The following is a 70,067-nucleotide window of genomic DNA, read 5'->3' as shown; positions in this document are numbered from 1 at the left end:
CAGTCCATGCATGAATAAAGGTTTCTCCTAATTCTCTGAGGGAATGGCTGACTTCTTGTTCGGTGAAATCGTCCCTTAACAATACTGCAATTGCTTTTTAGTTTTGGAGTATGCTTTTTGTGAAATGATCTCCCCCAAGCAGTAGCATTCAAGCTCCTGGGTATGGTCTCTCTCTTGTGTCTTGTCTTGGAATGTAGTCTCATATAAAGTGGAGGCTTATTTCCACGTTGATCACAAGGCAAAGAGGTGAAGGCGGTAATTGTTGTAGGTTAGGAAAACACGTTGAAGAAGAGTGTCTGATTCCTCTGAAAAATCCTTGTAAACTGTTATAACAGCATACTCTACATGAGCAAAGTTCGGAACCCTTGTAAGTAGCTTGTTTACCGGAAAGATAGCCTTTTGTCCACGGGCCAAATATTTGAAAACACCATGCACTCAATTGGCACACCTCACAAGGGCTGATTTGTGAAACCAGCCACTCCTGGCTTCACTTTGATCTTTCTCAGTATACACCCTTCCTTCAGCTCCTCTGCCACAGACATACAATTACTATTATTATTGCTTGGTAATAACTGTAATTACTACCTAAGATGGAAAAGACGGGAGAAAGTAACAAATATAGAGCTGAAGACAAGCAACAGAAAAACAAAAACAAAACCTGAACAGGTTACTCCATCATCTCCATCTGTCCCCTCCAGAATTGAAGACAATCAGGACCTGGGGGTGAGTGGGGGTGGGGAGGTGGGGGTGGAGAGGTGGGGGTGGGGGGAACCCCAGGGCCAGAGATTCGAAAACCGAGATGCAGAGTCCTCCCGCGTTCCTAGAGAAGACCAGGAAGCGCGATGGGGTCCCGGAAGATGAGGCGCTGACCTACTTCCGGTCTTTGTGACTCATTGTGTCTGTGGCGAGGCGTTGGGAGGGCCTAGGTTGGTGTGCGGTGCCCTTCGACCGGGTTGAGCCCGGGAGTCAGCCGTGCTTGGTTGCTCGGTGTCCCCAGGCCACTCCGGAGACTCACGGTGAGTCTCATGGCGGACTCTCGCGAGGACGGGCGGGCCGCGAGGGTGGGCCGTGTGACCACCCGGGGGGCTTGGAAAGGAGCCCTGCCGGATTCCGGGGTGCTGGAATCCCTGGGGTCAGTGGGGAACCCTTTCGTGTCATCATCTTCGTATGACGTTTCTGAGGACGAGATCACGAGTGGACGTGATCCCTGTGTCTGGATTCTTTTCCCACTCCCTCCGTCGCCATTTGCTGTGATTGCAGGGAAAACGTGTTTGTGTGATTTTCCTTTTATTGCTGTCCTTCACTCCCCGGTCCCGGGCCCCTGAGAGTACTGAGGTAGATGAACGCTGCGGAAGACCTTGAGCTCTGCACACGTTTTGAGGTTCCGCCGATGTTTCCAGATCACCTGCTTTTCTGTCTCTCCACCTCCCAGCACTGAGCGAAAGCGCTAGAAGCTTGACAGTGGTTAAAGACCTAATAGAGATTAACAACCGGCTCCCGACTTTAGGGAATGCTTCAAAAGCCCTTGCTGGTTTAAGCTTTTCAAATGTGCTGTCTAGAAAATAGTTTTTAGTTCACCTTGCCTGATTGGAGTGGGTGAGATGTGAAAGGTATCTGGGAATCACGCTGGGGGAATAGGAGATTGATTAGCTTAATGACCTTGAATGAGACAAGACCTTTGCCAACTGTCAGTTTTATTATCCGTGAAATTAGCTACCTCTACTCTAAAAAGCTCTTCAAAATTTGAAATGAGTGAAGCTGGTCATATGTAACTGAAAAATAAAGATCAAACCGTTTAACCTGACACTCCCCTTCCTTCCCCTCCCTTCCTTACACACACACACACACACACACACACACACACACACACTCTTTGATTAAAGAGAGTGTCTGTCCCATGGCCCGGGACCAAAGAAAGCATTTATTGTACAGGGCAGTGCTAGGCGGATTGGAGGCAGTCAATAAATACTTGTTGAATTGTGAAGAATTCATTGTAACCACAAGTTACCCAAGTGAAGTTACTAGAAAAGCCAGCCCAATGTGGGAAAAGAGCTTTATTACAAGGGACCTATGGTGAAGATTCGTCCAGATGGCTTCTTCAGGTGTGTGTTCTCGGATTACTGCACATTCCTTATTATTCAGTTTCGCCTTCCTTGAATCACAGAGACGTCTACCAGTAAAGATGTTAATCTTTTGTTAATTCTCTACTTAATCTCTTCATTTGAAATTTTTTCAAATGGTTTATGCTGTATTTAAATACAACCAGGCCAGTGTACTAAATCTTAAATCTTAGCTTTTCATTTGGCAGTGGTATCAATATTCTCTAAGTAGCCTTAAAAAAAAAAAAAAAAAAATAGGGTCTCTCTACTCCTGTCTGACCTTGGAATTCCAGGCACTGCCTCCAGCACTTGTCACCACACCAGGCTACCAGCTATCTTTTAAGAACAGCTTTTTCATATTAGAAACTAGAAGATAGTTTATTCAAACTCGCAAGACGGTGCCATAGAAGAAATACTGGGCTTTAAGAACACAACCATTGAAATAAACTGAACTTGGAGCCCCTAGTTTTTTCTCATTAGAAAGTCATTTGTTTTTGTTTTTGTTTTTCCTTTGGTGACGTCTGGTTGCTGGGCTGTGGTCTTTTCTGAAGGAGTTGGTAATTTCAGAATATGTTTCTCAGAGGAACCCCAATGGTAGTTCTGCTTCTCCCTCTGTCCCTACCCTCATTGCTGATAAGAATACTGGAAACCAGAGAGCTTAGTCACTCACTTAATGGGTGTGTGGCATCTTATTTGCAGGGGATATAATTCATTTGTTCCAGCCCACACTCCCTTCACTCTTAGGGTATTTCTTCCACTGCTAATCTTTTAGGCAGACTGAAAATTACAATGTATGATTAAATCTCTTGTATTTGCTTTTTTAATATTTTTGTTTTCTGACCAGTTCTCAAGTAGCCTTGTCTAGTCTCAGATTCACTCCGTAGGCAAGGCTGGCCCTGCACTCCAGATCGCCCTGCCTCCCCCTCTGAAGTTCTGGGAACACAGACATGCTCCGCTACACCTGCTTGTTGCTCTATTGAGGTTGAACCTAGGGCCTTATGTACACTAGGCAAGCACACTGCCATGGAGCTACATCACCCAGCCCTTAAGTTCACTTTTGAAAAGTAAACCTGCCCCAGTGCCTGCTAAGTGCCGGAAACTTTTCTCAGTTTCATAAGTTAATTTGTTTAATTTGAAGAAACATGGAGTGAAAAGTGAACACAAAAAAAGTAATAACATGGTAAATTCAATCAGGTTTTTTTTTTTAATATTTATTTATTTATTATGTATACAATATTCTGTCTGTGTGTATGTCTGCAGGCCAGAAGAGGGCACCAGACCCCATTTCAGATGGTTGTGAGCCACCATGTGGTTGCTGGGAATTGAACTCAGGACCTTTGGAAGAGTAGGCAATGCTCTTAACCTCTGAGCCATCTCTCCAGCCCCCCAATCAGGTATTTTTTGACTCAGCTCAGGGCCTTAGGCTTCATGTGCTATGCCACTACACCCCCCCTTTTTTTGTGTATTTATTTTGGTGCTGTTTTGTGGTTTGTGTGTGTATATATATACACACACACACACACACACACACACACACACACACACACACACACACATATATATTTTACTTTTAAGATATCTCGTGTAGCCCGGAATGTCATTGAGCTCCTCATCTTCCTGCTTCTGTTTCCCCAAGTTTTGTGGATACACCTGCTCATATCTTCATTTGAGACAGGGGCTCACTAAATCGTCCAGGCTGGCCTCGAACTCACTTTGTAATCCAAGCAGATCTTGACCTTTTGATCCTCCTGTCATGCATGTGTCTTAAAAGAGTGTCTGGGCAGGGGTTTTAGCACTTACTTAGCCTGCACCCGGCCTGTGTTTGATCCTCAGCACTACAACTCTAATAGTGATATTGATACATGGGGCTGGGGAGACGGCTCTGTTGGTGACGTGCTCGCTGCACAAGCATGAGGGTCTGAGCTTGGATCCCCACACCCATGTCAAACGCCAGGGGAAGGGTATGCACCTATAACCCCCACCTTGAGAAAGTGGAGACAGGATCGCCAAAGCAAGCTGGCCAGTTAAGCCTAGCTGAATCAGCCAGCTCTGGTTTCAGGTGAGAGCCCTTGCCTCAGTAAAGTGGACCGAAACTGAGGAAGACATCCACTGTCAACCCTTGGCCTCCACACACAGGAATACCACACTCGTGCTGGAAAAAGAAAAACATAAATTAGAAAAAGAACTTGTCCGGAGATGTGGCAGGTTTAGCTTCAGGTCCTGGTCTAGAATTTACTTGCTCTGAGAGCTTAGGGAAGTAATTTACTGTCAGTAAGCTGCAGTTTTCACACTACAGAGATGATAGTATAGCTACCTCTTAAGACTGTTGGTATGCGGTCCAGCGAAGTGCTCGGTGTATTATTTGGCACCTGACAATGTTGGCTGTTACTCGCACTCCTTTTATAATGTGCTTGAGCATCAATGATGTACAAATGGCACTTTAGCCTAAGTGTGCAAGATAAGTGGGATTCGAAAAGGTAGCGAGCTGGGCAGAGCACGACTGAGGTGCTGAGTGGGGAAGGCTTTGTGGACCGGGAAGATTGATGGGAGGAGAAGCTTGAAGGAGAAGTGGAAACAAAGTGGAGCCCACTGACTGGGACTGTAAAGTTTTAGGAAAAATAAAGTAAAGTAGCAGGTAAATTACTGGGGCGGGACAGAAAATAGAAGTGGAGAACCAAAGAAGCCAACTTGAGCTGGCAAAATAGTAAATATGAACCAGGAGTTACATCACTCAGAGCGTTGTGGATGTAGCGGTATGTAGAGTGCTTGCCTAGCCAGAGTCCTGGGTTCCATCCCCAGCTCTGCATAAAACAGGTATGGTGGCTCATACCTGTAATCCCAGCACTCAGGAAGTAGAGGCAGGAGGATCAGAAGTTAAAGGTCATCCTCAGCTACATAGTGAGTTGGAAACCTGCCAGGACTGCATACTATAATCCTGTCTCTAAAAATAATTCACTCAGCTGGACAGTGTTGGAGCACGCCTTTAATCCCAGCCCTTGGGAGATAGAGGCAGGGTTATCTGTGAGTTTGAGGCCAGCCTGGTTTACAGAGTGAGTTCCAGGACAGACAGACAGAACTGTTACACAGAGAAACCCTGTCTCAAAAAATGAAAATAACAATAACAATTCGTTCTGGTTCTGGAAGAGTCAGTACATTGGAGGAGGGAGGAGTCAAAGAAGGTGTTAGTTTAAGACTCTGCAGGTGAGATACTAATGGAATATCTCCCAGGGCTACTCACTGGGTCAAGAAGAGGGTGGAAGGGGAACTGAAATATCAGGGAGGGTTCTCCCCATGTCTGCAGCTCAAGTTCCCATCTCCTGGTTTAAGGTAGACTAATCAGAAGGCAATGCCATCTTGGGTGACAGAGTTAATAAATGGAGTGGGAGTTGTTCACAGCCAGAGTGAAGATGTTGCTATGGCCCGTGCCTGGATCCATATAGCTAGAAATAAGGGGGCATACAAAGAGTGCAGTAGTGCTGGAATAGAGGGGTGGAGTGTGTTCTCCGGGTGGAGACCCTCGAAAGCTAAATGCTATGTATCAGAGGTTCAGACAGTAACTGGGGGAAGCAGAAGAGTTCTAAACATACTACCTGCTGCTGACCTTTGTGTGTTGTGTGTATTGGGATGAACAGAAATTGTCACTGAACTGAAACACCTGAAAACCCAGCATGCGAAGGAGATTGTCAAAACAGTCACTGAGAGCTGGTGTGACAGCTTAGCGAGTAAAGGTGCTTGCCACCTGGCCTGGTGAACCTGAGTTCAGTCCTCCAGACCCACGTGGTGGAAGGAGGCTTGCAAGTTGCTCTCTGACCTCCTATAGCTCACTGAGGCGTGTGCATATTTGAGTTAAAGTAAGACTCTTTAAGACCAGTTACCTATAAAAAAAATTACATGCCTGGTCTGCTCTTGATGTTTTGTATGTTATATTACTACTGAAAAAAATTTACGTTAGTACATGTACATGATGAAGAAGAGACCTGGTCGGTCGTCCTCATCTACTTAGACTGTGAAACCCAATGAACAAGTCCAACAGAACTGCCGTATATGAGCTGCCCATGCAAGTTTCAGCGTTGCTGGGCATACCTTTCAATAATTCACGTGTGCACAGTCCCATTTTATCAAATCTAATCATAGTATTTTTAAGTGAGGGCCATATAATTATAAATGCTTTCCTAGTTTAAAAGTGCTGACTTGAGCTGGGAACATAATAGAACACTTTCCTAGCATGTATAAGGACCTGACCTTGGTCCCCAGCCTTGCAGAACATGAAAGTTAATTTAACTTTAAAAGCTCTTGATTTTAAACTTGTGAAACGGTTGGGTGGTCTGGTTCTAAAACGTTAATTTGATTGATTGTTTTTGCTTCATTGGGTTTTCTTCTCTCTTTTTTTTTTTTTTTTTTTTTTTGCAAAAGCATGAGGATTTTATTAATTCTGTCATGACTGGGTCCCCCAGCACTCGGGAAGCCGAGAGACCTGCTTCATTGGGTTTTCTTAACACTCCTCCCCAGACAGGGTTTCTCTGTGTATCCCTGGCTGTTCTAGAACTCATTCTGTAGAGCAGGCTGACCTCGAACTCAAGTGATCCATCTGCCTCTGCCTCCTGAGTGCTGGGATTAAAGATGTGTGCCACCACCACCTGCTCTTATTTTTTCGATTACGTTTATCTGTTTGAGTGCAGGCAAGTCAGTCTGGGCAGTAGAGACCATACAACAGCTTTCAGGAATCTGTTCTGTCCACCATGTGAGTCCTGGGGGTCTACTCAGGTCATTAGGAGTAATGGCAGCTGCCTTTACCTACTGGGCCATCTTGCTGGCCCCAAGATGCTCTAGTTTTGATGGGCGTGGAAGTGAAAGCAGTACTTCCAGAGACCAGTGGGTTCAGATGGGAGAATTGCGGGCGGCGTGCTCAGCAAGTCTATTTTCATTTTCCATGATTTTCTTAAATTAATTCAGCTAGTATTTATTGACTATTCCTGATAGTGTTACAACAAATGTGGTAGAGATTGCAACTCACATAATCGTCCCTACTTGCAGTCCTTTTTTATTTATTTATTTTGCATTTATTGTATTGTGGGCGGGTGTTTGTGGTATGTGCTTGTGGGGGTCAGAAAACAGCTCACAGGAATTGTTTTTCTTCTTCCATTGTGTGGCTACCAGGGAAGAAACTTGTGTCCTCAGGCTTGGCATTAGAACTTGAACCATAGATCCGTTTCCCCAGCCCCTCCAGTGGAAGGTTTAAAATGTCATGGAGCACTTGAGGTTTCCAAAAAAAAAAAAAACATTTTTCTAGTGCTGGGATCACAGAGATCCACATTCCTCTGCCTCCCAGTGCTGGGATTAAAGATGAGTGCCTGCCTCGGCTTTTGAAGTTTTTGAGGCAGTGTCTCCCACTAGCCTGGAGCTCACCCAGGAGTGCTAGACTGGTAGGCCTTTGAGCCCAGGGACCCACTTTCCTCGCTTCCAGGTCAGTTTTAAAGGTTACTTTTTTTTTTTTAACTTTAGTACTAGTGCAGAGACCAAGAGAAAACTGCCGCTAGGACAGAAGCACGGCCTGGCCCTGCTGGACCCCAGCAGCTCCCCGAGTCTGAATGATGACTGCTGAGTCAAGGGAAGCCACGGGTCTGTCCCCACAGGCTGCACAGGAGAAGGACGGGATCGTTATTGTGAAGGTGGAAGAAGAAGATGAGGAAGAACACATGTGGGGGCAGGACTCCAGCCTGCAGGAGACGCCCCCACACGACCCAGAGGTATTCCGCCAGCAGTTCAGGCGCTTCTGTTACCAGAACACTTTTGGGCCTCGAGAAGCGCTGAATCGACTGAAGGAACTTTGTCATCAATGGCTTCGACCTGAAGTCAACACCAAGGAGCAGATCCTGGAGCTGTTGGTGCTGGAGCAGTTCCTGTCCATCCTGCCCAAAGAGCTGCAAGTCTGGCTGCAGGAGTACCGGCCCGACAGCGGAGAGGAGGCTGTGACTCTTCTGGAAGATTTGGAGCTTGATATTTCAGGACAGCAGGTGAAAAGAGGGTGCCTGTTGTGTATAAGAAAGGCATAGACTTAGGAGTGGGCTCAGAGGGGAGTGTTGGGGGCAGCTGTCCTTGCTCCCCTGCCCCTGTGCTCTTTGAAAGAGTTAAAGCATGCGCATGGCATCCGTGAAGCTCTGGGTTCCCAGCCTGACCATGGGAGGAAGGAAGGAAATAAGGGACAGTGTTCTGCTTGCCTCCTTCCAGCATCCATTGGCATACTTAGAGCCCTTCCTTTATTGTTCTAATTCCGGTCTTAAAAGCAGTTTACTGGGCCAGGCATGGTGCTTCATGCATGCAATCCTAGCACTTGAGATGCTGAAGCAGGAGGATTATGAGTCACGGCCAACCAGAAGTTTTATCCAGAAACTGTTTTCCTCCCCCCCAGGTCCCGGGTCAAGTTCATGGGCCTGAGATGCTTGCCAGGGGAATGGTGCCTCTGGATCCGGTTCAGGAGTCCTCAAGCTTTGGCCGTCACGAAGCTACCCACCCTCATTTCAAGCATTCATCTCGGAAGCCTCGCCTTCTGCCATCCCGAGGTAGGAAGCTGGGTTCGTGTGTAGAAGAGACAGACGTAAATGTGCAGGTTAGAGGTGCGGCTTAGTTGGTAGAGTGCTTGACTGTCATCCATGCGGCACTGTGTTCCATTCCCCAGCACTGCATGAAATCAGGCATGGTGGCACGCTCCTTTAATCCTAGCCTTCTGGTGGCTCTCTGAGTTTGAGGACAGCCCTGCATACATAGTGAGTTCCAGGTCACCATGGCCACCTAGTGAGACCCTAACTCAAAAGCAAAACAAAAAAGCAGGCATGGTGCACACTGTAATGTCAAACTTCAGAATATCAAGGCCATTCTCAACTACACTGCAAGTTTGAGGTCAGCCCAGGTCAATGAGAGGATGAGACCTTGTCTGCTCCCCCTCTTAAAAAAAGAGATGAGAATGCTGGGTGGTGGTGGCTCACACCTTTAATCCCAGGACTCGGGAGGCAGAGGCAAACAGAGTTCAAGGCCAGTTCCAGGACAGCCAAGACTGTTACTCAGTGAAACCCTATCTTGAAAAACAAACAAATGAAAAAAAAGGTGGGGAGAAGGGGGACAAATAAATGGTCTAAGATGGAAGTACTTCTTTCCGTATTCCCAGGTAACTCCATAAAGAAGCATGCTTGTTTGGTTATTATGCCTATTATTATTACAACATAGCTCACAGGCCGATCTTAGACTGAATGTTGTTTACTGAGGAGGTAAGTGGACTGTCATGTACTCGGTGAGCATTACCTCATGTGTTGAACTGTGTACACTCCAGATGTCCCGCAGGGTTCTGAGTGGAGGGCGTTATGGTTCATTATTTCCAGCCTTAATGGTTTGTTTTGAGACAAGATCTTCTTATGTAGCGCAAGGCTAGCTTCTAACTCCCAGTCCTCCTGCCTCAGTTTTGAAATGCTTTAGTGTAGTGCTGGCTGCTAAACATCTATTTATTTATTTAATGTAAATATATAAGATATTTTACAACATTCTATAAAAAGTTACTTTTAAATTTTACAAAGGGAAGAGGATAGGAACAATTTTTTTTTTTTAATGAGGAAACGAGAACAATGCTAGTTTAGGATTTCTATAAAAATCTATTGCATTTGGATGGTTTCCCAGCCCACTTTACAGAAATAGAGTTGGGTTTTTTGTTTGTTTGTTTGCTTGCTTTTTGGTTTTTCGACACAGGGTTTCTCTATGTGTAGCTCTGGCTGTCCTGGAACTTGCTCTGTAGACCAAACTCGCAGAGATCCACTTGCCTCTGACTCCCAAGTGCTGGGATTAAAGGCGTGCACCACCACCACCCACCTGGCAGATAATATTTTTTATCAGAGTTTAAAATAAAACAGGTGCATAGGCTATCAGAAAGATCTCTCTACCCTTACAGAGGACCAGTGTTCACCTGTCTCAGGCCACTCACAACTGCCTGTAACTCCTGCTTCAGGGAATCGGATACCCTTTTCTGGCCTGCAGGCACAGTGGTGTCGTTAGGTGTCAGCTGGAGAGATCACTCAGGGTCTGAGCATCAGATTGTTGCTGCAGGTAGCTCGGGACATGGTTTTAGAGACTGCAGCTAGAGTTAGCATTTACTAAATTGTTCTTGAATGAATTGAGACAAGGATTTGTTCTCAGTTTCCTCTCTATCTTGTTCATCTTCTACTGTTTCCTGACTCTGCGAAGGCCTAAGTGTTAGTGTCTTGTTCCTGTGTGTCTCTCACCTCACAGGTGGGAACGACTGGGAGTGTAGGGGTGGAGTGCTCTGTTTCTATGGTTCTTTGCAGGTCACCTGGCACCATCCTCTGTCTACCTGCTACGTGTCCAAATGTAACGAGGCTTGACAAAGGAAGGGGAAATAGGAGAAATGAGAAATTTTAATATTACAATTTATTTTTTACTCTTGTTACTCATTGCATACAGTTGATAGTCTATACTATATTACAGTTGCCTTCTATTATGTGTTGACCGTACCTTCCTACATTTGCATGTCTCATTAACATCTGAACAGAGTTTGTGTTCTATCAAACAGCTACCATGGCCAGATAAGGGGTGGGGGACAGGGTCTGAATGGTAGAAATATACTTAGAAGTATGAAGGTCCTTCTTCCCCTGTCGTGCTCAGTGCTCCTGTGGTCTTGAAGTTGCATTGTTCACAAGTGTAGGCAGAAAGGGGGGGAGGGTCTAGTGCCCTGGTGCTGTTCTTGTGCTGGAAGAAAACACAAGCCATACTTGAAGTTACTACTAAAATTGAGGATAGGAGCTGGGTTTTGGACCGGACCTGCCATTCTAAACCGAGCGACGTAACATAGTCGTTACCCTCTTCAGGGCTTCATTGTCTCCTTTGAAAGTTTGGATCTGGTGATTTTAAGGACCCTTGTATGATTTCCATGTGGTTCCGTTTTAAGGGTAGAGGTCTCTGGGAAGCTGAAGTCTTGCTTCCTATCAACAAATCCTGTGGGCTGTCTTTTTCTTGACTAACATCAAACAGTGAATATGCTGGCATAAGAAGGAGAATGTCAGGGCTCTTTGCTGAGGGAGGCTCAAAGAAGAGCTGTTTTACTCACAGCCCCTTTCTCCTCCTCAGCTCTCCCTGCCACCCACGTTGCTGCCCCTCATCATGAGGGGAATCCTAGAGACCAGGCGATGGCATCTGCACTATTGACCGCAGATTCCCAGGTGAGCCATGGGCCCCTCCTCCCTCCTGAGGCCCTGTATCTGCCCCTTCTGGAGCATGTCTCATAAGCCTCCATCAGGTCTTGTGCCAGCCCTCAGAAAAGCCCTACTCCCCTCAATGTTAGTGACCTTCCACCATAACCCCTTCAGTCCACCAGAGTCTGGCCATGCGTTCTCTCCTAGTATCCTCTAGTCCTGACATCAGCTCTGTCCCTGACCTCAGATTTGCTGAGCATGGGGATCTCCTGTTATTTCAGGCAATGGTGAAGATCGAGGACATGGCCGTGTCCCTCATCCTGGAGGAATGGGGATGTCAGAACCTGGCTCGGAGGAATCTCAATAGGGACAGCAGGCAGGAGAATTTGGGGAATGTGTTTTCCCAGGGTAAGAATGATGCAGAATTCCTGTCTGCTAAGATTGTTTTGCTTCTGTGTTGGTTAGTAAGGAATAACGTTTGTGCTCATTAAGTTCCAAAGGTGTGTTACTCCAACTCCCTAGAGCCTTGAGGTTTGTTACCTCTAGGTAATTCAGCTCTTTGAAATCAAAAATAAACTCTGTGCTCTGAGTTTCTCAGTCTCCCCAGCCACTCAGTTCCCTGGGAGGATCCTCTCTGCTCTGGTGCGTCAGCTTGCCCCTGTCCAGTAGAGGGACCTGGCAAGCATTTTTACCATGCTCTTAAATAAACTTTACCAAGACATCCGCCCTGGATAGCTGTCCTTTCCTACCCTGTAGAGATTATTCCACATGCACATTGTGGTTCTCTAGCCTTGCATTTGACCCTCCCTTAGGATCATGTCACCAGCTCCAAACTCAGTGGTCCTCTTCTGTGAAGAACTCCTGGTGCTAGAGATAAGAAGAATGGAGTGATTTAATGGGCATCAGATAGATAAAAGGACCCAAGGACAGCTGTTGCATGGGCCTCTCCTAGACCTTAAGCCCTAGGACACGGTGCTACTGGAAGCCCAAAGGAAATCTCATAGCAAGATCTCCACCACGGGTGGGCAGAAGAAGAAAAGCCAAAGTGGGCATGGAGAAAGGGCTTTTACTGGAGAAGCTCAGGTTTGGTTTGGTGTGAAGAGAAGGATGGTTTTTAGATACTTGTTCTTTATACTGAATAGAAATTAAGAACTGGTCTTTGTTTATAAGCTATCACTACTACAACCTTTGAAGGAAAAACAAAAGGAACACTCTTGGAACTTCCATCTAGTCAAGGGCCTTTGCTTAGAATTCAGAAGAGGTGGACCAGCTTTCTCTTCTCTGCAGTTGCCTCAGTGATTATGGTGATTTCATCAATAAGTCAGAGATCAGATATTACCAGCTCCTCTAGTCATAGCTTTCAGGAGCCTGCTGGGGTGGTGCAGACACTCTTGGAGTCCTCACTTAAAAGCAAAGCGAGGGGTCCATGGGATGGTTCAGTAGGGAAAGAACACTTGCTGCCAAACCTAGCAACCTAAGTTCAGACCCAGGGCCCTGTTGAAAAGGAGGGAACTGAGTCTCGCAGGTTGTATTCTGACCTCAACACATACATCATGGGTCACACACACTAAACACGAAATAGATAGATAGATAGATAGATAGATAGATAGATAGATAGATAGATAGATAGATAGATAGATAGATAGATGTTTTTAAGAATTGTTTAGGGGCATGAGACATGACTCAGCAGTGAAGAGCACTGGCTGCTCTTCCAGAGGACCCATGTTCAGTTCCCAGCACCCACATGGTAGCTCACAACTGTCTGTAACTCCAGATCCAAGAGATCCAAGACCCTCTTGTGACCTCTGCAGGCATCAAGCATGCACTTGGTACATAGACATACACAGCCAGGCAAAACACCACATACACACACACACAATAATTGTTGTTTTTTTAAATAGTGATACATGGGATATAGTAGTGTACAATAAAATTAAACTTCAGTGTTTTAATACGCTGGCTGCTAAAATACAGAGATTAGCTCTACACTCTAAACTTTGTTTTCTGGTTCTTCTGATTACATTCTCGGGAATTGTTTCTTTCCTATAAGTCTCAACTGTCAGTTGGTAAAGATTTAAGCGATAATAAAGTATGACAGAACTGGGATGTCTGCTTTGCCTTCCCTCTGCTAACACCACTAACCAATTCCTTACCTATTCTCTTTTTGGGTTTTTGGGGGGTTTTTTGTTGTTGTTTTGTTTTGCTTTTGTTTTCAAGACGGGATTTCTCTGTGTAACTTTGGAGCCTGTCCTGGAAGTTATCTATAGACCAGGCTGGCCTCAAATTCACAGAGATCCGCCTGTCTCTGCCTCCAGAGTGCTGTGATTACAGGCGTGTGCCACCACAGCCAGCTGTGACTAGCTAAATATTTTCTTTCAAATTGGCTATCAGATGACCATTTAATAGGACAATCTCTGAAGCTTCTCAATTCCTTACCCTTTCCTTCCCTGTCTCTGCTCACTCCCCATGCCATGCTTGCTTATTCACACCCTTCAAAGCTGTTCACTCTTTTTTTTTCCTTTTTCACTTTGAGATAGGTCTTGCTATGTAGCCCAAACTGGTCTGTCACTGGTGATTTTCCTGCCTCAGCCAGTTGAATGCTGGGTGTGCACCACCATGCCTGGCCTTCTTTGTGTACTTTACCAATACTATGATTTTCCACCTCCATCCCAGCTCTACATTCCATTGTTGGTAAATTTTATTTTTAGTGCTATGAAGTCATTTCTCCATGTGTATAGAAGCTTCTTAGAAAATTATGTCATCATGTTAACACCGGTATTCAGAAGAAAGCGGTGCTATTCCTATTTTCTGTTTATCATGTCAGGTTCTGACAACAGGAATGGGAGTGAGTCAACCTCAAAGGCTGAAGTCAAAGAAGATTCCACCTCACATGGGGAGACAGCAGGAAGATTTCAGAAAGAATTTGGAGAGAAACGTGAACAGCAGGGCAGAGTAGTCGAAAGGCAGCAGAGAAACCCTGAAGAAAAAACTGGCAAAGAGAAGAAAGAGCCTGGGCCACCTACAGCCAAGGAAAAGAAGCCCTCTGCAGGAGAGAGGGGCCCAAGGGAGAAGGGCAAAGGTCTGGGAAGAAGCTTCAGTCTGAGTGCAAACTTTAATAATACCCCCGAAGAGCTTCCGTCGGGGGCAAAGACGCATAGGTGTGGTGAGTGTGGGAAATGCTTCACAAGAAGCTCCAGCCTTATCCGCCATAAAATCATCCACACTGGAGAGAAGCCCTATGAATGTAATGAGTGTGGCAAAGCCTTCAGTCTCAATTCAAACCTTGTCCTACATCAGCGAATCCACACAGGAGAGAAACCTCATGAATGTAACGAATGTGGCAAAGCCTTCAGTCATAGCTCAAATCTCATCCTGCACCAGCGCATCCACTCTGGAGAGAAACCCTACGAATGTAACGAATGTGGCAAAGCCTTCAGCCAGAGCTCAGACCTCACGAAGCACCAGAGAATCCACACGGGGGAGAAGCCCTATGAATGTAGTGAATGTGGAAAAGCTTTCAACCGAAACTCATACCTTATTTTGCACCGGAGAATTCACACTCGAGAAAAGCCCTACAAGTGCACTAAGTGCGGCAAGGCCTTCACCCGGAGCTCAACCCTCACACTGCACCACAGGATCCATGCCCGAGAGAGAGCCTCGGAGTACAGCCCGGCCTCCCTGGATGCTTTTGGAGCATTCCTGAAAAGCTGTGTGTAAAGCAATAGTGGATCATCAAACCATTTCCCCCCTTTTGTTTCTAAAATTATGTCAGATATATGTGCCCATCAAGGGAAAAGTAATAACACCATCTAATTGTTTGAGAAGTCACACTTAAGGATCCTTAAGAGTTACATCGACAGTGTTCTGCCTTTAGGTGGTCTGTAGGCATGTAATTCTTACAGTCCTTGCAAGGGAGAGCTAGTCATATGTATATCTTCAGTATATCTCCACGCAAGATAAAAGCACACACAGTAAAATGCCAAGCTTTCCAGTAATGGGTATACGAATCAAGACCGGCTCTGTGTATATTCAACTGAAGTTAAGAAGCCACTTGCTGCCAACAAGCCCTACTTGGACAACCTATATTTCTCAATGAAGAGAGACAGTTAATACAAAAACTGCGTTGGGACATGCTGCTCAAGCAAGTTATATATCCAGAAAGTTGTATATCTGATCACTGGTAGCCTGCCAAAGCTCTAGAAATCTAGGACTGTGCTGATGAGAATCAAACCAAAGATGATTTCTGTCTCTCTGAAAGAGAGGGGATATGCACCACTTTGTAGTTCTAAGGACTGTAAGAGGGTGGCTCTGCCATCATCAGCGTGGTCAGTGCTACTGAAATAGCAACAATTCAAGACTCTTCTCTCCCTCCTCAACATCCCTGAAGCACTCTAGCACTCCTCAGTGCACTCTCCATGCGTTGACACTTGATTACATGCCATCTTTTATCCTTCATTCAGTGTATGGAAGCTTTTATCACCAACCCCCCACCCCCCAAAAGATGCTTCAGTTGTCAAGAAATACAGTTATATTCCTGACAGCACAACACTGGATGTAGTACTAACACACCCAAGGTACTCCCTATGACAGACTTGCAACAGGACTGTCATGTTGTGGGAGAGCCTGTGAACTGTGAGTACCTGAAATATGGTACCTTCAGAGCTATAGTTATTCTAGGGTCAATGTAATTTTTGTCCTAAATATAAGCAAAAGCTTGCTTAGCTGTCTGCAGAGACTCTGTAAACATGGATCAGTAAGTAAATACCACAGAATGTCAAAAAAAAATGACTTTTGTTGTCCACTTACAGAAGAAAAATATAAACACTATAAAGTTTTTGTTTGTGTGACATATTTCACACAAAGCTCTTATTCTTGGCCAGAAATATTTTTGGTCAGCTGCTGAATGGTTTGTCTTTTAAGCACTTGCTGAGTTATTCAAAACTTAACTAACATTCTTCAAAATATGTGATGGGCTTTTGTTTTTGTTGTTCCTTTATTTGTTTTGTTTTTAATTCTCAGAAAAAGGGAAAGTTAAAGGGAGCATCTTTTCCACATTTGACCAGAAGCTTGCAGAAGCATTTGCCGTTCCTTGCTGGCAGTGGCTGAAGATATCCTCTTGCTCTGAGAAGTTCACCACCACATAGTGGTGTGGTTGGTTGTGTCATTGTGTTTAATAACACACAGCATCGTTTTGATCTCTCATGCAAAGAATGAAGTGAGGTTAGGGGACGTTAGCCTTTCCTGAGATCTCTGCAGGTGGCTTCCCAGAAGCTCTTGATCAAGACTTAACACATACAGGAGATTCAAGTCTGGACTACATAGGTGTCAGGCACTTGAACAAACTGCTCTTTTCATGAAAGTGTGGAGATCCCTGCAGAACCCTAGAAACATAAGCTAAAGACAAACTTGAAGACTGTTGGCGTGAACACCCCGCATACGGTTTAAGATTTCCCCTCAAGAAACAACTAAAACCATCTTGTACCAGTTGTTTGCTGACGAGCAGCGAAAGTCCATGAGACACAATAGTGGGTCTCATCAGGTTGATGCCTGTGTGACCTCAGCTCCAGGTCAAACTAGAATCCTACAAGCAATCATTATCTGGTCCCTCTTTGACTTTATTTCTTAGACCAATCACACTTCAGTGATGGTGTCTAAACTGTTTCCACAGTGCTGCCTGTGAGTGTGTCTGTCCACCCAACAGAAAAGCAGCAGACATGCTGGTTCACTGGTTCACTCTGGAGTGAGGCAGAGATGGAATGCTTTAAGGTTCTTCCTAAGGAATGAGTCATGGTGATGGTGGGCCTTTTTGAGAACTCTGGCTTGCTAAAACAACTGAAAAAAGAGGTTAAGTACTCCGGGAGCCCATCCGGACACTGGTTTTGAGCCCAAGAAAGGACTTTGGTCATTTCCCTGTTGGCTACTTATACACAGACATACACAACTACATGCTGATGTACTTCGACCATCAACCTAGGGTCTTGTTTTTAAGTTAAATTAAGACAGACCTGTGCCCCTCCCCCACCCCTCATTTCATTCCCATTTTATTGGGACATCTTACTATTCCATAGTTACTGGAGTGGCTTCAGAGCTAGCTACCACAGATGCACTCCTGGAGGCAGCCAATTGAAGATGTATTTTATTTAGAAAGCAGGCTATAGATGGTTATCAGAACATCTTAGATGCTCCACACAGTATTTCTGTGTCACGATTCAGGAGGCTGACACCTGAGTGTTCAGGATGGATGTTCCGGCTTAAGTGCTTACTAGTTAACCATTAGGATGCTAGTTGGCCTGATGGAACTTTTTTGAAGACTTTTTAAGTGAAATTTAACCTTATGACAAAAGTCAAAGTTGCAGACTTTCTACTTCAGCCTGGTAGGCAAGGCTAAGCATAGATGTGTGAGACAACTTGATATGCAAAGCACTTGATATTAAAGGCATAAACATGAGACTGCTAAATGTGTGTAGAGAGACTGTTGAACATGTGGGGCAGTCCACACCTTAACATACATCAGAAATAGATTCCAGAATGGGACCTAGTCTGAGTGTGGTGTTTGGCAAAGCTTACACTGTAAATAAACTCTTAATGTCTGTGAGGCCAACTTCATAGTACTGCTGTGGACATGAAATTCCCTTCATCTGTTCCAGTCATGCAGTAAGTTCCAGAAACTGCCAAGAGAGTTCAGTCTTAACTCCAGAGGATCCACAGGAGGAGACAAATGTGGGGAAAGGCTAAAGAAGTAGTCAACATGTACAGCCTCCTATGGAAATGGTTTGCTGGGCACCTCGATGTGTTCCTTACCTCAGCCCTCCTGTCACTCTGTATATTCCTTGTAAACGTGGTCCAGTCTCTTGAACAGAATGCATCACAGGAAAAAAAGTGAAGTTTTGGAATAATTAAGAAACTGATGGGATTATAAACAAGAGTTCACAGAATTGGGGTGGGGAGAAAACTCGGGCTGCTACTTGTGGGGAGGGAGATCTGTGAGAAGAGGGCGGTCAACGCGAAGTGCCCTTCTGAGCTGCAGTGGGAACCGGTGGGTTGTGGCTGCTCCAGTGTTAATATGCTTGAGGAGAACATACACTCAGCAGAGGATAGGAAGTATACAGAACAGCTAGGCTGCCCACAGTAACCACAGTCCTGTTTTCCCTCGTAAACCCTCTGCGTAGAAGAGTGGGGACTCGGTCCACAGGAAGGGCTACTTTTCAGGAAATGCCGTTCTGTCTTGGAGAGGTGGAGGGCTATCTCAGAGTTTGAGGAGCATTGCAAGATTTACTTTGACTCTGCTGCAAGGTTCTTTCCTTGCTCCCATTCTCTGGCACATTGATGCTTAGGAGACAGTGTTTGAAGATTCATAGCTGTGAATATTTATTGATTTCAGTTTTCATCCTAGAATTGTCAACTTTATTTCCAATAGGTATACTGATCTGTTTATCAAAAGGGAACTAATCAGGTTCATCTTGCCATCCTCATGGAAGACTAATTTTGTCACTTGGAGTGGCAGAGCTGAAACCCTCAATGCAGCAAGCTTGCCAGAAGAGCCATTTTCTGTGTCCCACTCACTATGAGCGACTCTCAGAAGTGTGTGAGCGAAGCCTGGGGTGTGGATCCATCCCCGGCACTGCATCAAAAGGATGTGGTGGCCATGCCTATAATCCTAGCACTTGGGAGATAGAGGCAGGATCAGGGGTTCGGGATCATCCTCTGTCAGCAAGTTTGAGACCAGTCTGAACCACAGGAGATCCTATCAAAAAAAAAAAAAATTAACTATGTACGTGTATATCCATAAGGGAGGCAGGCATAGTGGTACAGGCCTGTAATCCCAGCACTCAAGAGGCTGAGACAGATCACAGTTCACAGCCAGCCTGTGTCCACAGAAATAGGATTATGTTGGGATTTCCTATTAGGGAAGCAAAGGTCTGTGAATTGAATGAAATATAGAACCAGAGACGCAAACTTAAATGGTCTAAATAGATCACTTATAGAAGTTAGGGTAGATTTTTATTTCAGCTACTATTAGAGACAATGAGCATTGTTGGAAAAGTACCTAACAGATCTAGGCTTTGCTCTTGTATGGAAATACTACTTTACATTTTAAAGCAGTTACTTATTTTGCTATTCAGATTTTTTATTATGTCTGGAAATACCTGTTTTGCTTTTCAAAACTTTGTAAAACAAACTTGAAGTTTTAGGTAAGGTAAGCCATCTCCAATACTGCAGGTCAAGCATAAGTTTGGGAAATCCTTTTGCCATACATAATAACTAATGTCTTACTATGAGAACTTAGTTTCCTGTTGTCTGCTTCTTTCCTAGTTGATACCACCAATCCCATGTTTTTCTCTAATATTCTAAACAGCAGAATGGAGAGAATAAAGGTTAGTCAGCTCTGAGCCATGGTCCCAAATGGGGGGGAAAAAAAAACCCAGTGAATTATGGTCTGCTGTGATTAAAAAAAGAACAGATTTTGAGTTGTTTTTTTTTTTTTTTGGGCAGGGGGGTTGTTTTTAAATCTTGTAGGTTGTGACTCGCCCCCTTCCACAAACCGACTCAACTTCAAATTACACAGTCATTAGCCAAGTTAATTGGTCTTTAAAATGGTCTTGATTCATAAGCACTCATTAAGTAAATTTGGCCCAGTGCTTGAAGATGGAAGAATGAGATTTCTGAAAGATTGGAAGAGGCTGGACCAAAGCTTGTATTTCGTTACAGTTTGAGATTGGGGGTAAGTCGTTTTGGTTCACGAAAGGGTGACCAGTCACACTGAGTCTCACTTATCCTGTAGTCTCCGGACAAGATCAGATGTATTACAAAAGAATGGCCAAGAAAGTTCCCATAGCCTTAAGATCTGCTAAGAAAGTGCTGAGGGCAGAAAGACTTGATCTCTCATGGGGCAGGGGTAGAGGGGGCAGAGCTTTCTCACCTTCCTCTCAATTAAGACTAATTGGTAACAGCTTGAAGTTTCTAGTCTGCCCTAGCTGGACTGGCGTGTAAGACTTGTGTAGACTCCTCTGTGAGGGGTGTAGCTCAATAAAAACCATTTACTTAGAGTGTCCCATGAGTGTGAGTGGCCCCAGGACATGGTTCAGCACTTGCTTAGAATTCCCTAGTTGAGTATTTGGGGGCGTGGCCAAGCTGAGCATTTGCTAGAATACCCAGATAATGGTAGGAGATGTGACTCGGAAGAAGAGCGATTGCCTAGCATATACTAGGCCCTGGATGTGACCTCCAGCATTGCCCGGCCCCAAAAGAAGGCTTATGCTGGTAACGGGGATTACCAGCTCCCTTACTGAAATTCATGGGGTGTGGGTGGGAGAAAATATGAGTGTTAAGGGTTAGAGTTGGTTATGCGAGCAAAAAATTGAGTGTATTTTTAAAACCTTTTTCATTACAGCCAGGTCAACACGATAGTTAACTCAGGCACTGTCTTTTCATTTATAGGCTAGGAAAACTATCCTCTTTTGTCCATTCCCAGCTTATATTAGCATCAATTAGACCCAAAGAAGAAACTTTGTATGTCAGCAGGATTAAATCATTGCTATTAAAAATTGGATCTTTCTTTGATTTGATCAGCCTCTAAAGAGTCCAGACACTTAGTTGGTGTTCAATAAAAATTTTAAATGGAATTTGTTTTAAATCCTCATTCATAATTCTATAGACTCCTTTTGCTAAGTAATGGGAGAAAATGGGTCTTTTGGATTTGTTTCTTTGTTTTTCTTAAAGCTATAGAACTCTTTCAAAATAAGTTGAAGCCCTGGTTGAAAGCTAAAGTTTCAAAAGAGAAATGGAAAGCTGGGCATGTGGTGAGTGCTTGCCCCAACTCCAAGTTCATACCACCTAAACCAGGGAAGGCGGCCCACACCAGTGATCTGAGCCCTGGGGCAATAGTGGCAAAAAGGATTCAGGGTCATCTTTGGTTATGTGGTAAGTCTGAGGCCAGCCTGGGCTGTGTGAGCGCTTAGAAGAAGAGGGGGAAGGAGAGTGCACTTAGGAATAGTCTGTGGTCCACTTCAGGAGAAGTGGGGTCAGATGCTGGAATACATAGCAAGTGTGGTGTCTCCTGGGACTTGGTAAAATAATAAATTGTGTTCCCAGCAGGCAATCCTAGTGATTGTTTTGTCATCTTTTGGTTATGTTAAAGTTGGGTTTTCAGGGCTGGGGAGATAGCTCAGTCCATCAAGACCTAAGTTTGAATACCAGAACTCAAGCAAAGGAAGGCTGGGTTGGGGAGGTATGAACAGGAAGATTCCTACGATTTATTGGTTAGTTCCAGCCAAGACAGAGAGCCATTGTCAAAAAAGGTGGACAGCTTCTGAGGAATGATGCCCATGGTGGCCCCCTGGCATCAGCAAGCACAAATTAGTGTGTACACATATCCAAATGCAGATGTTGGTAGAGGTCCAAAGTTTAGAAAGTAGAACTGCCACCCTTTAGCTTTGCATAGAACTTAATCTTGGTTTTTACTTTGTCGTATTTAAATGGAGAGGTGGCTCATAGGTTAAGAGCATTTGTTCTTTCAGAGAACCTATGCAGGCAGCTCATAAGTCCCCTGGATACCTCTTCTGTATGCATACACAAATATACAAAAATACTTTTAAATTAGAACTGCAGTCCACTAAGTTCTTATACAAAATTGGCATCTTTTTTTACTTTCTCTCAATTAAATAATTGATTTATTCATCGTATTCAGAAACTCTGGAAGAGGTTCAAAGTGCTCTGATTTTCATTTGCTTCAGTTTCAAACTCCTTGAGTCAGTATGCTTGTTCCTGCTTTGCTTGCTCTGCAGAGATGTGATGGAGGAAACAAAAACGTAAGATATAGATACATATTTATATTTAAAAAATAGCATTGGAGGGACTGGAGAGATGGCTCAGAGGTTAAGAGCATTGCCTGCTCTTCCAAAGGTCCTGAGTTCAATTCCCAGCAACCACATGGTGGCTCACAACCATCTGTAATGGGGTCTGGTGCCCTCTTCTGGCCTTCAGGCATACACACAGACAGAATATTGTATACGTAATAAATAAATTTAAAAAATAGCGTTGGAATAGTGGCTCAGAGGTTAAGAACACTTGCTGCTCTTAGGATAATTTCAGTTCCCAGAACCAACATTGACGTTCACAGCACAGTTCTAGGGGATCCAGTACTATCTGTGGCCTCTAAGGGCACTAGGCATGCATATGCACAGGCATACATTTAAGCAAAAGCATACATTTAAGGCCAGGCGGTGGTGGCACATGCCTTTAGTCCCAGCACTTGGGAGGCAGGCAAACTCTGAGTTGAGTTTGAAGCCAGCCCGGTCTACAAGAGCTAGTTTCAGGACAGGCTCCAAAGCTATAGAGAAACTCTGTCTTAAAAGGATAAAAAATAAATAAATAAATAAAAATTAAAAAAAAAAAAAGGAGCTGAGTGGTGGTGGCACGTGCCTTTAATCCCAGCACTCTCTTTTGTGTCCTGCTTCTCCAACTAGGACAGCATACTGTCAGCAATTGAGGCAAGGGCACTTTCTTGCCCAATGGATTCCTTTTGCCACAAAGAAAGTAAACTCCATATTGAGTTTCTTCAATGCCCATCATCATCTCTAAAATAGATTGGTGCTACCAGGAATGTCTCTGTGTCATAAAAAAAAAAAAAAAGAACCTATGTTACTAAAACATCTTAAATACCATATTCTGTAGATCTCTGAAGTGTTTGAAGACAACCTGTCTAAACTATATCTCTTTTGATTTTGAAAACTCACCTAATATGATTACAAGTTTAATTGTAATAGATGACTAATTACTAACCTGCATTCCCTTATTATGCTAAACAGTTGGTAATAATAACTTTCAAGAACTAGAAATTTGCCTTACATTGTTAAATGAGCTCTGTAGGTACAATATCTTGAATAAAATTAGAAATGTATGTACAGTATGTTTTAACAAAACTAATTGCTGCGGACCGACTCTCTTGGAGATCGAAGACCAAGGGAGAACAGGGGTGAAGGCTAAGGAGAACCCAGGATTCGGCAAATGACAGACAGACACAACTCTAATGAGGTTTGAATCTGCTGCAGTTTTACTAAAATTCAAGCATCACTTTTAAGAGATTACAGAAGGAAGTTGACAGACATAAAAGCTTACATAAAGAAAATGATTACAGGCAATTGATTATTCTCAGCATGTCTTCTGGTCAGGGCCAGGTAGGCAGAGCTTTTCTTTGAAATTCGTCTCACACCATTGACCAACTGCGCTTTCTCATGACCCTAAATCATATCTGCCCTCAAGGTAACCAAAGTAACCCAAACACCATTCTTCAGGATTCCACCCCCAGGGTTTGCTCCAATATTGAATGGCTGGCTTCATGTTATCAAGAATAGCCTGCCTTTTTTTTCCTATCTAAAATGCACCAGGGGTTTCTCATTCTGGCTAGCCTCTCCATAAATGGTAACTCATGCCATTCCATACATTTTCCTTCATAATTTACCCATCTTCTACCAACTCTCCTATCATGAGCTTTTTCTGTTCTAGGGTATCTGTAAATTCCCCCAGAGAGCGAGCCACAGTCTTAATCATAACATTAATGGCCTGAATCAAGGGAGGGAACTGACGCATCAGTTCCTCCGTTTTCAAGGAGCCGTTGGGAATGGTTCCTGGTTCCTTGAACAGATTAAGTTTTTATCAAGAGAAAAGTAGAACAGAAAAAAAAGATAGCAGAGCCAACGCAAGAAACCATCGCCAGGAACAAAGTGAACGAAGTCATTGAGGCTGATCAGGCACCACAACTCAAGCAGACTGCCAGGGAGCCGTGGGGGGGAGGGGGCGGGGGGGGGGCAAGTTCCAGGAAGCACGAGCCCCTCATTTTGAGAGGGCTACCACTTGAGAGGCATTTTGTCACACAGGCGAGACAGCCGTGGATGTGGCAATTAATCTTAAATTTATATCAATAAACAAAATTTGTATACAATATACAAAAGTCCAATCCAATGTAAAATATTTAAAACTAGTAGTTGCTTTTTAAAAGTAGATTCAATCTTTTTATATCATCATATCTATTCCTCCCTTTTTCCTTTTCAGAGTAGATTCAATACTCTACCCTTTTATCCTGTCATATCTGTATTTTCCCTTAAAAAAAAAAGGACTCCTGAATCTAATCTCCTTTGTTCAGCTTTTTTTCCTGACCATCACCAATAACAACTTGTAACCAATTCCCCTAAACAATGACAAATACCCATAACCCAATGAAAGACCAAAAACCACCCACCTCATCTCTTTGGAATGTGGGCTTTGTGTTCTTAAATTTACTTCCTGCTGTCTGGGGGTGACAGCATCTTTAGGGGATCTTGAAAAGAAAAATTTGGGTTAATTGTCAAGTCCTGACAGAGGTAGCTTTTTTGTTGTACAGTCTGTAATGGGAAAGTACAGAGCTTGTCTCAAGTCCTGGCTAGAGTAGTCTGTGAGGCTGGATCATCTCAAGTAGCCATCTTGAAATTGTTCTGAGCAGTTTGTATTCCAAAGCCTATCTGTAATGGTGTTTTTCAGCTTAGTGGTGTTATAATCCAGGCGGTATCGTCATTGTGAGATCCCATCACCTTTTTGGAGACTTCAGAGATGACATTAGGCCAGATTATTCCTTTTCTCAGTAATTTTTTCCAGGTAGTTCTCCCTTTTTCTTTGGATGCTTATTTGTCCAAAGATCTTTAAATTCCTCAAGATGTTTGTTTTTATTTTCCTGGGAAAACAAAAGCGAAACCCTGACCCAACCCTAACTTTAGAGAGGTTGCTAACCTAATCTTTATCAATTTTGATTTATGGTTTCTCCTGAAATTTTTGTTTTATCTTCTAAAGCTCTTCAGTCATCCAGAGCAGTATGGTTTCTTAGAACAGGCACTAGGTTCTTTAATTACTCTGGGAAGGAGTTTCCTCCACGATGACATGAAACAAATGAACCAAATTTGACATGGAAGCCTGTAAGCGGCCCCTCAAGGTGTTTCCCAACAGCAGATTATCTTGACGGTCCCTTATTCTACATTCATTAGTCCAGTGCCTGCCTTTGCCACACCTTCTGCATAATCGGGAAGAGAGGGGCATTCTGTTTGGATTATGCATAGAAAAAACATTTTTTCTAGGAGTCCCCCTATTTACATTTACGATCCCTTTTAAGGTGACCTTGTTTGCCACAATTGAAACACTTGGTATTTTGATTTTTCCTCAAACCTCTGGAAATCTCCTCTCCTATCCAGGCATCATCATGGTCATGAGATTCGATATTGATTGTATCTCAGATCCATTCCTCCAAAGGTGCTGACCTTGCCTTTAAAGGCCTACTTATCCTTTTGCATTGAGAATTAGCATTTTCAAAAGCCAGAGATTCAATTATTATTTGTCTAGCTTCTGAATTTGGTATCATCCTCTTTACTGCTGATGTCAAACTTTGTAAGAAATCAGTGAAGGTTTCTTTTGGGTCCTGTATGACCTTAGCAAATGACTCAGTTTTCTTTACTATTTCTCCAATTTTGTTCTAAGCATTCAAAACTGCTGTACAATATAAATTCAGATTGTGGTCATCATATAGGGATTGCCTTTGTACATCAGCATAATCTCCCTCTCCAAGAAGTTGATCTTGGGATATTTTCATACCTCTAGCCCTATTTTGTTGTTCAATAGCCTTAGCCTCATTTTTCCACCAGGTCCTCCATTGTAACTGAGGACCAGACTCCAAGACTGCTGTAACCAAGTCTCTTCAGTCTTGAGGGATAATTCAACTACAAGTTAACCATGAGTTTAACATCTGCTTTACAAAAGGTGAATTGCAGGCCATATGAGACTATTGCTTCCTTTAATCCCTTTAAATCTAATATTTCCACAGGAGTCCATTTAACTCTTGCATGGCCTTGGAGATATCTATCCTTTGGCAGTTGTTCCTATAAGATTGCAGGATATATTAAGGTTGGTTGTTTGAAAACCTTAGGCTGTTCTTCTCTAGCCTTATAGTACAACGCTGGAATTGGTTCTCCTTTAAATTCCTCTGTCTGTATTTGAATATCTCTATGATCTATTTTATTAAGTTTTTCTAAGGCCTGTATCTTGGCACTCAAACCAAACAACTTTTTAAGAGATAAACCAAGAAGTATCAAAACAGTAACAAGGATTACCCAAGTGATAATTAACAGTATGTCAATCCCAATTAAGCTGATTATTCCTTCATTTAATTCTTCCATTTTTAAATCATGCATTACATAATTATACAGAAACCTAGCTCTATCGTGGCATAAACCCTCTTTTAACTAGTTCCTCCCTTTAAGAATGACCAGTTTTCTCACCAGATCTGCTGCCGATGACAATGAAGATGTGAGACTGACTCCTGTTGTGCATGTTTGGCAGCAGCCCAAGAAGGGGTCCAGGGAAAAACCTAGCCCTGGGGTGGTGACTGTGGCCACGTGTAGCTACTGGCAAGTGGCTTTTTCATGAATTCATACCCCAAAAGTTGGGTCCCAGATGTAGCACAAATGCTAATTGGTCATAATAATAAAACCTATCCGGGTGAAAGCTGAAGGATCAGAGAAGCAGAAAGACCAGCCACTAGAGTTCTTACCTCTACCAATACTCAGACCAAATGGGTCATCCTGTTCTCAGATCACCGCCTCAGACTGCACTGAGCTCCTGTCTCCTCCCACCTTATATGCCTCCATCCAGCCATATCACTCCTGTCTGCACCTCACTAGTGCCAGGATTAAAGGTGTGTGATCCCAAGGGCTGGACTCACCTTTTTCTTTCAGACTGGATCATTTCATATAACCCAAGGGTGGCCTTGAACTGACAGATCAGTCTCCCTCTGTCTACTGATTGAAGGACTTGCCATTTGCATTGTGCTCTGATGCTTCCTACTTGAAGTTCAAGACATGAGCTTGGGGCTGGAGAGATGGCTCAGAGGTTAAGAGCATTGCCTGCTCTTCCAAAGGTCCTGAGTTCAATTCCCAGCAACCATATGGTGGCTCACAAACCATTTTTAATGGCATACACACAAACAGAATATTGTATACATAATAAAATATTTTTTTAAAAAAAGACGTGAGCTCTCAGTTTGCCACTTTAACTGTCACGCCTGGCCTGCTGCCTCCAACCATGGTGATCCTTTATGGCTCTGGGACCATAGACCCTTCCTTCTATAAGTTACCTTGATTGTGCTACTTTAGTACAATAGCACTTTACCCATGAGCCATCTACCCAATCCCAAAACAGTGTATTTGTTACTTGTAAACTTGGGTGTCATAATACATACCTGATATAGTGCACATTCTTGAGAAGTGTTTGTTCACTGAACTCATCAGAAATCAAAATATTTCTGAAAAAGGACAACAGCGGTGGTGACGCATGCCTTTAACCCCAGCACTTGGGAAGCAGAGGCTCCAAAACCTACAGAAACCCTGTCTCCAAAAAAAAAAAAAAAAATCTGAAAAAGGAATGGATGTGGTGAAACACAGTAACTAATTTTTCTTGTTATATCATCATGGTTATATTAATAGAAAAAGCATGGATCATCATAAAATTACTTGATTTAACTTGATTAACGACTTATCATCCTATCTCGGATTTTTGTCTGCTAACTTGGTTTTTAGTTTTTTTAAGGCAGAGTCTCATGAAAGCCAAGCTGGCCTAGAATTTATATAGCTGAGAATGACCTTAACCTCCTGATTACCCAGCCTCCAACACCCAAGTGCTGGCATTGCAGGTGTGTGCCACCACTTTCAACTCTAGTGATATAGATATATATCTTTAGAGCCAGGGACTTGCTTGATGACAGAGCACTAGCATGTCTAAGCCACTGGGATACAATTAGAGAATCGAATTCTACTCTCAGCTTTGCTACCAATTAACATTCCAGTATGTACTGGATCTGATCTGTCCAGACACTGGTTTCTTCATGAAAGTTTAGACAGATTGTTCTCTTTGTGCTCACGTGAGCACATGTGTGTGCATACATGTAAAGGCCAGAGGTTGATGTCAAGTATCTTCAGTTGCTTCTCTACCTTGATTTTGAGACGAGGTGTCTTCAGGGATCCTTCCAGTACTGCGATTACAGGCATGTAATGTACCACAGGCTTTTTATGTGGTGCTGGAAATCCAACGTAGGTCCTCATGCTTCTACAGCAAGCTCTTGACTCTTGAGAGAGAACGGGAAGCTCGTTTTGAGTATAAGGCCAGCACGGTATACATAGAGTTCCAAGCCAGCCAGAGTTGCATAATGAGATGTTTGTTTCAAAAGAAAAGGCAAGAAAGAAAGAAAGAGAGAAAGAAAGAAAGACAACGAGGGAAAAGGGAAGGAGAGAGGGAGAAGGAGGGGAAGGAAGAGAGAACAAAAAAGAAATAGAAAAAATAAGTTAAAAAAAAAAAAGTACTGGACAGATGAAGTCCAGCACAGCTCCAGACTTGGCTCAGACAGGAGGATACCGAGAATCCCCGATTCCTAGAGGGGCGGCTGCGCCCCCTCCCGTGGGGCGGGGCTCTGATGCACTTCCGGCTGCGCGGTTGCTCGGCGGCTGTGCAGGTTCCAGGCTCCGAAGCGGTTCTGAGTCACGGTGAGCCTGCGAGTCCCAGGTTAGCCTAGCGGCGGGGAAAAGGAATGTTGGCCGAAAGGTTTAGAGAGGGAGGAACGGGTTTAGCAGGCTGCGGTTCTGGTTCCAGGGATTCGCCCATAGTGGTTCTGGGAGGTTGTCTAGGGAGAAGCGCCGCGCCCAGCCGCTGTAGGCGCCGCTCTATGGTAAGCCTTTTCCACCCCCAAGGGCTTTCTCCAACAAAACCCTTTTTTTTTTTTTTTCCCCCTTCCGGAATCGCTTTCTTTGAGCTCCTTCAACTGAGCTTTATGTTATCCGACGGAAACTGCCTTCTTTCTTCTCTAGCTCTCGCCCGGAGATTTAAGCTCGGGACTAATTGTTAAGAACAAGCCCAAGGTTAGGAACGTCCTGTGAAAACCCGAATCTCATTAATCTTGGGTAATGTCCAACCCAGGCGGGGAAATAGTCCCTTTGGGCTTTGTGTTCACAGTTCAGGGAATCTGCTCAAGTTTGGACAGATTTTTAGAGGATCTTTTGTAAGCAGAGTATAGGAGAGAGAAAGTAAATTTATTTGGTGGGTGACATACTTGGAAATCTGTGTTGAAAGGAGACAATTGAAAGAACTGTGAGCAGAAAATTAACAGGCACGAAAGTTGTTCTTCAAATGCTGGAAGCCTCCTAAGGAGAAACAGAATATATTGGTTCAGGGCTATTGAAATGATGCAGATTTGGCTCAGTCTAAAGGACACTTTCTTAGCAATTAGATCCACTGTGCAGTTATGCTCCTAAAACTTACTGGCTTGCCCAGAAGCTTTTTGAAAATTGGTTTATTCGATTTGAGACCGGGTCTTGCTATATAGTGCAGACTGTCGCATAATTGGTGATCCTCCTGTCTCTGCTCTCCAGTGCTCAGTGCAGTAATTACAGGTGTGTGTCACCATGACTTCAGCTTGGCGTTCCCAAGTACAGACTGTCTTAAAGGCATTATCTGCCACTGGGTAGTAATGGCTGTTCATTTGTTGCAATCTGTGATACTTTGATTTATGGACACCTCATCTTGTGCAGAATGAATTTGAGGTTGATTAAGAGGGGTATATACATTTTGCATGTTTGGCATAAAGGAGGGAAAAATTGGGAAGTGACCAAAAGCCTGCCTTGACTAGACTATTTGCTTCTGCTGATAGACTGCAAGAGTTAAAAAGCTTCTTATTTTTATTGTATTTAGTGTGTGAGTGTGTGTGTGTGAGTGTGTGTGAGTGTGTATGAGTGTGTGTGTGTGTGTGTGAAGGATGATTTGCTTGATTCAGTGCTTCTTTTACATCATGTGGGCACTTATTACTCACCTAGCCATCTTGCCAGCCGAGTTAAACCTTTAAGATAGCTTTGGGTTTTGTTGATGGTGGTGGTGGTGGTTTTTAAAGACAGTTTTGTGTGTGTGTGTGTGTGTAGCTAACACCTAGCTGTCCTGGAACTTGCTCATAGACCAGGTTGGCTGCTAACTCAGTGATCCCCCTGCCTCTGCCTTCTCCCGAACTCTGGGATTAAAGGCTTGCACACCACAACCAGCTTTAGGTAGAGTTTTTAAAGTTTTTTTTTTTTTTTTCTGGGATGGTGTTAAATTAGACGTGTTTTCCACCCACATGCTTTTTGATTTTATGAACATTGAAGAAATTTTCAGAAACCAAGACCTGGAGGGCATCTCCAAATGGTAAGCTCAGCATAACCAAATTACTGGCTGGCTTTGGGGGAAGTGGTGGTATGTCAAGATAGTTTATTATCAGATTTTTAAAAATCTTGCCAAAAAACAAAACACCCCAGAACATGCCAGTCAGGTGGAAACTTTTCTCTCATTCCTATCCCATTCCCACCCTTTTCTTCTCCCCACCTCCCTTTTGTTTTGTTGTTGTTGTTTGTTTTTGAGAGAAGGTTTTGCTGTATATACATTTTTCACAGGCTGGCCTAATGGTTCTGAGTTCCAGGTCAGCCGAGTCTATTCATCGAGACCCTGTGTCAAAAGTACCAACAACACACACATTTGTTGTCTTCCCACCCATTGTTCAAAATCCAACAGCAGTGCCACAAAAGATGGCAAGAGAACTGAGTCTTGCAAGCCACCTTTGTCTGGCCTCAGTACATACTGTGTGTAGTAGCACGCATACACCCCACCCTGACGCGCGCACACACACACAATCGATCAATTAAAAGGGGGAAGGGAGCCAGGCGGCGGCGGCGGCGGCGGCGGTGGTGGTGGTGGTGGTGGTGGTGGTGGTGGTGGTGGTGGTGGTGGTGGCGGTGGCGCACACCTTTAATTCCAGCACTGGGGAGGCAGAGGCAGGCGGATCTCCAAGAGTTTGAGGCCAGCTACGCCTACAAAGCGAGGGCGGGGCTGGGGAAATGGCTGGGTGGCTGAGTCTGCATCTGCACTGCTCTTGCAGAAGACTCTTGGTTGTTTCCCAGCACTCACGTCAGGCAGTTCACACATGTCTGTAGTTCAGGGGCCCCCACTGTTGTCCTCCACAGGCCTGCCCTCATGCGCACACACACGACTTTAAAATAAAATCTTTTTTTTTTTAAGCTAAGGACAGTTAAATAAACACTTAGACATGGGTCTTGGGCAGTGACTTGGTCAGTACAGTGCTTTCTGTGCAAGCATGAGGACCTGAGCACCCGGGTAAAAACCCAGGGCGTCCGCTTGTCCCTAAACTCTGTACTAGAAGGGCAGAGACAGGCGGATCCCTGGGTTCGCTGGCCAGCCAGCGGGCCTTAGTGATCCAAGAGCTCCAGGCTCAGTGAAAGACCCTGTCTCAAAACAAAGAACAAGGGGAACAGTGACAGAGAAAGATGTCCTATGACCTCTAACCTACACACACACATGCACAGGAAAGTTCATCTGTGCAATAGTATGCACACACCCAAAAGAACCAATTGAATATGTTCTTTAAAAAAAAAAAAAAGGTAGGGGGCTGGAGAGATGGCTCAGTGGTTAAGAGTATTGCCTGCTCTTCCAAAGGTCCTGAGTTCAATTCCTGGTGACCACGTGGTGGCTCACAACCATCTGTAATGAGGTCTGGTGCCCTCTTCTGGCCTGCAGACATACACACAGACAGAATATTGTATACATAATAAATAAATAAATATTTTTTAAAAAGTTAGATAAAGTTCATCCTAATTAGATTTTTATTATTTTTGTTTCTTTATTTATTTGGTGCTAGTGGTAGAACCCAAAGGTTTGCTTTCACAAGACAGATACTCTACTCCTGAGCAATCTACCTAGCCCTTATACTCCGTTTTAGTTTCTCTCTTTGTTTGTTTGTTTGTTTGTTTTCGAGACAGGGTTTCTCTGTGTAACAGTCCTGGCTGTCCTGTCTTGGCACTCACTCTGTAGACCAGGCTGGCCTCAAACTCCCAGAGATCCGCCTGCCTCGGCCTACCGAGTGCTGGGATTAAAGGTGAACGCCAGCACTGTCCCCACCCCCAGCGATACTTCATTCTTTTTTAACAAGCCAGCCAATTCCAGTCTGGGACAGACAAGCTCATGCTGACAAGCAGTCATTTGATGGGTCGACTTCTTTATGTTCAGACAATATTAGGTAGTTTGCTGAAATCATAGAAACTATGATATGTATAATTGTAAACTTGTGAAACAACTTTAGGAGCAAAGATCTAATTTTAAAATTATGCCACTCTGGCCTTTGGGGGAAAATGAACATAAGACCATCAAGTGAAAGTACGCCCTGCTTTGCTGACTCCAGAATGATTCTGAACAATATTTTTTTCTAATTTGTACATATTAATTGTACAAAGTGGCAGGCTTCATTGCGATATCTACAAGCACACATTCTTAGTTACTTTTCTGTCGCTGTGAAGAGACACCATGACCAAGCCAACTCTTGTAAGAGTAAGTATTTAACTGGGGCCTGGCTTACAGTTCAGAGGTTAAGTACTTTATCATCGTGGCAGGAAGCCTGGCCACATGCAGGCAGGCACTGGAGCAGTAGCTAAGAGCTACATCCTGATCTGTATGAAACCTCAGAACCCACCCCTGGCGGCACTACTTCTTCCAACAAGGCCACACCTCGTAATCCTAATCTTTTCAGATAGTATAATCGCTGGTGACTAAGCTTTCAAATATATGAGTCTGTAGGGGCTATTCTTCAAACAAACACACTGCATACAATTGTTTTGATCATATTTAGTTCTTAGTTCTCTTTTCTTGTCCCTCTCAGTCTCCCTTTATCTCTTCCATATCCCTTTTACTTTCATGTTTGCTCCCACCCTTCAACTTCTGCATAGGAGAAGAAACAAAACATGCTCAGCTTACTTTGGTGAGTCTGGCTTAACGTGCATAACATGATAATTTCCACTTCCACCCATTTTCCTGTAAACAAAATTTCTAAACAATGCTTTTTAAATATGTGTGTGCGCGTGCGGGGGTCAGAGGACAACTTGCAGAAGTTGGTTCTCGCCTACCACAGTGTGGTTGCCAAAGGTCAAACCTGGGTGGTCAGGCCTAGCAGCAGACACTCTGATCCACAGAACCATCCCACCAGCTCTGAACAATACTTTTTATGTGGTCGTTGACTGATGGCCCCTGTGGGAAAAACCAGAAAAACATATTTTTGTTTTTTGATAACTTTATGGAAACTATGTTTTTTAGGTTTGAATTGTGACCCTTAAGAAACAGAAATTCAAAGGCACCAGGCCTGCCCCCCACGGTCCTGCTGTGTCTGGAATCTGTGATGACCAAGGTGGTGGGCATGGCCACAATTCTGGGCCCTAGGCCACCTCAGGAGCCAATGGGGCCTTCGACCCGTAAAGCAGAAGAGGATGACGAGAAGGACAAGTGCCGCCCTAGCCTAGAGACATCCCGTCAGCGCTTCAGGCAGTTTGGGTACCATGACACTCCTGGGCCCCGAGAGGCACTGAGCCAGCTTCGGGTGCTCTGCTGTGAGTGGCTGCAGCCCGAGATCCACAGCAAGGAGCAGATCCTGGAGCTGCTGGTGCTGGAGCAGTTCCTGACCATCCTGCCCCGAGAGCTCCAGGCCTGGGTGCAGCAGCACTGCCCTGAGAGCGCAGAGGAGGCCGTCACTCTCCTGGAAGACCTGGAGCAAGAGCTGGATGAGCCAGGACTGCAGGTGGGCGGGAGGCCGGCAGTTGCTAGGAGGCAGGAATGGGGCTGTCCATCTGTTGGGAGCAACTTTTCCTGGGGAGGCACCAAACACCCATCCTCTCATCCCAGATAGGGAACCCACAACAGGCCAAAGTCCAGCGTGGTGGAGTTTTATTGGGGTTGCTTACCAAAGTTTGGATGAGGGATTACTTACAGGAGCAGAAATGACTCAGAGAGAGCTGCATCACCAGAGCCCAGCATGCGTGACAGCTCACAAAGCTGGGAACCTGGAGCACCCTGCACAGCCTGCAGGCAGCTCAGCAGGTTGGAGAATGTTCTTTCCAGGCAGCTCAGCTGGTCTGAGAGTCTTCTTTGCAGCTTGGCTTTGCCGGGTCTTCTTTACATGTCTTTTCTGCTAGTCGCAGGGGGACTCTGACAGGGAGGGGCCTCGTGAATCTGGTCAGTTTCAGGGACTTCCTGAAGCTAGTTTGTGTTGTTTACCTTCCTGCAGGATGCAGAAACTGTTAGACAACACCATGCAGTATACTTATTAATCAGCTAGAAGCTTCTGGGGAGCTAGGTCATGTTTGCTCCTGTTGTCTGCTCTTACCCTGAAGTACCTTTGGGAGCTCAGTGGGGTGGCTGTCTTTCCTTTCCTTCTCTTAAAGTCCTGCATAGCTCGCTTGGGATTTTGCTCGTCTTGAGTCGTCTGCGCAGACACCATGTCTTACTGTCTCTAGGTCTCATCTCCTCAGCGGGAACAGAAGCAGGCTTGGGAGAAGATGTCAACGTCAGGAACTGCAGTGGAGTCCTTAAGCAGTACCCAGTCTCAGTCCGGGGATGCCAGCCCCAAATATGAGTTTTGGGGGCCCCTGTACATCCAAGAGACTGGTGAGGAGGAGGTTTTTACTCAGGATCCAAGAAAGCGTCAAGGTAAGGACCCTTCTCAGTGTCCAGAGAAATCTTTAACTCCAGGGGAGGGGTAACCTCTCGATTGACCTGACTAGGCGAGTCCCAAACCCAATTGCCTTGGCCAGGTTCCCGGCACTAAGGTAGGCAGCATCCTTGCAGAGAGTTGGGCAGGGCTGTTTCCAAAGGAGCGAGACTGACTGGGAGATATGGACAGGCTGAGTGAGCCAGTAGAGTGCCAAACTAGACCACAGGGGAAAGGTATTGCTGCCTGTGAGCCTGGAGGGCCAAGAAGGAAGATCTCTTCTTATAGACCCAGACAAGAGCTGAGCCTTGATAGGGAAGGAAGGAGTTAAATGCTGGGAGCCATGACTCCAGGTCCTGCCATTGGGTCAAGAGAAAATGAATAGATACCTCATTTCACACTGGTCCTGCCTTCACATCTTCTGGTGTACCAATAGCAGACTCAATTGCCGCCGACATGAGAAGTCTTTAGGCCTAAGGGTCAGTTTCCTAGGATGCAGATCAGGAAAGACTGGGTCTGGAAAAGGCCGCAGAACCTCCGTTCTGAATCTCTGCAGACTTCACAAGTCAAAGATAATTTAGGGGTTGATAGAGTGTTTACCTAGCATGCAGGAGGCCCTGGGTTCCATCCCTGCACTCAAATTCAAGGTCATCCTTGGCTACATGATGAGTTCAAAACCAATCTGGGTTTTATGAGACCTTGTCTTTTTAAAAAAAATGAATAAATAAAAAATTTAAAAAGGAAATATATTAGGATAACTAACTATTCCCTGGCTCAGATCTCCACAAATCATGGTGTATGTTACAGCTTTATTTTTCTACTGGTGGTTTTCAAAGATTAATCAGATTGATGTTGATGAAAAATATACCACATTGTTTCAAATCTTGTATTTATCATTTTTCATGGCTATGGTATGTTCATAAGCCGAGTCATGGCCCTGAGAAAATGCCTGAATTACTTACCATATCCTAGACACTTGAAATCCCCTCTTGAAAACAAAATCTTGAGCCCTGTTGAAAACTATTCTGTACCAGGTGTAATGGCGCACACTTTTAGTCCCAGTCCGCAGGTGGGATTTCTAAGTTCAAGGCCAGCCTGGTCAACATGAGTTCCAGGACAGCCAGGACTGTGTAGAGAGATCCTATCAAAAAAAAAAAAAAAAAAAAGGGAAGGAAGGAAAGAAAGAAGTATATTCTTAGTGCTGGAGAGGTGGCTCAGCAGTTAAGAGCAGTGGCTGCTCCTGCAGAAGACCTGGCTCACTTCCTGGCACCCACATCAAGTGGCTTCCAATGGCCTATGACTCTAGTTCCTAAAGTTCCAACACCCCTGTCTAGTCTCCAAGGGCACCTGCACGTATGTGATGCACATACAGACGAGCAGACACATAAATAAAAATAAATATACATCACAGAGACTGACAGGATAACTCAGCAGTTAAGATGCTTGCTCATCAAGACATTGACCTGAGTTACAGCCTGGAACCTATGTGATAGGAGAGTTTAACTGCGTAAAGATGTGCTGCATTTGTTTAACAAATACTCAAAACTACGCAAGTGCAACACATCTTTGCATAGTTACACAAATCTTCTGCAACACCTGCGTATTCAGGACAATTACAGCCCCTAGTCTTTCTGTGGGTGTGCTTTTAAGCATAAAAACCACATTCTGGGTTGACACACCTCATTTAGCAAGAATGTTAGCCAGAAGCCAGAAAACAAAGTTAGTATATTTAGGAACTTTCTCAGAACTATGGACTTTAATGGATTAGGTCTTTATTCTTGTTTCTGCAAGTCTTGCTGTCTGTCTGTGTGTTGGGTTCCAAGGCCTGAATGGTACTTTGATCATGGCGTAGGTTGTGCTAAGACCTGGGGACCTGTTGCATACCTAGTATGCTCCAGGAGAGTCTACAGAGTGAGATCCTGTCGTCTCACCAAGAAAGGAAGACCCTCCCTCTTGCAATTTAAAGTATTCCCCCACAATCCCCAGTTTCAGAATACAAGCCTCCTACCTCTGTCTGCTGCTTTCCTTCCCTTTCTGTTGTGTGCCACTCACTCCTGCCCCCTCCTCCTTGCTTTGGATTCTGAGACTCTGGCCCTTTGAAACTTGATTCATCCTGGGATAGCCAACCTCCCAACCCAAACTGCTCTTGGCAGCACCACACAGTTGGGTGCAGATACAGATAGTTGATAGGCATGAGCTCCTGGCTGACCATATCTTGGACCACTGTCAATAGATTTTGTGCCCTGTGTACATTGTCACATTTGTAAATAGAAATTAGGTGCTGGAGAGATGGCTTAGTACAGAACAGCGCTTGCTGCTGGTCCTGGGACAGACGTTAAGTTCAGCACCACATAAGGCTGCTCACAACTGCCTGTATGTAACTCCTACTTCGAGAGACCTAGTGGCCTCTTTTGGCCTCTACAGGCACCTACATACATGTGGCAGACACACAGTTACATACACATAAATAAAAATAAACCTTTTACAGTAGGATAATTGGGAGTGGAGAGATGGTTAGACAGCTAAGAGCACTTGATGCTGTTGCAGAGGACCACCCACATGGAGTTCAGTTCCCAGCACCCACATGGCAGCGTTCTGGGAACCTGGCGCTCTTTTCTGGACTCTGTGAGTACCAGGCATGCGCACAGTATACTTACATGTGTTTAAGCAAAAGGCCCATAGAAACACAATTTTTATTTATTTAGTTTTGGTTAAAAAAGGACACTGCCAGTGACGGCGCACACCTTTCCTCCCAGCACTCAGGAAGCAGAGGCAGGAGGATCTCTGTGAGTTTGAGGCCAGCCTGGTCTACAGAGTGAGTTCTAGGACAGCCAAAAAAACCCTGTCTTAGGAATTGGGGGAATACTATCCTCAAAAGTGGTATATAAATGGAGGGTGACCTTGAACTCTGGTCCTGCTTCTACTTCCTATTTGTGCTAGGATCTGAGATGTGCACCACCACACCCAGCTTCATATCCAGAGGATTCTAATCAGCATATCCTGTGATGTGCTGACTTGGGCTAATTTTTCTGTCGCTCTGTTCATGACACTCAATACAGAACTATCCTCCTGTCACTGATAAAGAAAAGGTCCATGTACACAACAGAATTCTGTTCAACTGTAGAAGCTGAAGAGTAAAATCATATGACAGCCAGAAGAAAACAATTAAAATAGGATAGGTTGAGTCCTACAGACATTCCCCTTTGCGTAGTTGCTGGTCACACAAAGTACGGCAAGAAGTGTTGCCGGAACTGGAGGTGGGCTATTTCTGTTGTTTGTGTTTGTGCGTTATTTCTGTTTGGTTGATGGACTAGTTGTTTGGTTTTGGCTTGATTGTAATTTTGTTTGTTTATTTATTTATTTTTTTTTTTTTTGTCATTTGTTTTGGTCTCTCTATGTAATCCTAGTTGGCCCAGAACTCACCATGTAGACTAGGCTGCCTCAGAAGACAGATCTGCCTGCCTCTTGTTCCCAAGTGCTAGAATTAAAGGTGTGAGCCACCACACCTGGCCCAGGTCAGGTGTGTTTTGTTTTGTTTTGTTTAAGGTTTTTTTTTATATATTATGTATAGAGTGTTCCATCTGCATGCATGCTTGCACACTAGAAGAGGGCACCAGATCTCATTACAGATGGTTGTAAGCAACCATGTGGTTGCTGGGAACTGAACTCAGGTCCTCTGGAAGAACAGGCAGTACTCTTAACCTCTGATCCAACTCTCCAGGTTTTAATGCCCAGTTGGGGAAAAGGTTTTTAGGTGCTCTTAAGAGAGAGGGGTTGGCACTATTCTCAAAGAAACTTATGTACCCGAGAAGGTGTGCTGGAGCGGAAGACTGCGCCAGTAGTACAGGACACAGTGCCTCAGCTCTGAGTGGAATTCAGCTTTACCCGCAGTACTGAAATCCGGTGTTTACCCCGGTAGAACTTGACCACCTTTCTTTTACCTGCATGGCCCAGAAACCTCCCAAGGCAGAGATCATTCACAAACCTTGGCTGTGAGTATGTTGCAGAAGCAAACGTGAAGTCACAGACGAATATTCCGGTGTGTTCTAGACTGCTTCAGAGCCTACGGGGGAGGGAGTGGGAGCACAGGTTGTCTGGATGATAAGAATTATAAAATCATCACGTAATAGATATTCGGGAGTGGGCTTCTGTGGGCACACTTGAACTCGATGTGACAATCACTCTATTTGTATCTCACACATGGCACCATCCTTCAAACCTATCTGCCTCCCTTGGGGCTCCTACTTCTCCTGTAGCAGCTGCATCCTCAGAACAGGAGCAACTGATGCATCCCTAACCCACCTGCTTTCAGGTTTGAAATCGAATCCCCAGAAGGAGGACTCAGCAGATGAGCAGAGAAGTTCTGAAGAGGAGGCTCATGCAGACGGACTCAAAGGGGACATCATTCCCGCGATTGCTACCAATAAGTATGGGTCAAGGTCAGAAAGGCAATGGGAGAGGGGAGCAAAAGCTTTTCTGCAGGATACAGGTTCCAGGAAAGGGGCAGAGCCCATGTCTGCTAAGCTTGCCCCGGGAGAGAAACGATACATATGTGCAGAGTGTGGGAAGGCCTTTAGCAATAGCTCAAACCTCACTAAACACCGCAGAACACACACTGGGGAGAAGCCTTATGTGTGCACCAAGTGTGGGAAGGCCTTCAGCCACAGCTCCAACCTTACCCTCCATTACAGAACACACTTGGTGGACCGGCCCTATGACTGTAAGTGTGGGAAAGCCTTTGGGCAGAGCTCCGACCTCCTTAAACATCAAATGATGCATACGGAAGAGGCGCCCTATCAGTGTAAAGACTGTGGGAAAGCCTTCAGTGGGAAGGGCAGCCTCATTCGACACTACCGCATCCACACCGGGGAGAAGCCCTATCAGTGTAACGAGTGTGGAAAGAGCTTTAGTCAGCACGCAGGTCTCAGTTCCCATCAGCGCCTGCACACAGGGGAAAAGCCCTATAAGTGTAAGGAGTGTGGCAAAGCCTTCAACCACAGTTCAAATTTTAATAAGCACCACAGAATCCATACTGGTGAAAAGCCCTACTGGTGTAACCACTGTGGGAAAACCTTCTGTAGCAAGTCCAATCTTTCCAAACACCAGCGAGTGCACACTGGAGAGGGAGACGTGCCGTAACTGTCCGCCTCTCTGTCATTGTCGTTGTTCTTGTGAGCATTAGAATGTGAGCGCTAGGAAGCAGCCTGTGATACAGTGTTGGGTGGTAGATTTTGCTCTAGTCCTCAAGGGGTGCCATGGAGGGAGAACTCCACAGTGACAGGGCAGGCGGGAGGTCTGCAGAGTGGAGTGAGCCCCACAGTGCTCACCTCGGCCAGCGGGGTCCCTCCTCACGCTCCAGGCCCTAGTGAAACTGTGCTGCCATTGTCTTCTGCATAGTTAAACTGATGTGTGTCCAGTAGAGTTAAGGAAGAAACACTAAAATTGTTTAACTGTTTTAACATATATCCCACAGTTGTAGTTTGTAAAGAATTGAGCCACCTTGAACAGTCTGTTTCAGAATAAATGTACAGCATCATGTACTGCCTTAGGACTATTATTGTGTGGTTGTGGAACTCTTTTGGGGGGTGGGTGGATGGGTATGTGAGTGTGTGCGTGCCCTAGCCCACATATGTGGAGACCAGAGGCCAACCTGAATGAATTACTTTTTCCTTCCATCCAGTGCATGGGTCCCAGGGACCAAGCTCAGGTTGTCAGCCCTGGGGGCAAAGTCCTCACCTACTGAGCCTGTCACCAGCCACGGTCATTGAACACTTGGGTAAAGTGTTGGCCAGGCATAGGGTATATATACTCTCATATTCCCAACACTTAAGAGAGGACCATGGGTTCTAAAGAAAGGAGAGGGAGAGGAGGGCAGAGGAAGGAAAGGGTGGCTACCTCCAGTCTGGAGCTTGTGGACGTGTGTGAGGAAGTCATGGGCATATGTGTAGTAGCTGCATAGTGGTCTGTATTGTTGCACTATGCTGTCCTGACATAGTGAGCACACACTTTTGTTGTTGTTGTTTAATAAGCTTTCTATGTGTGGCCATGGTTTTTTGAGACAGAATTTCTCTGTGTAGCCCTGGCTGTCCTAGAATTCACTCTGTAGACCAGGCTGGCCTTGAACTCACAGAGATCCACCTGCCTCTGCCTCCCAAGTGCTGGTATTAAAGATGTGCCCCACCACCATCTGGTGTGAACACATACTTTTATTACTGGGATCATCTTGTCAGCCTGAGTTTTATATTAGCCCTGTCTATGCCAGTGCCTATGAAGATCAGCTCTCCGTAAGCAGCTTCCTTCTGAAAACTCCAGAAGTTGAAACCCGAAAGGATTACCGTATATCCTCCCTGGGAAGATCTGAATGGAGTCTGCACTGGTAAAACATCTCCTATTCCTTCTGTCCGACATTGGCTAGAAACCCAACAGCTCTCCTTCCGTCACTTGCTCCTCTTAATACTATGGCAGTTCTTTCACCTCCTGAAAAGGAGTCCCTGGAATATCTGTACCTTAAGGCTGAGCTTGATATGCTAAGAGCTGGGGAGCAAGAAAGTTTCCTATTGAGTGTCAGAACTGGGGATTGTTCCAGACCATCTACCTATATCACAGCAATCAAGCCACAATGCCCTTCAGCTTTCTGTGGACAAGAGGTTTGATAAGCTTGCTGTGGCCTTGGCAATGGCCCTCTCCCTTGCAGCTGCAACCTCCCTCTCCACACCCATATTCCCAGGCCCTAGTACCCATGCACAGGTATGTATGCAGGCCACGGGTATTGGAAGATAGCTGTGAGCCCCGCAACATGGGTGCTGAAAACATCAGATCTTCTGTAAGAACAGTATGTGCTCTTAACCACTGAGCCATCTCTCCAGCCCCAACAATACTGATTTAACTTTGTTGTTGATTTTGTTGTTACTTGAGACAGGGTCTCACTATGCAACCCAGACTGGCCTGGAACTCATTATGTAGACTAGGCTAGCTTCGAACTCACAGAGATCTGCCTGCCTCTGTGTCATGAGTTCTGGGATTAAAGGTATGTATTTTCATGCCCTGCCCAACTGTACTCTGTTCTGAATATTGTATTTCTGTATATGTTATGTGTCTGTGGGGGTTTGTGCACATGAGAGCAGATGCCTGCAGAAGCCAGAGATGTGGGATCCCCTGGAGTTGGAGTTAACGGGATGATGTGGATGCTGGGAACCAAACTTGGGTCGTCCGCCAAGAGTAGCACATGGTCTTGACCACCGAGCCATGTCCTCAGCCCACCCTTTTCTCTGATGCCCTCTCACTCTGTGACCCCTGGTATGTAGGCTGGGTCATGCCACCAGGCTGCGCAACTTAGTCCTCCTCCTCCCAGAGGTCTCTACAAAGAAGGAATATTCCCCTTGTCCCGGGGACTGAATGCTCTCCATCCAGTCCCACCCCACCCTCACCCTCTTTCCTGATAAGGCTCTACTGAAGGGAAGCTCCCTGCTTCCATCTCTGAATAAAAGGAGGTATGGTTCAGATTAGGCCTCACACACTGAATCTCCATGTGGCAGCCAATAGGAGGGGTGGGGCATGAAAATGAAAACTGGCATTTTCTTGCTGTTACAGTAGCTTAGGAGAGTTGTCCTCCCAGAACCTTAAACTCAGTACGTTGAATGATAACCTGCCCTGTTTGTATTTCCTGATAACCGAGGCCCACGGGGGAATGGGGCTTCAGGCAGCAGACATGATATCCATCATTATGTGTATTTTACCTCTGACTACTGAATCCTTGCCTCTATGACAACCTCCACTGAGCCAGTAATACCTACGGCCCGTCACTAGCATATGCCATGTTTTATTGGTGAGTGAGTTCACCAATAAAGATGGTCCAGCATTAGGTTGTCAGATTCCATGTATTAAATTCAGTTTAACGTGCGTTGAGTCTGCTGACCCTGCCCTCAGGACTCTGCTGGTTAGTAGCATGTCATTCATGGCCACGTGTTAAAGAACCATCCTAGACATGGTTAGGACAATGTAATATTTCTGTGTGTGCGTAGATGTGTAGAGGCCATAGGGTAGGACAAGGTCAGGTTCCAAAGAAACCCAGGATAAATGGCTAACCCTGGTGCCGGTTAGCATACAAAGAATATGCTAGCCTCAGACTCAGTCTGAGGCGTTCTCACCCCACCCCCGTCCTGAACCTCTCCAGTCTCTGAGCTGCTCTTTCCTATATAACCCCACCACTTCAACTGCACACTGTCTTATTCCTCTCTCTCTAGGTTCTTGGTCCTCTGCTCTTGGCTCCTGGTCCCTTCTCCTGCCCATCTTCTCTTCTCCCCGCCTCCTCTCATGGCTTATGTTCACTCTTCTGGGCATGTCTAGTCTGCTGCTTTCTCTCCCTGCTCTGGGCTCTTTGAGATTCCTTGGCTGTACTCTCTCTCTTACCTACACTAAAATCCTTCTCAGTCATACCTGGGAACGGTCAGGCCCTCATTTTCATTCACCCTTGAGATAGGATCTCTCACTGAGCTTTGTAGGCTGGCAGCCAGCAAGCCCCAGCAATCCTTCGGTCTTAGCCTTGCCCAGCTTTTTGTTGTTGTTGTTTTGTTTTTAACAATCTCAGCTGTGCTGTTTCTCAGGGAAGGGAAGACGTCCTTTAGCAGGTAGTCTGGACGGTTATCTCAGAAACTCCCAGGCATCAGCCAGTGAGACAGAGATCAGAAGAGTAAGGGAAGGGTTCTTTCCCTTCTTATGTCCCCTCTACTTCCTAACTAGCTATCCTGCCTCAGACCTGTGAAAGAATTGATAAGCTGTAGCAGGTGTGGTGGCTCAACCAGTGAAGGTGTCTACTGTCAAGTCTGACAACCTGGTTAGGATCCTCAAGACCCACGTGATGAAGGAGAGAATCATGCCAACAAACTGTTTCTGTCATCTCATGTTAGACTCCTGATTTACAGGTAGTTTTGTTCTTCTGAGAGGTTAGCCCTGTATCAGATACCTGGCTAACAGTCATCTTTCCCCAGCTTACTGACTACTGCTGTGTAGTGGGTACTCTAAGGGATCCTCCATCTCTGGAGTGGTGAGGGGTAGGGAAGATGCTAGGCAGCTTAAGAGCTGGGATTTAGTAGAGGGTCCCTAAGTCACATAGAAGCTGCCATAGGAGGAGATTAAACTGACTTTTATCGGGCTCCTGAGCAATTGCAAGAGGAAAGAGTTAAACTAGAAAGCTTGACTCCTGAATCACACTCTTTTGTGATGTGGCGTCTCACTTGCACACACGCTTCAACCCTTGTGCTATTGGATCCTCACCAGATGTCAGGTCAGTGAGGCTTCGCAGTCGGGGCTCTTAGCCTCCAGAGCTGTGAGCAAAATAAACTTCTTTTCTTTATAAATCAAGCAAAAAAAAAAAAAAAAAAAAAAAAAACGGTTGTCACTCTCAGGACACACAACTATCATTCTCCCCAACTATGAAGCAATACATAGTTGTGGTAGGATGGTATAAGGGAAAAATTACCCCATCACAGTGAGGGAATCAGGTGTATTAAGAGCAAGGATGGGCCGGGCAGTGGTGGTGAACGCCTTTAATCCCAGCACTCAGAAGACAGGTAGATGGATCTCCCTAAATTCAAAGCCAACAAAGCTAGTTCTAGGATAACCAGGGCTACACAGAGAAACCCTGTCTTGAAAAGCATTATTGCTATTATTTATTTATTTTACACAAGGGTCTCTCTTTGTAGCCCTGGCTGTCCTGGAACTCACTTTGTAGACCAGGATCACAGAGATCCATCTGCCTCTGCTTCCCAAGTGCTGGGATTAAAGGTGTACGCCACCACTGCCCAGCTCAGCATTGCTCTAAAACTCATCTTCGTTATGATCTGCAAGCAGATTGCCTAGTGAGGAGTGGGATTTTCCCATCAAGCAATAACAGGAATAACACTATACCAGATGCAGCGGGATCCTGTTACATAATAATCACACCATACCAAGTGTAGCAAGAACATGACAACAGCAAGGAGCATTCTGGAAACCCCGCCCCCACCCCGCTGGTTTTGCCTTTCCAGGGTGCACCCATCATACCTTTGCTGCCTGCTGAGTTGTAGTCCATAAACTCCACTGCCGACTGCAGCTCCTCCAACATGGCCGCCGACACCACCTGAGCCCCACCATCCCTACTGTACATTTTCTGTGGAACACACCAGCTTCCATCCCCACCAAGTTAAGGATTTCCCACGAGGTGCCTCCGTACTTACTGCAAGTGTTCCTGATAGTGTGCCTCCTCCGTCCATTGTTTTTGTTTTGTTTTTGCTTTTCAAGACAGGGTTTCTCTGTGTAGCCCTTATTACATGTGGTTGCCGGGAACTGAACTCAGGACCTTTGGAAGAGCCATCTCTCCAGCCCCAGTATTTCAACTTTGTAAATGTATTTGTGCAGGTACCAGCAGAGGCCAGTAGAGGCCAGGAGATCCCCTGTAGCTAGAGTTACAAGTGATTGTGGGCTGCCCCACATTGAGTGCTGGGAGCCAAACTCAAGTCCTGTGGGAGAGCAGCAAGGGCTCTTAATCACTGAGCCATCTCTCCAGCCCCTGTATTTCAGTTCTTAGAGTGTCACAGGTAGAATGGATTGTGTACTGGCCACAGATAGAGGAACAGCTTTGATGGTCTTAAAAAGTTTAAATCTAAAAACCCACAGCTCTGAAAGCAAGATAAACAGATTCTAAAATGTCTGACCTCATCTGTTAAATTCCCATGTCTGGAGAGGGAATGTCAATTCATCATGTAATACTTAATTTATACAATAAAAGAATAACCTGCAAAAAAGGAAAAAAGGCCCCAGAATTGTGAACTATGTCTGTGAAACTGAGCCAAGAGTAATCTTCCATTTTATCTATGTTAGCTCTTTGGCCAGGGCACCAGGACAGTAACGGATGTGTGGGTAGAGGATGAAGAGTGAAGAGAAAGAATGCAGAGACCCACTGTGAGGCTGGTACCAGAGTCCTGGAATGAGGTAATAAAGACCCATCTGAGAAAATGGAAGAAGGGATGATCAGATGTTGACTGAGAAGCTGTAGGGATGAAAGGGATAATTCCCATGTTTGTAACCCGCCTCAACAGGCAGTTGGTCCTAAGAGTTATTATTCTGAGGTTGGAGAGATGGCTCATCATTCAGGGGTGGATACTGCTTGTGATGGTTTGAACAAGAATGGCACCCATAGGCTCATGTATTTGCATCCTTAGTAGCCTTGTTGGAGGAGGGGTATCACTGAGGGTGGGCTTTGAGACTCTCTCTCTCTCTCTCTCTCTGCTTACTGCCTGTGTGGATCAGGATCCACATCTACTGCTCAGTGTGCTTGGCCTGTTCCCTGCCATCATGGTCAGGGCCTAACCTCTAAAACTGTAAGCAAGCCCCCAGTTAAATGCTTTTCCCAAGGCAACATACCAGGTGGTGGTGGCACGTGCCTTTAATCCCAGCACTTGGGATACCTGCCATGGTGTTTCTTCCTGGTAACAGAACGGTAATTAAGACACTGTTCTAGCTGGGCGGTGGGGGCGCACTCCCAGCACTCAGGAGGCAGAGGCAGGCAGATACCTGTGAGTTTCAGACCACCCTGGTCTACAGAGTGAGTTACATACAGGTCAGGCCCCAAAGCTACAGAGAAATCCTGTCTCAAAATAAAAAGGACACTGCTCCTTTACCTTTACAGGACCTAAGTTTGGCAGTTGTGAACCCATGTCAGACAGTTCACAACTGCCTGTAACTCCACCTCCGTGGAATCCAGTGCCCTTATACAGCTTCTTTGGGCTTATACTTAGGTGTAAAAGTAAAATCTGAAGAAAAAGAAAATAGCTGGTGGTGGTGGTGCCACACGTCTTTAATCCCAGCACTGGGGAGGCAGAGACAGGCGGATCTGAGTTCAAGGGCAGCCAGGGCTACACAGAGAAACCCTGTCTCAAAAAAAAAAAAAAAAAAAAAAAAGCAAAAGAATCGCTATTCTAAAACAAACTTCTGGTAACCACAATTATCTTTGTGTGAAAATAAGTCTATACAATTTTTGATTCATTACTGACATTTTAAATAATGCACCTAGCTGGGTGCATCATTTTGGTGGGGGCAGGGTTTCATGTAGGTCTCTGGTTAACCTCAACCGTATATAACTTTGCATACCCTTTAACTCCTGACCTTCCTCAGCGTTGGGAATAAGCCATGCCCAGTTCATACACTGCTAGAGCTCAAGCCCAGGACTTTATCACGTGAAGCAAAAATATTCTACCAACTATGTCTCTAGCCCTTGAACTTTTTTTAAGTGAAAAAAATAAAAGACTCAACTGTCTAAGCAATTTACAATAAAAAGTCTGTGGAGAGCTTTTTAAAACTCGTTTTAACTGGATATGACAAATTAATTCCACAATTTAAAACGGTTGCAACAAAATTCAGTTTAAGGATAGGCTGGGCTCCATAACAAGATACCACCTAAAGCACAAACCAAAGCAAATAACTTTTTCCTCTTCTTTTCATTTTGTATTGTTTGCTAAAAGAGAAACAATTCAATAAGAAGCTTATCATCACTTCAGGTTCATCCTGTTACTGAAAAGTGTGCGTGAACCTGGGCTCTGTGCTGTTAGAAACTTTATTACGTAACATACTTTCCCAGTATCATCTGAATGGGATCTCAGAGATGCCACTGGAGATGGAAGGATTCAAAACCAGATCCTAAGCAGGTGTGATAGCATATGCTTGTGATCCCAGCACTTGGGAGGTAGACCAGGAAGATCAGTTCAAGGTCAGTCCTGGCTCAAAAACCATAGAAGTAAAATAAAAATGCCTGCATCAGAGAGATGGCTCCACAGGTAGAGGCACGTGCCCTTGTCAGGCCTGGTGACCTCGGCTTCATCCCTGGGACCCAGGATGCAGAAGAACCAACTCCTCCAAGTTGACTTCTGACCTCCATATGCATGCCATGGCACATGTATGCATGCATGCACACCAAAAATAAATGTAAAAAAAAAATGCTGGGTTGAGGTACTTAGTTCTTGCCCAGCATGAAAGGGACACTGGATTTGATCCCCAGAAAAGGTGGTGATCAAAACAAACTTCTTTTGCTATGAATGAAAATGTTCACCATGACAGACATAGTGACGCACACCTTTAATCCCAGCAATCAGAAGGCAGAGGCAGGCAGATCTCAGTGAGTTCGAGGCCAGCCAGGTTTATAGAGCAAGTTCCAGGACAGTCAGAATTACACAGACAAACTCTGTCTCAAAAATAGCAAACGAAAAAAAGTTCTTCAAAGTTTTGTTTGATAAAGAATTACGTGCTGCTTGAAAAGGCAGAACTAGAAGCTGATTGTATAACTGGCAAGGAGGAACTCGGCTCAGCTTAATTTCCAGTAGTTAGACAAACAATGGAATGTTCTCCTTACTAACTTGTCCAAGCTGGCCTTAAACTCATTTTATAGTGCAGGAAGGCCTCGAACTTGGGATCCTCTTCTATCAGCCCCCCAAGTAGTTCACATTAGAGACCTGAACCACAAGGCCTGGAAATGTCAAAGGAGCCAAAGATGATCAGTTTCAAAAACTTGTGAAATTAAAGACACATATTAGATGACCTGATACAATATTCTACCAACAAAAAAAGTGAGTTCGTGGTTTTTTTTTTTTTTTCAGACAGGGTTTCTCTCTGTGTAGCCTTAGCTGTCCTAGAACTAGCTTTTGTTGAACTCACAGAGATCCACCTGCCTCTGCCTCCAAGTGCTAGGAGTTCACAGCCATCTTAATGCTAACCTCTTCACCCCATTCCCAGCCTGCCATTCTCCACAGCCTTATCTTTCTACAAATACCAAACCAAGACAGAGAAATAAGTTCCTTGCTCCAAAAGAGCCAAGTGCACTTGTAGTTTTCGTCGTCAGTCTTAGACATTGTATCACACAAAATGACTACAGCTCATGAAATTCTGATTTGTTGTGAAGGTGGGAGTAGCTGCAGACGTTTATATAGTCTACAAGAGTGTCTACAGGAGTTTGAGAGTTGTGTCAGACAAGAAAAATCTCAAGTTTATAACCAAAGGTGGTTATCAAAGTTTACTTTGGGTTCCATTTATGGTTTCTGTGCTATTTTAACTGACATAACTTTGATTCCTATACAAACATACACTCCATCTCCTCTTCTAGAAGACTATTCTGTTTAATGGTGCATTTCTTTTAAGCTACAGGTTGAGCAGGGTTGGAGAAATATGGGAAGCCATCTGTTGGTTAGAGCACCGCCCGAACCCAGCAAGGTGCCCTGCTACCAAGCTTGGGCCTCAGTGCCCCTCTGAATTTACTGTTTGTGTACTCTCAAGTAGCTGAAGTCAGATGGAATCTGGAGAGGTGCAGCTGCTGAGGCCAGATGTTAAGAGGTGAGAGGGCAGGACAAGCTAGGTAGATGAGCTCCCTACAGCATCCTTAATAACTAGAGGTTGACATCAGATTACCTTTCACCACAGGAATAGGAAGAAAGGGGGCAGGAGTCAGGCCAGTATTAAATGCTTCTGATCTACCACAGGTTAGTTACTGCTCCAGTGAGATTCCTTCCAGTCAGTCCTATTACAAGGGAGGATGTGGGGTCTGCCTACAGTGTTGTGTATAGTGTTCTGTCTGCGTGCATGCCTGCAGGCCAGAAGAGGGCATCACATCTCATTACAGATGGTTGTGAGCCACCATGTGGTTGTTGAGAACTGAACTCAGGACCTCTGCAAGCTCAGTGAGTGCTTTTAACCTCTGAGCTGTTTCTCTAGCCCCCAGACTGCTCATGAAAACATGTTATCACTGCTTCAAGAATTCCAAGGGTAGTCACTACAGACCCTTGCTGGGGTCCTTCCTCCAACCTACCCCCAATAAAATGATCCCATTAACATCAAGTTTCCTGAATTCGTGAAGTCATATACCAAAGCAGCATATTCCTTGTCCAATCTCAAAACTAGATTAGTAAGAGTGGGTTGGAAATGCAGCTCCTGGGGGCCTGGCATGGTTGTATATACGCCTGTAATCCCAGCACTTCAGAGGCAAAGGCAGGCAGGTCTCGCCGAGTACAAGGCCAGCCTGGTCTACACAGTAAGTTCAAGAAAAGCTAGGGCTAGACCTATCTCAAAAAAAGAAGGGGGGGGGGGATACAGCTTGTTTCCCTTTCTAGATGACCCAGAATATCCTTCCCTCTGTCTTCTGTGCTCACCACATTGACCCCAACTAGTGGAATCCTTGGAATTCTGTTACTAATAAATGTCCACCCCAACTCAGAAAGAAAGGCTCTTCTGGTGTGAGAAAACTGGTTCAGTGCAAGCCCTTCCTTAAAAGGGGATGGCTGGTCCCCAAGCTTCCTCCCTTTCCCAGTGCTTAATCTACTTGCCTCACGATTTTTCAAGACTGGTATCCACTCCTGGGAAATCCTGCTCATCACTGTGCCAGGATTCTTTCCCCATCTGCCCCACGCCGAGTGAAAGGTTTGAGGAGGGAAACATCCTAAATTGGTGCTATTTATAAATTAAGGCAAGAGCTCCTTAGACTCAGGAAGTGAGGGAAATGGGATATGGCTCTCTCATGTGGAGTCTCTGACGTTTAATTCAGCAGAAACCCTGAGGGAATTTCTGCTCACACCCATGACACTCAAAGGCTTCTCTCCAGTGTGAATCCTCTGATGGCGAACAAGAGCTGAGCTATACCTGAAGGCTTTCCCACACTCGCTACATTCATAGGGATTCTCCCCCGTGTGGATTCTTTGATGCTGAATAAGGCCTGAACTGTAGGTAAACTTCCCCCCACATTCCATACATTCATAGGGCTTCTCTCCAGTGTGGATTCTCTGGTGCTGATAGAGGTGTGAGCTCTGGCTGAAGGCCTTCCCACACTCATTACATTCATAGGGTTTTTCTCCAGTATGGATTCTCTGATGATGGATAAGGGTGGAACTCCGGCTGAAAGCCTTCCCACATTCGTTGCAAGCATAGGGCTTCTCCCCAGTATGGATTCTCTGGTGGTGAGTAAGAGTGGAGCTCCAACTGAATGTTTTTCCACATTCATGACATTCATAAGGTTTCTCCCCAGTGTGGATCCTCTGATGCAGAATGAGAGCAGAGCTACAACTGAAGGTCTTCCCACAATCTTTACATTCATAAGGTTTCTCTCCAGTGTGGATTCTCTGGTGCTGAATAAGATGTGCGCTCTGGCTGAAGGCCTTTCCACATTCACTACATTCATAGGGCTTTTCCCCAGTGTGAATTCTCTGATGTTGAATAAGGTCTGAAGTTCGATTAAAACTCTTGTTACATTCATCACACTTATGGGGTCTGTGTCCCATGGGAAACCTCTGGTGTGAAATGAGGGTGGAATTCACAGTGAAGCTGTTCCCGAACTCATTATACTTGTCATTTCTTTGTCCCATATGGGTAAGCTTTTCCTCAACTGTCGCTTGGTGGACCTCCTGTATTCTCTTATTCAGTCTTCCAACAGAAGTGTTCCCTAGCTGTCTCTTCAGACTGACTTCTTGTTCATAGGCTTCTCCAAACTTAAGACCCTGAGAAATATCCGTTTGGAACTGTCCCAACATCATCTCATGTGACCCCATGCCTTCAGAGATTACTTGGTCATTTCCAGTTTTAGATTCACAATCTAGCACAATAAAAAAAAATTCAAGTGTCATGTTATTTGTGAGAAAAAGAATAAAAGTCAGAGAACAAGATAATCATGTCGGACATTTATAGTGCTAAAAGCACATGTCCCTTTGCTGGCCTAAAAGGCCTTCCAGCCTGTATGTATAACTAAAGCAAAGTAGGGCAAATGGGCTAAATAACCAGAGACGGAACAAGGGAGAAAGAATATCAGGGAGAAAAGACATGAACCCAGAGGAAGTCAAGGATGTGCTGGGGATGGGAGGAGATAGGCTACTTTGTTGGGAATAAAAACTAGGTAAGGGAGGCTGAAGAGTTGGCTCAGAGGTTAAGAGTACTTGTTGCCCTTGCAGAGGGCACAGGTTTGAGTTCCACTCCCAAATGGAGGCTTACAGCTGTCTGTAACTGTAGTCCCAGGAGATTCAGTGCTCTCCTCCAACCTTTAGAGGCACCAGGATCACATGTGGTACACACATACATGTAAGTAAAACATTCATACACATAAAAGAATAAAATAAAACAAACCTAGGCAAGAAAGACTTGTTACTTAATGAAGCGCCAAAGTCTTCAGACGGTCAGAGGCTGTGGATGTGTCTGGGAAGATGGCGAGAAGAAAAGGAGGAGGAGGATGGTTGAAGTAATGAGTCTAAGAATGACAGGAAACTGAAGGGGGTGACGTGTTTATTAATTGTAGCACACAGTAGGCTGAAGCAGAAAGACCATGCGTTTGAGACCAGCTTGGGCTACATAGGAGACACAATCCAAAAAAGGGGAAGCCTGATAGGTGGAGCAAGTGTATGAGGAAGAGAAAGGCAGGAAAGACACAAGGAGCAGAGGGCAGACTAAGAGACCCCAGGTGAGAACTAACCTGTCTGTAGTCCAACCCCATATACCACCAAAAAGACAAAACCGTTTTAGCCCAGCTCTGGGCTGTAGACCAGAAGGTGATGTTATGTTGCAGACTATGTATATAAATAATCTCCATGTCTGCATTCTCATTTTCACTGTTTACCGAGTTCCTACAGGAAACTCTAGGCATGGAGGATGATTCCAGTGGGTCCATGTAGCATTTTTAGTTTGTCAGTATTTTAGAAAATAGACAGACAGGGTAAGGACTCACTCGAACAGACTCCCCCCATCTCCCCAAGCCTCTTTTCTCAGACCCCTCAGTTCCCATTCCAGCCAAGAGACTGTGGCAGGACTCAGAAAGAAGAACCCACTCATAGGCACAGACATGGGCCTACTAAGTGTTCCCTGAGCACAAACCTAGCCCCCAGGTCTGCAGGGGACAGAAGGAAATGTATTTGGACATCTCAACTGGCAGTTAGGAAGATACCCTGGTGCTGCTTGGAAAATATGTTCTCACTGAAAGTGAGGTAAGAGGCAAGTAACTAACCCGAAGGATTATGAAGGTAATTTCCACTTAAAACAAGTAATTGATTTTGTTTGTTTATTCTGAGACAGGGTCTCAATATGTAGTCCTGGCTGTCTGCCCTGGAACTCACTATGTAGACCAAGGTGGCCTTGAACTAACAGAGCTCTACCAGCTTCTGCCTTCCAAATGCTGGGACTAAAGGTGTATAGCAATACATTTCCTTTAAAAAGTGTGTGTGTTACTGGTGGTAGTTTTGGAACCCCCTGCTGTCGCTGTTAGGAACTGAACTGTAGTCCTTTTAACTCCTGAGCCAGCTCTCCAGCACCAAAACAACACATTTCTGCACACGGTACATAAGCTTCTAAACAAAACAGTAGATCCGCTCTAGAATGTTCACTTAGACACAGAGCACCACCTTCCATGTTCAGGAATCTCAACATATTATCCTTCAGAAAAGACTCTGAAGGATTAACATATTAAGTCCTAAAATTAGATGGCTAAATCACCAGGCTTGGTGTTAATAGGGCAGGGGCTCAGCAGCACTAGAGTAGCTGATATGCAAGGATTACAGAGCTTAAGGCCATCCTGGGGCTACTGAATGGGTTCCAGGCCAGCACAGGCAGTGTGAAACCCAGTCTCAGACAGATAGGCAGATAGACAGGCAGGCAGGCAGACAGACAGACAGGGATATTTACAAAGACATAAAAAAAAAAAAAAACAAGAAACAACACTGGAACTTAAGCTTTGTCATTCACAAGTTCTATCACCATGCAAAAAGTGTCTAAGTTTGCTTGATTGAGGTTGGGTCTCATGCAGCCTAGGGTGGTCTCAAACCCATAGTGAATATGTAATAACTGATCGGCCTGCCTCTACTTCTCAAGAGCTGAGATTACGGGTATATGCCACCAATATATGCCTACCATGCCCAACTGGCTTCTAAGGGTCTTTTTATTTATTCCTTTTCCATACATGTGTTTTGCCTACATGTATGTATGTGTATCACATGCATGCCTCGTGTCTGTGGAGGCTAGAAAAGGTCATCAAATTCCTAGGAACTGGGACTACAGACGGTTGTGAGCTGTTGTGTGGGTGCAGGGAATAGAGCACAGATTCTCTGGAAGAGCAGCCAGTGCTCTTAACCACACAGCTGCCTCTCTAGCTCTGCTTTTGCACTTCCTGACCTCATGTTTCATGCCTATAAAATGAGGCTAATACTAATCACCTCAACTATGAAGTTAAATGCATGGATATCTGCAAAACCTCCTCAGAAGAAGCAAGTTATGCTATAAATGTGAGTTATCATTCTTTTGTTTTTGTTTTTCCAAGACAGGGTTTCTCTGTAGCTTTGGAGCCTGTTCTGGAACTAGCTCTGTAGACCAGGCTGACCTCAAACTCACAGAGATCCGCCTGCCTCTGCCTCCTGAGTGCTGGGATTAAAGGTGTGCACCACCACTGCCCAGTTGGCACACGGCTTTAATCCCAGCACTCAGGAGGCAGAGGCAGGCGGATCTCTGTGAGTTCGAGACCAGCCTGGTCTACAGAATGAGTTCTAGGACAGCCAGAACTACACAGAGAAACCCTGTCTTGAAGGAAAACAAAACAAAATAGTAGTGTAGTGTGGTGGCTGCTGCTGTAGCGCAGTGGTAAAACACCTGCTTAGCATGCACAAAGCTGGGACTTTGATCCTCAGCACCGCCATGTGAAAAAGAGGATGGCTTTCATGAAAGCAGAGACTAGCAAACCCTGAAGCCTAGAGAAAGTAGATGTTGTGTTGAGAAGGCCCAGGTCCTTACCCAGTGAGAACACATTCCCATAATTCTCCAGCATCACATCCCTGTAGAGGTCCCTCTGTGCAGGTTCCAAACGTTTCCACTCTTTCCAGATGAAGTAGACAGCTACATCCTCAAATGTCACCAACTCCTGAAACAGTCATGTGGCCATAAATGCAATTTCATGGCCAGGGTCAGGACTGGCAGCACCACAGAGCCACAGGATGGGTTGAGGAATACCTCTTTGGGATGTGGACAGGTCTGAGCAATGCCAGCATGAGCATCCAAGACAGGGTATAGCACTGAAAGTGCAGCGAGGAGTGTAACTGCCTTCCAAGAGTCCATAATGGAAATAACTTTTATTAACGTGTGTTTATTTGGGGAGGGTACTGCTGCACACATATGGAGGTCAGAGGACAATCTGTGACAGTCAGTCCTCCCCATCCAACATGTGGATCCCAGGGACTGAACCCAGTTGGCAGGGTTAGCAGCAAGCACCATTTTTGTTTCTTTTTCCAGACAGGGTCTCTGTGTAGCTCTGCCTGTCCTGGAACTCACGAAGATCCCCGTTCCTCTGTCTTCCAAGTACTGTGATTAAAGGCATGCACTACCACTGCCCGGCTGGCAGCACAAATCTTTATCCACTGAGTCATCTCATTGAACCCAGAACCAGTTTTAAGAATTAGAGTTTAGGGCACTAAAGGATACGTCACTACAAAATCTATTCACAGAACAAGAGGGAAAGAATGAAGCGAAGCATGGCTTACCTGGGACTTGGCCTTCAGAAGTGCAGCAGCCAACATCTCATGCCCCAGACTGTCCTTGTCAGGAAAGGAAGGGACTTCTGAAGAAGAAAGAGCTGAAGGACAATACCAGGGTCAGGAATCAATCTGCCTGCTTTCTGACCCAAGGTCACATGCCTAAAAACAACCACCCAGTCTCTGCTTTCATGAATGCCATATTCTTTTTCTCATGGTGGTGCTGAGGATCAAAGTCCCAGCTTTGTGCATGCTAAGCGCTACAGCAGCAGCCACCACGCGCTACAGCAGCAGCCACCACACGCTACAGCAGCAGCCACTCAGACTGCTCATGCCTGCTCTTCAAGCGCGGCCAGGAACCAGTTCTGTTCTCATTCTCCTTCTACTAACACGAACTCTCGTAGATCTTAGGCAGAGGAAAATAAGCAGCTTCCCTTAAGCCCTGACAGAAAACACAACACCCACATCTCTTTCTTCATTCAAAGACCAAACACACACACACACACACACACACACACACACACGAGACAGAAATGTTTCCTAGCTCTGCACTTGACTACATACCTTTCCCCATCAGCCATAAGTTCTGTGCTTGTCTCTCAGCTCTAACCCACTACACATAACTAGATTTGACAAAACGGATTCTAAAAGCTTCTTCCTAGTAAGCATGGAAACACCATTCAGGTTGAAAGCTGTAGCTGTTAGCTCAGTGCTTAGTGCTTACCTAGCAAATGTATGACCCTGGGCTCCATTCCCAGGAAGTACCCTGTAAGTCCTACTCCCACACAACTTTCTAATGGTCAGGGAATTTTTGTGTAGGAATGGCTGTGTGAGGGTGGGTGCATACAGGCCACAGTGCACATGTGGTGGTCAGGGGACAACCTCAAGCGTCACTCCCTGCCTTCCACCTTGTGAGAATGGACATTTTGTTGTTTTTCTGCTCCACGTGCTATGCTAGCTGGCCTATGAGCGTCTGCGCTTTCCCAGTCTCTAGCTCCACCTCACCATTGGAATGCTGGGATTACAGACATTCTTACTACACATCTAGTTTCATGTAGGCTCTGGGGATTCAACCTCGTTCTCATGCTTCCGTGGAAAGATCTTTTACCCACTGAGCCATCTCTCCAACCCCACAACTCTTTAAAGTCTGAAAGAAAAGCATGAAAACATAATGAAACCCAATAAATATCCTACATAATCACTGTCGGTAATACAAAACGTTTCAAGAGTTCTGGGCAGGCAGACGGCTCAATGGGTAAAGGCACTGGGACAAAGCCTGACTACCTGAGTTTGATGCCCACCAGCAGCTCACATGGTGGAAGGAGAGAACCAGCTCCAGAGATTGCCAACTCACCTGTCTGCATAGACCGGTGCACAGTGGCATAACACACAAAATAAATAAACTTAATTTTTTTTTAAAAAAAAAGATACTTCAATAAAAGTTTATTTTGGTTTGGGTGTGGTGCCACATGCCTTTAATCCTGGCACCCCAGGGGCAGAAGCAGGTAGATCTCTGGGAGTTCCAAGATAGCCTGGCCTACATAGAAAGTCCTTGGTCATCCAGGGCTGCAGTGAGACCCTGTCTCAACACACACACACACACACACACACACACACACACACACACACACACACACACAATGAGACAGGGCATGGTAACAGATATCTGTTTAAACCCAACACTCCAGATACATGTGAAGAATATAGAAAATTCAAGGCCAGTTTGGGCTACATAATGAGACCCTGTCTCAAAAGACAAACAAGCATACCAAGCAAGTGTGGTGGCCCACACCTTTAATCCCAGCACTCAGTATGCCTGGCAGCTGGATCTGTAAGGTTCAGACCAACCTAGTGTACATAGTGAGTTTCTGGTCAGTCATGGCAAAATAGAGAGGGGCTGGAGAGATGGCTCAGCAGTTAAGATCCCTGACTGTTCTTCCAAAAGATCAATTCCCAGCAACCACATGGTGGCTCACAACCATCTGTAATGAGATCTGATGCCCTCTTCTGGCCTGCAGGTGTACATGAAGGCAGAATACTGTATACATAATAATAAAACATTAAAAAAACAAAAAACAAAGAGAGACCCTGTCCCAAAGGAAAAAAAATAAGCAAGTAAACAGCAGAAAAAGACGAGAACAACCCTACCCCGTTTCCCAAGCCCACATCTTACCACTCTCCAGCAGGGGTGGAGGTTCCTGAGATGCAAGGTCAGCCTGAGTTTCCATAGGTAGAATGAAATGTTCTGGTCTCTGCTCTCCCAGGTGTAGACGCAGCAGGAAGCAGGTTCTGAAGGAGAACTGCAAAGGCAAAAGGCCCACAGCTGAATTTTAAAAATGCCTCCAAACTTCAGAAAGGGAAACGCAGCTCAATACACAGGAATCATGAGAGGAAACACAGAACTACTCTCTCAGATCCCTGTGGGTATGGACATGTCTGTGATGAGACCACACAAGGAATCCTGATTTCCAAATTTTGCCCCACCCAGCACTTTCAGTGACAACTATGGGGGGGGGGGGGTGTCATTCACCCGAATGAGATGACTGACCTTGAGCCAGTTATGGTGGCAGGTACCTGTAACGCCAGCACTAGGGAGGTGGTGGAGGGATCAGGAGTTCAAGGCCAACCTGTGCTGTGAGAAACCTTATCTTGCTGGGCAGCAGTGGCACACACCTTTAATCCCAGCACTTGGGAGGCAGAGGCAGATCTCTGTGAGTTCAAGGACAGTCTAGTCTACAGAGTGGGCTTCAGAGCAGCTAAGGCTATGCAGAGAAAACCTGTCTCAAAAAAAAAAAAAAAAAAAAAGAAAAGAAAGAAAGAAAGAAAGAAAAGAAAAGAAAAGAAAAGAAAAGAAAAGAAAAGAAAAGAAAAGAAGCCTTATCTTGGGACTAGAGAGGTGACTCGGTGGTTAAGAGCACTTGCAGCTCTTCCTGAAGACCTCAGTTTGATTCCCACCATCCACACTGCAACTCACAGCATCTGGAACTCCAGTTCCAGGAAACCCAATGCCTTCTTCAGGACTTTGAAGACACCAGGCACATACATGGTGCAGAGACATATATGCAGGCAAAACAGCATGCACATAATATAAAAGTAACTACTACACACCTCTTTTTTTAAAAAAAAAATCAGATATCATAGCCCTTTATGAGATTCTGTCTCACAAAACAAACAAGGGACTAGATGGTCAGTGAGTAAGAGCACTGGCTGCCCTTCCAGAGGACTCAGGGTTTGATTACTGGAGGGCTCACAACCACCAGTAACTCCAGTCCCAAGGGATTTGACGCCCTCTTTTGGCCTCTGGAGACACTGCATGCACACGGCACACAGACATACACACAGGCAAAACACCCATTCACATAAAAAACAAAACAGGGCTGGAGAGATGGCTCAGCGGTTAAGAGCATTGCCTGCTCTTCCAAAGGTCCTGAGTTCAATTCCCAGCAACCACATGGTGGCTCACAACCATCTGTAATGAGGTCTGGGGCCCTCTTCTGGCCTTCAGGCATACACACAGACAGAACATTGTATACATAATAAATAAATATTAAAAAAATAAAAATAAAACAGACCAATCTGGCAACACTATGAGACCCCATCGCAAAAAAGACAAAAACAACAAAATTATCTCCTTTTAAAAAGACAAATCAAAATTATCTCATTTTAAAAAGGCAAATCAGTCAGGTGGTAGTGGGGGCATGTGCCTTTAATTCTGGCACAAGAAAGACAGTGGCAGGCAGATCTCTAAATTTGAGGCCAGCCTGGTCTACAGAGCAAGTTTCAGGACAGCCAGGCTACAGAGAAACCCTGTCAGGGGCTTGGTAAAGATCAACAACTTGACACAGGCCTGAAATCCCCAGCACCTGAGAGACTGAGACAGGATTGTGAGCTCCAACCCAGCCCCTATCTCCCAGAAACACCCACACACACACACACACCCACACACACACACCCACACACACACACACGCACGCACGCACGCACGCACGCACGCACGCGCGCGCGCGCTCTGCAAGGCTGACTCCAAAGTAAAAGGCAAGCTAGCATGGTGAACCCATGCCTTTGATCCCAATACTTGGGAGGCCGACTTTAATGTCAGCCTGGTCAGCCTCGGAGTTGAAGGACAGCCAGGGCTTTGTACAGAGATCCTATCTCCAAAAACAACAAACACCAGAGTAATAAGGCAATGCTCTCCATTCAAGGCCGGGTTAATTGAAGCTGGAACTCAAAGGCATACTGTTGAGGACAAATCCCCAGTGTCTAAGTCAGCAAACAATGTTTCTCATAGAGACTCCGGTGCTCCTGCCATCTGGGTGTGGGCAGAGCCCTTCCTCTGCCATGCTGCCAAATCCACCCCCTCAAGCTGCTCAGCCAACCAAGAAAGACACGTGACAGTGAGGACAGGTCAAGAGAAGCCTCCCTTCCTGGATCCGTTCTTCTAAGAACTTAATCCCTGTAAGTGTAAGAGTAAAGTAGCAAAGCAAACGTGGCACCTTTTGTTCAGCTCTTGTGGTTTTATTTATTTTTGGTCTTTTGTAACTGGGTAAGACCTCATGGCATACCCCAGACTAGCTTAGAACTCACTGTATCGTACAGGCTGGCCTCGAAATTACATTCCTATTCCTGCTTCATTTGCATCTGTGCTGGGATTACAGGTGTGAGCCAGCAAGCTTCGCTAATTGCAGGAAATTCATTTTAGGTTAGCGGTTTCCCAATGGGAGGGGGTGTCAAACGACCCTTTCACAGGGGTCGCCTAAGACCATCAGAAAACACAGGTGTTTACATTACAATTCATAACAGTAGCAAAATTAGTTATGAAATAGCAACAAAAATAACTGTCTGGTTGGGGTTCACCACATCATGAGGAACTGTATTAAAGGGTCGCAGCATTAGTAAGGTTGAGAACCTCTGCTTTAGGTGATACCAGTCCCGTATGATTAAGGGAGCAAAATGGAAAAAAAAACTTCACGTGAAGTTTATTTCTAATATAGATGCTTAAGAGGTATGGAGGGGAAAAGGTTATATTCTAATAACTACCAACGAAGACCATCACATGTTGTCTTTTCATTGCACCCTAGGGAGCTGACAGGAACTGAACGTTTTGTGTCGATCTAGGTTCTTAGTGTCTTAGTCAGCCAATGCACTGGACATACTCAGCCACTTTCCGCAGGGAGTCCGCTCCAGCGTTGTACAGCTTTCTGAGGAAAGAGTATCAGGCAGTAAACTAAAACCTACCTATAGGACATTAGGTCTTGGTGAGGTCCCCGCAGGATCTTCCCGAGGACCTGAGTTCGCACCTCCTCCCAAGCCCTAGTTCTCAACTGCGATACAGAACTACTCTCACTCTCCAACCCAGCAGAGGGAAAACTTCCTTCTCCTGCCCCAGCACAGAAAACGGTGCACTGAGAGTACCAAGTTCGGAAGGCTGGCTGTCATCAGCTGCTTTAAAGAGAGGGACCTCTTGCAGCGACGCTGGGAATTTCAAACACTGGGGCTGGCGGTGGAGGACACGAGCAGACCCGGAGTCCCAATCCGCGACACGAAGGAACCCGCTGAGCTCGAGGAGCCGGGCTTGCGGAGCTGGGCAGCGGCCGCGGGGGAAAGGAGTGCCCGGGAACCCCGCGGAGCCGGGCCGGGGACCCCGCGGGTCGCAGAGGCGTGAACACCAACCCCCTTCCCGGCGACCACACTTCCGCCTCACCGCGAGTCCCGAAGACGACCCACTCACCCTGGGGACAGGGACGTAAGACTTAGGGGCCGGACACGGACCAGGCCCTGTTGGAACCTGTCACAGACCCACACAACCGAGAACAGAACAAAGAACGGAAGTTGCCCCTCCCCATTTCGTTTCCGGGTCGTCCTTCTTCACCACCCACTTCAACCCCCGTGAACCAAACGCCCATTTGATCTCTCTAGGAAAGTGGGAGGTCTTCGTCTCTGATGGTTCGCTCACTCTCAGAGGACTGGAGTAGGGGAAAACAAGTGTCCCCGACGGCGTCACCTGCTGGCCAGGTCGGGAAGGGACGATGAGAGGTGGAAGAAGCGGGAGGCCCTGGGAATTCAGGGCACAAGTTCGGTGGCACAGAGTCCCGCGGCTCTGGGAGAAGGTCCTTTAGGTAGAGACCAGCCAACACCATCACGCAAACCTCCACAGCAAATATAAGAAACTTGAAGAATCTGCTAAGGCCGGGCGGTTGTGGCGCACGCCTTTAATCCCAGCACTCGGGAAGCAGAGGCAGGCGGATCTCTGTGAGTCTGAGGCTAGTCTGGTCTGCAGCGTGAGTTCCAGGACAGGCTCTTAACGGTACAAAGAAATCCTGTCTCAAAAAAACAAAAACGAAAAACAACAACAAATGTACATCATGAACTGAAGGATTAGCTCAGTTTTTAAATTTTTATTTATTTGTTTTGTTTTTCGAGACAGGGTTTCCCTGTATAGCATCGGAACAGACCAGGCTGGCCTCAAACTCACAGATCTACCTGCCTCTGCCTCTCGAGTGCTGGGATTAAAGGTGTGTGGCACCACCACTCGGCTAACACAGATTTTTAAAAGATTTTTAAAAGTCTATCAAGTTTTTTGAGACAGGATTTTCTCTGTAGCTTTGGAGCCTGGATTAAATGTGTGCCCTACCACCACCCAAGTAGCTCAGCTTTTTTTTTTTAAAGATTTATTTATTTATTTGGTTTTTTGACGCAGAATTTTCTCTGTAGCTTTGGAGCCTGTCCTGGAACTCGCTTTGTAGACCAGACTGGCCTTGAACTCACAGAGATCCACCTGTCTGACTCCCGAGTACTGGGATTAAAGGCATGCACCACCACCGCCCGGCTAAAGATTTAATTTTTTAGTATGTTTTCCTTGCTTATATGTATGTACACCTGATGTAGGTATAGATCAGATGAGATCAACACATCTCCTGGAATTGGCGTTACAGACGGTTGTGATTGGCCATATGCGTGCTGGGAATTGAACCTGATCCTCTGGAAGAGCAGTCAGTGCTCTTAACTGCTAAACCATCTCTCCAGCCCTTAGCTTTGCTTTTAGAATGCTTGCCTAACCTGGCTAAAGTCCTGGGTTCCATCCACAGCACTGCACAAACCAGACAAGATGTCACAGGACTGCATTCCTAGCATCTGGGAGGTGGTTGCAGGAAGATCAGGAATTTAAGATCATTCTTCAGTACATAATGAGTTCAAAGCCAGCCTGGGCTGCATGAGAGGTCTCACTTAAATAATAATTGATTTTGCATTTACTAACCTGGCTTGGGGTACACACCTATAATCCCAGTGCTTTAGAGGCTAAAATGGAAGGATAGCCAAGAGCTTGAGGCCAGCCCAGGTTGCAGAATAAAACTCCATCTCAAAACAAACAACAATAATTGCATTATTAGCATGCACATATTTATAATGAGCTTTCTATAAAGTCTCACATTTGGGTTCAAGAGGAATCCTGAGACAGATTATGGTTCGGAGTAAGTGGTTTATTCGAAGCGTTGTTAATGCTACAGAAACTGTGTGGTAGTTCACAGATTCTAGGCCCAGGAGACTAACCGGAGTGAGGCGTGGTGTCCCATCTTGCAAGTTCCCGGGCAGCAGGCAATCCCATTCCATGTAACTAATGAACAGTCAGTACTACCTGCTTGAGGACGGAGAGATGACTTGACGGTGAGGAGCACATACTGCTATTCCAGAGGATGGAGTTCATTTCCCAGTACGCGTGACTGTAGGCTCACAATCACCTATCACCGCAGCCTCAAGGGAAGGAGAAAAGGTTTGGCTCTTCAGCTCATGTGTGTCCATCATATGAGAAGTGCCACCTGTCACCACTGATTGCTTAGGGAAGTGAGGATTACAGGGCGGTGCAGGCCATTTCTTTTTATAGCTGCTGTGAGGTTGGAGACAGAGGTCCTGCCAGCCAGCATGGCCTGACTAGTCCCAAGCCCCAGCCTAACATTTTCAAATAAAATCTTTTAGCTAGTTAATTAATCCGTTAGTTAATTAGTTAATAATTAGTGCTACTCTGGCTGACCTGGAACTTGTTCTGTGGACCAGGCTGGCCTGGAACTCACAAAGATCCTTCTGCTTCTGCCTCCCAAGTGCTGGGATTAAAGGTATGCGCTACCATGCCTGACTCAAACAAAATCTTTGTTTGACATAAGATGCTTTCCCTGGGCGAGTGTGATGGCCCAGGGAATGGAAGCTTTTGGATGGTGCATAACTACAGTTGTCACCTTCATGAGAACGAGAGGCTGTAGTTGGAATGTTCTTTGGGCCTCCAACCAAATATAGACACAAAGATTTATTATTAATTCTGAATGCTTGGACTTAGTTTAGGTTATCCCACCAGCTCTTTTAACTTAATTTAATAAGTTTCTATTAATCTACATTTTGGCTTGGGGCTTTTTACCTTTCTTTCATTCTGTATATCCTGCTTTCTCCAAGTCTAGTATCTTCCTGCCATCTCATTTTCTTTTTCTTTGAGCCTAAATTCCTCCTCCTCCTTACTCTTCCTGCCCGGAAGTTCTGCCTATACCTCCTCCTATGCTATTGCCATTTAGCTTTTTTTTTTCATTTATTTATTTATTATGTATACAATAGTCTGTCTGCATGTATGCCTGAAGAGGGCACCAGACCTCATTACAGATGGTTGTGAGCCACCATGTGGTTGCTGGGAATTGAACTCAGGACCTTTGGAAGAGCAAGCAATGCTCTTAACCACTGAGCCATCTCTCCAGCCCCGCCATTTAGCTTTTTATTAGATCAATCAGGTGCCTTAGGCAGGCAAAGTAAAACAGCAACACGTCTTTACATAGTTAAACAAATGCAATACATCTTTTTTTTAAAAATATTTATTTATTTATTATGTATACAATAGTCTGTCTGTATGTCTGCTGGCCAGAAGAGGGCAACAGACCCTCAACAGATGGTTGTGAGCCACCATGTGGTTGCTGGGAATTGAACTCAGGACCTTTGGAAGAGCAGGCAATGCTCTTAACCTCTGAGCCATCTCTCCAGCCCAATGCAATACATCTTAAACAAATATTCACAACATAAACAAATGCAACATATCTTTACATAGTTAAACAAATATTAGGCAACATTTCTCCCTTTTGTCTAAATAAAAAGAAAGGTTTTAGCTTTAACATAGTAAGACTATATACAATAAGAACAATTATCAAGTAAGAATTGCACTTACATGGGGCTGGAGAGGTGGCTCAGAGGTTAAGAGCACTGACTGCTCTTCCAGTGATCCTGAGTTCAATTCCCATTAGCTACATGGTGACTCACAGACATCTGTAATGAGATCCAGTGCCCTCTTCTGGCATACAGACATGCAAGCAGACAGAACACTATATATAATAAATATATAAATATTTTAAAAAAGATTTACTTATTTATCATGGATACAGTGTTCTGCCTGCATGTACACCTTCAGGGCAGAAAAGGGCACCAGATCTCTTTATAGATGGTTGTGAGCCACCATGTGGTTGCTGGGGATTGAACTCAGGACCTTTGGGAGAGCAGCCATTGTTCTTAACTGCTGAGCCATCTCTTCAGCCCAAATATATAAATCTTTTAAAAAAAAGAATTACACTTACAATATCCAGTCCATTCACATTTGGCAAATCCAGAGAAAATACTCCATTATCTGTCCTATCTTGGTGAATCCAAAGTCGTGTACCTAACTTACTTCCCATTGTAGCTTCTATTACCAACCCAAAATTATCTTTTTAGACCTCAAACCATTTCCTTAGATAAACAATATAAGCTTTTATGTTTCTTGACCTTATAAACTTTACATCTCTTTTATTTTTCTGAATTTGGTCACCAGAAAAACTGTAACTGTCTCATGTTCACCTCCATCAGGGACCAGAGAAGAATATACTATTGCCTGAGTAAACAAGAGAACAAAGCGAGCAACTTCCAAAACTATACAAGTCATCCAAGGTTCCTCTGTGCCGTTGGAGCATCCACCTTCAGCCTATGGGCCTAGAATATCTGATGGACCTTTCTGTGAAACAGGAATTTTGAAGGACTGTTATACCTTGTCTTAGCAAAGTTCAGCAATCTTTTTCCTTTGTGTCCTGCTTGTCCAGTTTGCACAGCACACTGTTAGCAGTCAAGGCAAGGGCATTTTCTTGCCCAAATTTCTAGCTTTGCCACAATGAAAGCGAACTCCGTATGGAGGTTCTTCAACACCCATCATCCTTTAATGAAGTAAATTGGTACAGCCAGGAGCAGACATCGCTCACTGTCATAAAAAGCTTAAGTTATTAAACATCTTAAATGCCATGTTTAAAGGCTCTGAAGTATTTGAAGATCATCTATCTATATAAAATATTTCTGTTTAACCTTGAAAACATACCTAACACGACTACAGGTTTGATTGTCATAAGTGATGTAGTCAGAGACTAAACGTCCATTACCAGGCCTCCCAGACTTGAATAATCACATAGAAACTATATTAATTACAATACTGTTTGGCCGATGGTTCAGGCATATTCCTAACTAGCTCTTACATCTTAAACTAACCCACTTCTATTAGTCTATTTGCCACATGGCCGTGGCATTACCTCATTTTCTACATGTCTTATTTCCTTGGCAACTGGCTGGTATTTGCTTGACTCCACCTAGTCTCTGTATCCCTATCGCTGTTTAGATTTCCCTCCTGACATTACTCTGCTAAGCTATTGGTCAAAACAGCTTTATTCATCAACGAATAAAAGTAACATATATACAGAAGGACATCCCACATTACGGTGACTAATTTCTAACCTGCATTTCTTTATTATCCAAAACAGTTAGTAATAATAACTTTCAAAGACTAGAAGTTTACAAATAAAATTACATTGTTAAATGAGCTGCATAGGTACAATACCTTAAACAAGAGTAGCAATGTGTGTGCAGTATGTTCTAGCTAAAAAAAAAAAAAACCCTTCATTTTGTATATGTACAAAAATTCATACCAATGTAAAATATTTGAGATGAATAGTTGTCCTTTTATCCTATATTTCTATTTCCCCATTAAATGATGACAAACATTTTAATCCACCAAATGACCAAAACCCACCCACCCCACTTGTTGGGAATGTGGGCATTATGTTCTCTAGACGGCTTCCTGTTGTATGGGGGCAATAGCATCTCCAGAGGACCCTGAGAAAACTGAGATAAAGGTCAAGTTCTAAGGATACTAGCTGTAACAACTGCTGCCCAGTCTCTGTGTAATGGGAAAGTACAAAACTTATCTGAAGTCCTGGCTAGAATAGTCTGTGAGGCTGGACCATCTCAACTGGCAGCCTTGAAGTTGTTCTGAATGCAGAACCCCTAGGAAACTGCAACAGAGGCACTCTGAAAGTCTGGGTCACCTGGATCACTCATTTTCATTGGTGGCTGGTCCCCTTGCTCTGAAAACACACGAAATTTGAAAGTAACATACATATCTGCATTAGCACAAATATGGACAAATATGGTTACGTCAACCAAAGATACTTTTTTGTTTTACATTTGTGTTATATTTTGTTAAAAGAGCTCTGTCAACTTTAAGTTTGTTTGGACTGTATAACCAAGCCTTTCTGTCCATGCCATATGAAAGAATGGCATGTAATAACAGGTCATAAGGACCCTCTAACCAACAAGATTTATCATGTCTCATCCAGTCTCGAGAGGTAGTTTATTCTAAGTCCTAGTTGAGTGATCAAGGCCCAGGAACACAGATTTAGGTTACCCCAAATTCCATGTTCCCACATGGAAGCAGTTTTATGTACTGTTCTAGTTGGACAGAACAATGAAAGTCACACATTATGGCCAATTAAAAATACATTGATGGGTACATTAGAGAGAAGACTACAGCAAGCTGTAGCAAGCTTTTCTATAGGCCTCAGGGGCTGTCTGATGATATTCTTAGCTTTTGGGTTTGTGGCATCTTATAGAATATTATAAGATGTGTTTCATTTGTCTATGCTGTGGAACATTTGTTTAGTGATGCAAAGATACGTTCCATTATTCTATGTTGCATCTCTTAACTCTGTGAAGCTGTGGTTCTTTGCCCGTCTAAAACGACTGACGGTCTAATAAAGAGCTGAACGGTCAATAGCAAGGCAGGAGAAAGGATAGGTGGGGTTGGCAGGCAGAATAAATAGGAGAAATCTGGGAGGAGAGGAAGCAGCAGCAGGAGAGAACAAGGAGAGGAGAACATCAGGGGCCAGCCACCCAGTTACAGGGCAAGCCACGAAGAAGGAAGTGATGGTACAGGCCTTTAATCCCAGCACTCGGGAGGTTGAGGCAGGTGGATGTCTGTGAGTTCAAGGCCAGACTGGGCTACAAGAGCTAGTTCTAGGACAGGCTCCAAAGCTACAGAGAAACCCGGTCTTGAAAAATCAAAAACAAAAACAAAACAAAACAAAAAAACAGAAGAAGAGGAAGGAGGAGGAGAAGGAGGAGGAGGAGGAGGAGAAGGTATATAGAAATAAAGATAAAAGCCCAGAGGCAAAAGATAGATGGGATAATTTAAGATAAGAAAGGCTGGTTAGAAACAAGCCAAGCTAAAGCTGGGCATTTATGAATAAGAATAAGCCTCTGAGTACGTTTATTTGGAAGCTGGGTGAAGGGCCCTGAAAAGAGACAAAGAGTTAAAACAACATCAACAAAAAAAGCAAAAATAAAAAAAACCCTACAGTGTCATGCCTGTGTGTAAGTGAGTGTTCACACATACAGTCAAATAAATAATAAAAAGTTCTCCTATACATACATACTAAAATCTGAAAAATTCATTATGAGACAAATGCAGGGGACCCAGTTCTCCTTGGGTCCTACACTGGTGTTAAGCATTGTTAAAATAGTGCTAAATTGCTGTAAGCGTTAACTTTTCTTTGACTTGCTTTTCTTTTTTTTAATATTCATTTTTTTTAAAATTCATTTTACATTCCAAACAAGGTTCTCCCTCCTACCCCTCCTCCTGCCCTCCCCTCCTGCCCATCCCCATCCACTCCTCCCAACAGGTATAGCCTCCCATGGGGAGTCGACAAAGTTTGGTACATTAATGTGAGGCAGAACCAAGCCCCTAAAAACTTCCCAATGTTTATTTTCCTGTAAGTAACCAAAGCCATTGGGAATAGGACAATCTAACTCTCTAATTCACATCTATCGTACTCCTTCCCCTCACTGCCCAGGCTGCCCTGGGCAAAGGATTATCCACCTCACAGTTAGCCAGACTGCTTTATCCCAGCATTAGCTGTCTGGGACACTCAACAGAGGTTGAGACAGGTGTGTAAAGATTGCAGCTGCTTTCCCAAGCGTCTGAAGACTTAGCCCCACCTGTGTGTTTGACAGTTGCTACCAGTTTGCTATCCTAGGTCCCAAAGAACCTGCAGTCCTTTCCACCTTGACAGGAAGGGGGAGCCCTTCCCCTAGCGGAAGGACTTCTGTGAATTAGTGCAAACTCAGATTGGTCAAAAGACCCCCTTCAGTGGCTGAGATTGGTAAACAAATGACTCTGATGGGCCCAACATGAATGGCTGGGCCAAATACTCTTTCCTGGCTCTATAAGCAGGCTGCTTAGCTTACTTAATGGTCCAACTAGGATATACACTTGTCTTAGTCCCTGTTCTACTGCTGTGAAGAGACATCATGACCAAGGTAACGCTTATAAAAAGAAAACATTTAGTTGAGGTCTCGCTTACAGTTTTAGGTCTGCGAGGAGGGTAATTTTAAAATGGAGAGGCTTGTGTTAAGGCTCTGCACAGTCTAAGGCATGAACTGTAGATGACCCCTCTTCTCTGTTTTGAGAACCCGGCCAGTTCTCAGGATTGAGAACGGAGAGTGTTTTTTTGTTTTAAGTAAGATAGAGGCCTGTTGATGCGCTTGCATCCTTGACAACCGGCCAATGTCTGGGAGTGGACGTGCATACTGGACCAGGTGTTTGGACGGTTGCCGATGACTGGGCAATGAGCCCCCCTTGTTTTTGAGGCTTAAAAACTTGCCTCGGAACGCCTCTAGCTGCTGCTGTTTCAACCCGGGAAAGACAGGCAGTCAGACGAATGTAAGCCTGTTCCCGTGATGTTGTACTGGGGATGCGTACCTCCACGTTGTTCCGGTGATGTGTAAGCCTGTTCACGTGATGTTTACTGGTAATACGTACTTCCACATTGTTCCGGTGATGTGTAAACCTGTTCACGTGATGTTTACTGGGATGCGTACTTCCATGTTGTTCCGGTGCCTAGTGGTAAATTCCCGGGTGAAGCCCCCTCTCTTGGGGGCTTCCCACTCTTCTTTGTTTCAATTAAGCTTCCTTGTAGAATAAATCTCTCCTTATTAACTAATTTCATGGCTTGTAGAAGTTCTTTCTCACAGATCAAACTGAAAACAAAAATCTGTGCATAGCAAAGTGGCTGAAATCATTTGCCCTTAAAAGGGGTCAGTCCATTATCGTGGCTGGGAGAGAGGCAGCAGGCAGTCGCTGGAGCAACAGCTGAGCGCTACATCCTGATCCTTAAGCTGAGAGAGAGAGACTGGGCTTGGCATGGGCTTTTGAAACCTCAAAACCCAACTCCAGTCACACACTTCTGCCATTAAAGTCACACCTCCCAATATTTCTAACCCTTCTAATCTTTTCCAATGGTGCCACTCCCTGGTGACTAAGTATTCAAATATATGAGTCAATGGGAGCCATACTTTTCTTCTTTTAAAGATTTACTTCTATGTGCATTAA

General features: G+C 44.9%; 3 protein-coding genes and 1 long non-coding RNA gene across 11 annotated transcripts; 2 read left to right on the top strand and 2 right to left on the bottom strand.

The window, feature by feature from the left end:
- The first annotated feature begins 480 nt into the window (after positions 1–480).
- Positions 481–20,913, top strand: Zkscan1 (zinc finger with KRAB and SCAN domains 1). 3 transcript variants are annotated; one of them, XM_050129763.1, is made up of 6 exons: positions 481–723; positions 7,602–8,113; positions 8,509–8,659; positions 11,226–11,317; positions 11,572–11,698; positions 14,115–20,913. In XM_050129763.1, the coding sequence occupies exons 2-6, from the start codon at positions 7,688–7,690 to the stop codon at positions 15,005–15,007; spliced, it is 1,689 nt and encodes a 562-aa protein (XP_049985720.1). In that variant the 5' UTR covers positions 481–723; positions 7,602–7,687; the 3' UTR covers positions 15,008–20,913. The 3 variants fall into 3 exon arrangements, with proteins under 3 accessions (XP_049985720.1, XP_049985719.1, XP_049985721.1); XM_050129762.1 differs by lacking the exon at positions 481–723 and adding an exon at positions 879–1,016; XM_050129764.1 differs by lacking the exons at positions 481–723; positions 11,226–11,317; positions 11,572–11,698 and adding an exon at positions 879–1,016.
- Positions 20,914–23,319: 2,406 nt separating this feature from the next.
- Positions 23,320–28,419, bottom strand: LOC126493023 (uncharacterized). The gene is made up of 3 exons (XR_007589741.1): positions 28,294–28,419; positions 27,546–27,690; positions 23,320–24,995 (listed from the first exon to the last, which is right to left on the bottom strand). It is a non-coding gene; the product is annotated as an uncharacterized lncRNA (long non-coding RNA).
- A 304-nt stretch (positions 28,420–28,723) lies between these two features.
- Positions 28,724–40,398, top strand: Zscan21 (zinc finger and SCAN domain containing 21). 4 transcript variants are annotated; one of them, XM_050129768.1, is made up of 4 exons: positions 28,724–28,861; positions 33,476–33,953; positions 34,669–34,861; positions 39,175–40,398. In XM_050129768.1, the coding sequence occupies exons 2-4, from the start codon at positions 33,558–33,560 to the stop codon at positions 39,999–40,001; spliced, it is 1,416 nt and encodes a 471-aa protein (XP_049985725.1). In that variant the 5' UTR covers positions 28,724–28,861; positions 33,476–33,557; the 3' UTR covers positions 40,002–40,398. The 4 variants fall into 4 exon arrangements, with proteins under 4 accessions (XP_049985725.1, XP_049985726.1, XP_049985727.1 ...); XM_050129769.1 differs by having other exon boundaries at positions 28,778–28,842; XM_050129770.1 differs by lacking the exon at positions 28,724–28,861 and adding an exon at positions 28,870–29,024.
- A 127-nt stretch (positions 40,399–40,525) lies between these two features.
- On the bottom strand, positions 40,526–61,196 carry Znf3 (zinc finger protein 3). Of its 3 annotated transcripts, none has more exons than XM_050129765.1 (5): positions 60,776–61,196; positions 57,537–57,663; positions 55,373–55,464; positions 54,630–54,756; positions 40,526–51,462 (listed from the first exon to the last, which is right to left on the bottom strand). In XM_050129765.1, exons 1-5 carry the CDS (start codon positions 60,797–60,799, stop codon positions 50,393–50,395), a joined length of 1,440 nt encoding a protein of 479 aa, XP_049985722.1. In that variant the 5' UTR covers positions 60,800–61,196; the 3' UTR covers positions 40,526–50,392. The 3 variants fall into 3 exon arrangements, with proteins under 3 accessions (XP_049985722.1, XP_049985723.1, XP_049985724.1); XM_050129766.1 differs by having other exon boundaries at positions 61,092–61,196; XM_050129767.1 differs by lacking the exon at positions 60,776–61,196 and adding an exon at positions 60,599–60,755.
- Between the last annotated feature and the right edge of the window lie 8,871 nt (positions 61,197–70,067).

The sequence above is a fragment of the Alexandromys fortis genome, unplaced genomic scaffold (genome assembly GCF_014885135.2).
Source record: "Alexandromys fortis isolate MF-2015 unplaced genomic scaffold, M_Fortis_MF-2015_v1.1 scaffold_306, whole genome shotgun sequence".
NCBI classification, from domain to species: domain Eukaryota; kingdom Metazoa; phylum Chordata; class Mammalia; order Rodentia; family Cricetidae; genus Alexandromys; species Alexandromys fortis.
Note: the sequence above shows the minus strand (reverse complement) of the source record. Positions and strands in the feature narration are given on the sequence as shown.

Coding starts and splice junctions, on each gene's coding strand:
- Znf3 (XM_050129765.1), bottom strand. CDS start 60,799: ATGACAGCCAGCCTTCCGAACTTG. Junction 57,664..60,775: donor CAGCCAGCCTTCCGAACTTG/GTACTCTCAGTG, acceptor TTGCCTTTGCAG/TTCTCCTTCAGAACCTGCTT. Junction 55,465..57,536: donor TCCACCCCTGCTGGAGAGTG/GTAAGATGTGGG, acceptor ATTGTCCTTCAG/CTCTTTCTTCTTCAGAAGTC.
- Zkscan1 (XM_050129763.1), top strand. CDS start 7,688: ATGATGACTGCTGAGTCAAGGGAAGCCACGGGTCTGTCCCCACAGGCT. Junction 8,114..8,508: donor TTGATATTTCAGGACAGCAG/GTGAAAAGAGGG, acceptor CCTCCCCCCCAG/GTCCCGGGTCAAGTTCATGG. Junction 11,699..14,114: donor GGGGAATGTGTTTTCCCAGG/GTAAGAATGATG, acceptor TTATCATGTCAG/GTTCTGACAACAGGAATGGG.
- Zscan21 (XM_050129768.1), top strand. CDS start 33,558: ATGACCAAGGTGGTGGGCATGGCCACAATTCTGGGCCCTAGGCCACCT. Junction 33,954..34,668: donor TGGATGAGCCAGGACTGCAG/GTGGGCGGGAGG, acceptor TACTGTCTCTAG/GTCTCATCTCCTCAGCGGGA. Junction 34,862..39,174: donor GGATCCAAGAAAGCGTCAAG/GTAAGGACCCTT, acceptor ACCTGCTTTCAG/GTTTGAAATCGAATCCCCAG.